The following is a 71,357-nucleotide window of genomic DNA, read 5'->3' as shown; positions in this document are numbered from 1 at the left end:
TGTTCTCAATGGCCGTAGTAGAAATAGATACACCGTCTGATCCAAATGATATCTGATACTTCTTGACTGCTGCTGCTGAAATTGAGAGAGGCGGGGAGGCTTCCGTGAGGGGAGAATTACAACATGTAGATCTGTGTTAGGTAAGAGAAGAATGCATGCAAAATAATATATATTTATATCCACATATATGGTCTTTAAGGCACTGAAAATGTTCTTAGGAATGAACTCTTCTTACTTATGAATTGAGCAGCTTGCAGCAAAAGAAGTCTGTGCAGTACTTCTGGTAATGCCACTGCTAACGGTAATCATAATATAGCTGTACATATCTGTGATGATCCGTAAAAGTTCAGGTCGGAAACTAGCTGGCTGCAGTCCATTAGCCCCTCTGCATCATGATCGCTATGAACCACCAATCACACGTACTTCCCCATGAACAGGGCAAACTGTTTATTTCTTGCCCACTCAGTCCACCGCTGCGTGAGCTGCTCTCGCATTTGCTGCATGATATGGCAATTATTCTTCTTCGGTTCACTCAACACCAGTTATCATCTGCTTACGTGTGCTTTTATGTACTTCAAAGAGGGATATTATTTACCCCTCTGATATTCATGCACTAGCATCAGCATGGAAACCATAAAAGGAGATCTATTCACTGCTGCAACTTTAGTTGTGTCATCAGTTACATACCATTCCAGTCACACAGGCATGACAACCACCAGTTGCTAGGGAAAACTGGGTGTTCCCTGACCAGTTGGCCAGTGGTTGCATGGAGTTGCTGGCTGTCTATTAACTCAACTGTGAAAACCCATCATGCAGGCCTAGAGCCTGATCAGTGACCCCTGGCAACCTCCAGTTGGTGGTGGTGGTGGTGGTTGGGGGGGGGGGGGGGGGGGGGGTATTCTGCAACTGGGCAACTGGGTGGCCAGTGATTGCTGAAGGTTGCTGCTAGGTTGCTGGGTGAAATTGGTTGCAACAAGGTGTATAGTGCACCAGCCAAACTCTTTGTGATTGCTTTGGTCCCTAACAGATTGAGACTTGTCTGCAAGCACTTGCCAACTACTCACCAAGCAATAGTCAAACTGTGAAAAGAGCGATGCAGATGGGAAACTGCAACTGTTTGCTTTCACAGTAAACGTGGTGCATTACTGCTCCAAACAAAAGGTGTAACTTTTTCTTTGATGGTCTCTGGTCTCTTTTTCAGGACTGTCTCACTTTTTCAGGTTTCTCTACAACTTGGCCAGTAGTTGGAAAGGGTTTCCCACAGTTGCTCATAGTTGTAAGATGCCAACCTGTCTGCAATCTGCTAGTGACCAAAACAGTCAGTAAGGTTTTTGGTGCAGCATTGTCTTTGCGACTGATTTTACCTGGCACCAGCCAGCAGCCTCCAGCAGCCACTCACTAACCAGTCAGGGTAAACACATTTTCCCTTAGTGACCCGAGGTTCCCAGGGGTCACCAATCAACTCTAGGACTGTGTGACTGAGGCCTTACTTACTGTTGGCACTTCCTGCATTTATGTATAGAAAAGAAGACCCATATAGTATTTTAATAGCACTAAAGACTTTAAATCAATGCCTATAAAAGCCAAAGTCTTAAAAAAATGAGCTTTTTTTTTAAACCAAATTTATCTGCTCTCATTTCATTATAGTTCAGTTTGAGAGTTTCTACAGGTTTGACACTCTCCTTTGCTCTCTACTCCCCTGCTCCTCATGCATCATGGAGGAGCAGGCATATGCAGATTAAGTGAACTCAAGGTGAGTGTAACTCTGTAAGAGCAATCAAGTTTCCAAGGATTTGTTAGGCTGTCTAGACCAGCTGCAGCTTTAGTGCCACATCCAGTCATTCTGAATGACATACATCATTTTTAAACTAAAAATGTACGCTGTCCTGTCTGCTGCTAAATATACTGACAATCAAATCTTTAGCTGGATTATCATTCTGTCATGCATTTTTGTGTTTATGCATTATACATGCTTTTCTTTTGCCTTATTGGTTTCTGGTAAATTCATGGATCACTATATATAGCATTTTTTACTATTACAACTAAAATCAAGTGTTGTTTGCATTAAATCTCAACAAGAGGATGCTATCGAGTTGCCATCAATGCCTTTAGAGTACAAGAAATAGAGAAATCCTCTGTTATGGTTGCCAAAGCTATGAGAGCAATTGGACACAGAAACCAAATGTAATTTATTGATGCAGTGTGGGGCCGAAGAGCCCAAAGCCTGGGGAACACACACAGGCCCTAAAACCCACAAATGGAATATTGATTGTTTTGAAAGGCAAGAAGAAGAGGGGGGAAAAAAAATTGTATTTAACCATGAAGTGCTCGCTTACTCTGTCGAGTGGTTAGCATTCTGTCTCTCTCTTCTGTACCCATTTATACACACATACATTCAACAGCACTGTGATATTCAACAGAGTATGTTCCTATGACAACCCATCAATTTGTCCATTGGGAGCAGAGCTGACAGCACCTCAGGGTGTATAAATGAAAAGACTGATCTCAGCTATAGAAGATTCTATAGTGAACCTTTCTCTGCACTACTCTTTTCTGGTATGGGACAAAAGGGAGAGCTCAGTATCCTTTGCTCCAGTTGTGTATATTCATCTTCTTACTCAGCCCCTGGGGACAGCTATAATCCACTATGTGCATGTATGTCTGCTGCCCACATGCCTGCTCACCTCTGGATGTGCAGTCGCATTTGCAGTGTCCCGATTTTGATTATTTTAAAAAGTATACCTAATAAGAAAATAAGCACAAATGAGAGAAAAGAACATCCACTTGATGCGCGCTATTGCCAGCTACAAGCAAGATCTGTTGGCTAAATCGCAAGCTTTGCTGCAATGCTCGCTGGCGTGTATTTTAAAACACAAGTCAGGGCTGAAACCATAGCAACAATGCTTTAGCAAAGAGGGAAACAAAAGCACAGTTATTGTCTGCATGAAAATGTTCAAACCCACCTAAACTCTGCTGTCTCCCTGCACATGGCCAGAGAAATGCCTCTAAGTGATGTTTTCCAAAAACCAGGGCAAACAGTAGAAGTGTGATTACAGGACTGCTACGTCACAGCTTAAAAAAAAAACACAACAGACACACAAACAGGGGTTTGATTTGATTCTGCATTTCATGTTTGGGTAGCTTCAGGCTGTCCAATTTTCTCTGGTACAAAACAAAAACAGATCTTGACAGCCACATAACTTCCACTATGAGGTAAAGATAAAAAAAAAACAAATTACACTTATTCACCTTAACCTGTCATTTAGTCATGAAATTTAGTTTTTTCTTACCCAAAACAGATGGAACCATGAAGGTTTTCACAACACACCCTTACTGCTTTCATGAGAATTAAGAGGGCAAGTAGCCCCCAGGTGCTGCTAATCAAATGCACTTGATTAACTGATCATCAGCAACTCTATAAAAGCAGAAGTTTGGATGCAAAATCACCATCAGATTCACACAATGGCCAATTTTGTTCTTCCTGTCATGCTTGTGTTAGTGAATCAGAATTATTCCAAATCCAGAAATCATGGAACGGAAGCAGTTTACCTCGAGGTGAAGTAGCGAGAGCAGTGACATTGTTACCTCGCCCATCGGGAGGGAGGTTATGCTTAAGGTCATGTTGGTCTGTTTTTGTGTTAGCGGGATATCTTGGAAAATCATGAACAGATTTCAATTAAAATTTCTGGAGATGTTGGGGGCGGTACAAGGAACAATTCCTAACAACTGCAGCCAGAAATGGAGCCAAAACATGCATGCACGTGCTACATTTTGAATGTAGCACATGCATGTAGCCAAAAAAAAAAAGCTGCGTGGTATTACACGCATGATTTTAGAGCTTTCTAGACAATTTTCTTCTATTGGCAGTCCACAACTTTACAACTTAAAAACATGCATTTCTTTTTCTTTTTTTTTAAACTGCATATTTCTCAGTTTCAACATTTGAAATTCTCTCTTTGTAGCATTTTCGAGTAGATACACAGTTTAAATTATTGTTGATCTCTCAAGTATCAAGTATCTTATTACAAGCCCTCAAAAGTATGTTCAATTCAAATGACTTCTACCTTTGTTTTCACCAAAAAATACAACAAGTTTGATAAAAAAGAGTTTGTGTGAGAGACTGATTTAGAACTTGATGAGAAACACTAGTGTGATTAGAGTCTATGATGTCTGAAATAAAGATCTGGGCTCAGTCAGCGCACTTCTTGAAAGTCTGAAAAAGCCTAAACTGTAAATGAATAGGACAAATTTCCCTAATGCAATACTGGATCTCTTCAGCTATTTCATTGTTGTTTAGTACACAAACAGATATGTCAACTTCTATTTGAAAGGCTGAGAGACTGTAGCACTCACTTTTTCACTAACACTCCTGTCCAGACTGATAAGAGTGCGGGAGGAAGTGAGGTTTCAGCGTCTTTCACCAAACGTGATGCATTTTGTTGTTTTCCTGCAAAAACAGCTGAACTCTTGTGTGTGTGTGTGTGGGTGTGTGTGTGTGTGTGTGTACGAAAGGGGGAAAGAATAAGATATTAGGGAGAATTTCTATTATTTTTGGTTTGTTGGTCATACAAATACATACAAAACACTAATACAACAACTCATGTTCAAATGATGACAAAGAGAAGCTCTGCACTGAATGTGATTTGTTTACATCTTCATCAAACCAGCCAAAAATGCTCTGTGGATGAGGATGCCATGTCCTCACAGATAGGAAATACCTACATATGGGTCTCTTTGTTTTTTTTTTTTTAATTTATCTCAGAAGTTCAGTGGATCAAGCCCACATAGAAGCTTTTATAACATGTTAGCTGCTTAACTGATCCAGGAGGTTTATCCTGTTTTCACTGATGCTGTATACAGGAAATAATAATATGTCTGAAAAAATAACTAAATGTTCAATAAAGACAAAGTGATGTCTTGAATTTTTTTTGTCTGAAAATAGTCCAAACCTGAAGGTAATCACTTTACCATGCCATTAAAACAAAGGATACCAATATCCTTATTTTTAAACAATGTTATAATATTCCTTTTGGATCCCAGAATCACACAGAATCACTAGCTTTTGCCCAAAACAAGCAATTAACACATTCCTGAGGTGGGCAGAAAGAGAAGAGTTTCTGCATCACTCAAGTGGTGGGAGGTTTTGAAGAAAATGCCTTATTCAGTTGAGAATTCACATGTCATGCTGCCACTTTCATTTTCTTTGCTGTGATCTCACAATGCACAATGTTATAACTACATGGGTGTTACCACGATTTCCATTCACCTTTTGCAAAAGCGAACATTCACAAAGAAGATATTTGCTTTTCAGCTAGGAATGATAAGGTCAATTTCAGACCCCAAGTGGAAACAGAACATGAAGTTTTGTAACAAGGTGTTAATGTCCATCCATCCCTTTTCTTCTGCTTATCTAAGCAGGAGGGATAGGAGCCTATCCCAGCTGTCACAGGGTGGGAGGCAGCGTACACCTTGGACAGGTTGGCACATTAAGACAGAACCATTCACACCTATAGCAAGAATTACCAGTTAAACTGATGTGTATGCCTTTGGACTGTAGAAGGAAGCCAGAGTACCCAAACAGAGCCCACACAGATAAGCTCCAGCCTGGGTTCTTGCTTCGGGGTGCTAACCACTGTGACAGCCTATAGGTTAATGTGAAAAGTTCTATTTTCCTCAACCTGCCAAGTTTCTTTGCCTTCTAACGCTTAAATATGAATTACTTTGAAGAAACCAAATCACTTCTGAAACAGAAACAAGGTTTAAAAAAAAAATAATGAATACTGGAACTGGAACCACATGGAGCACAAAGCCCACCAGCAGAACAAATGTATTCAAATGTAATAGTGTGATTGTACAGAATATACTGTTTACTGCATGTTTCCTAGTAACTGGCTAAAACATGTAAGATCACTAATGTGGCTATTTAACTGTACTGCATAAGCACTGCAAACATAAGAAGCAAAAAGGCAATACAGTGACTAGCAGAAAGGCTGCACTGATTAACAGATTAAATTTCTAAATTATTGACAGGAAAAGCAGAGAAGGTTTGCAGACAGAAAAAAATGGAATTGACATTTGGTCAGAGAATGAGCAGACACATTTACAATCTACTTATGTGGCATTCCTATTCTCATAACTGCCAGATTAGAGGTCTTTAACAACTGTGTCTCTCACTGTGGCTGCAATTAAAAGCTACACAGTAACACTTTAAAGTGCAGCTATTATTTTCATGTGCCCTTATAGAACAGAGCATGAATTTGGCTTTTATGTGCTACACCATGAGCCCCGATCGTTGGCCATCACAGGGGTGGGGTGTGAGTCGGTGGTACTGTATAGGGGAAGCTGTCAGTTTATCGGCAGGGAGGGTCCTGTGTGCAGTCTTCAGTTCACGCATGATTCACATCTAATGAGCATTCCCGTTCCTGCCCGGCTCTTGTCCACAGTTGCTGCCTAGTCGGCACACTGTGCTAATGAGAGGTACAATAACCACCTTGAGAGGTGCTTAGTGGCTCTAACGACAGGGCTGAGAGAGTGCTGCAATAAGAGGATAGAGAACAGACTGTGGGAGTGAAGGGCTCAAGCCATCAAATCTAAGTAGACCCCTGACCCCTTCGTGTTCTGCAGTACATTTTCAGTCAAACGCGCATACACATGGATGTGCAACCACTCGATGTCAAACTTGCACTTCATCAAGAAGACCATTTATTTTTTTCCATATGTCCTCTCAACACTTCATCTTCCTCATCTCTCCACATTTCTCCTTTACTATCAACTGAAATGTAGTGATAACTGATTCACACAGTCAATCTGTCTCTTTTCACCTGTTCATCTTCATTTGCTTTGTCTCCTGTTCTGGATCCAGGCAGAATGCTGCAGGCTTTCTATGGTTTCCCCCCCGAAACATGAAATTTTCAAACGGAAACTCAACTGTCTAAAATGAGCATCCAGCAAGGGAGAAAGGACCATAGCGTCCTATGTGCATGAGCAGACAGAAGGTTAATAACACAAGCCCTGCTGTGACAAAGGAGAAAAAGAACATAGAGCAGGTAGGAGGGATGGAAAGTGCTGATCCTCCACTTCTAGAACCTGAGAATCCATCTAAGACACAGGGGAGGGGCACGGAAGTAATTAGAGACCTGCATATATGATGGGTTCTATGTACATCATCACCTCCCTTTTTTCTCTGCTCCATCTCATACCCCAGAATGCATGCTGAGGTGAGGCAGCATCAGCAGCGGCAGTCACGAATGTGAAAATATGTGCGTTTCCAAACCAATCACACAATCACAAACTGATGAATTTGTTATTTTTCATGTTTTTCAGTACACTCTCTGATTAGGACATCAAATACTGCCATGTTGACAGAAGCTGCAGGCATCACACAAAAGGTGTTCTTTGGCATCAGTGAGATGACGCGTTCGCTGCGATGATTTGTTTTGAAGAAACCTCATTAGGAAGCACAGACGTAACAACTTTGTGATAGGCTTCGGGGCTGTTTTTTGGGGGGGGGCCCTTATTGCCATGCTGTATCAGAGCAAACAGCATCTCTCACACACACACTGTAAATGCAAAAATAATAGCACATAGCAATCATTAATATCAATAACATCCAGCTTTTGATCAGCACCATGGACAGCAACTGCAGTCAGATAGTCATATAGCTTATGCTATAAACTCACACCATCTTCCTCAGCTAGGATACCATAAGCCCAAAACAGATTTAGCCTCGCTAAAGTAACATAATAACAACTGCAATGTCAGTACCCATGGAACAAAAGAGAGGGGCCCGTTAACCACAGGTCCTCACAGACTGACTGGATGGGGGTCATCGTACCAAACAAGCATTTATAACAACAATCATGGACCAGCTTCTAGATATAATCACACATGCTTCTTACGCTACTAAGCTACTTTCAGCTTTCCCTTGTCACAGGGGGTCACTACAGTGGGCAGATCCACACATTTGATTTGGCAGAGTTTTATGCTGGATGCCATTCCCACCCATGCAACCCCACATTAAAGTATTAGTGCATAATTTCTACTCATGACAAGTAACAAGGTTTCAGTCCTTCACAAAACACAAACTACTCACCTGTCAGAACTTCATTTTTCGGGCCTTGCACACAGCAAAGTCATTGACAACACTGCTCAACTCCAAAGTCCTGACTCATCCTGCTCTCTTCTCTCTTTCCGCTTCCCAGCACCACTTTTTTGCTTCGGCTTGCTAAACATGATTTAAAATGCAGCTGCACCGGCAAACTACTCTGGAAGACACTCGCTGAGAAACATCACATCAACAGGTTTGTGGGCATTTTGTACAAATGACGGGGAGCAAGGTCAGGAAATACAAGTAATATATATCCCAGCATGCCCCTCCGCCATCAAAACAGAAAAGGTGCCTATTTTAATCAATGGAGTATAAAATGAGTAAATATTTGCTGAACTAAAATTGAATTCATAAGGAAAATGTACACTCCATGAAAAAAGTTAGGCTTTAGGTGGCTGGAGCCAAAACTTCAAGATATAGTGGAACTCTTATAATGTGTCCACTTTACCATAACATTGTGAAGACAATCATCCAGTGTAATGCAAAAGAGCGGTCCCTTTGAAAGTCATTTTGCCTGGCCCATCCTACCCTCTCAGCCTTGGGGCCTGGCTGCCCTGCCGGATGTTATACCTTTGTTAGAAAGCGTTTATGAATAGTCATTAAAACATTTAAAAATTAATAAATTAACAAGAAACAAGAATGAGGTCCAGGCCATTATAAATAAATGAGAGTGAGAGGAGGATGGGTAGAGGAAAATCTGTGACTCAGGAAATGCAGAGGATTATTAAGGAGAACGTGAAAGCAGCTATGAAGAGGATGAAGAGTAAAAAGGCAGTGGGTCCAGATGGCATACCTGTGGAAGAGATGCCTAGGAGAGAGAGCAGTTTACTTTTTAATCACATTGTTTAACAATCCTGGGGAGTGAGAGAATGCCTGAGGAACGGGGAAGAAGTGTACTGGTACTGATGTTCAAGAACAAGGGTGATGTGCACAGCTGTAGAAACGACAGAGGATAAAGCTGATGAGCCATACCATGAAGATATGGGGAAGAGTTGTTAAAACTAGGTAAAGAAGAGAGGTCATGATGAGTGAGCAGCAGTACGGCTTCATACTGAGAAAGAGCACTATAGATGCAATGTTTGCTTTCAGAGTGTTGATGGTGATATACAGAGAAGGTCAGAAGGAGTTGCACTGTGTCTTTGTGGATCTACAGAAAGCATATGATAGGGTGCTAAGAGAGGAACTGTGGTAATGCATGAGGAAGTCAGGAGTGGCAGAAAAGTATGTGAGGGTGGTGCAGGACATGTATGGGGACAGCAAGACAGTGGTTGACAGCGCTATTGAAGTGAGAGTCTAGTGGAGGGATATTAGATGGATGCTGAAGATGGAGCTGCCAGGCAAGAGGAAAAGAGGAAGACCACAGAGAAGGATCATGGATGTAGCAAAGGAGGTTATGCTGAGGGTTGGCATGACAGAGGGGTGTCATGGAGGCAGATGATCCACTGTGGTGACCAGCTGAAAGAAGAACTCTAGATAAAACTCGCATACCACAACTGTGCACAGTCTTTCAAGAGTGGGAGTTGATCGCTGAAGAATGGCTGAAAAATTTCCAGTGATATCAAATAATATTTTTGTTTAAAATGCCCAACAGGTGGTGGCCTCCAGCTCATACTAGATTAGCTGACAGCTGACTGAAGCTGCTTGAATGAGAATTAGCACCTCTTAACGGTCCTCAGCTGGAAAAAGGGTGAAGTGCCCACTCTGGGTCAGAGACAAGTTGCTGTCCCACGTGGAGGAGTTTAAGTATTTTGGGGTCTTATCCACGAGTGATGGGAGAAAGGAGTGGAAGATTGACAGACGGATTGGGACTGCGGCTGCAGTGATGCGGATGCTGGACCAGTCCGTCGTGGTAAAGAGGGAGCTGAGCATGAAAGCAAAGTTGTCCATTTACCAGTCAATCTACGTCCCTACCCTCACCTATGGTCACAAGCTATGAGTAGTGATTGAAAGAATGAGATTGCTGATACAAGCAGCAGAAATGAGCTTCCTCTGAAAGGTGGCTGGTCTCTCCCTTAGAGATAGGGTGAAGGGTGCAGCCATTCAGGAGGGGCTCAGAGTGGAGCCGCTGCTCCTCCACATCGAAAGGAGCCAGCTGAGGTGGTTCGGGCATCTGACTAGGGTGACTCCCCCTGGGTGAGGTGTTCTAGGCAGGCCCCGGGGCAGACCCAGTATATGCTGGAGAGATTCTCTCTCTCAGCTGGCCTGGGAATGCTTCAGTGCTGCCCCGGATAAGCTGAAGCTGAAGGCAGCAGCCTAAGCTTCTCTGCTTAGGTTGCTGGCCCCACGACCCAGCCCCAGATAAGTGGAAGAGGATGGATGGATGGATGGATGGATGGATGGATGGATCCCAGTTTGGGTTCTATATCCACATTCTCCTTTTGCAACATTCAAACGTGTCACTTAATCCTAGAACACTAACGTCGGGTGATTTTCATCATGGTGTTATAAAACTCACATTAGTGTTCTAGGCTTAAGGGTACAAGTTACACTTGTTTTACCTTTGTCACAACTCAAACATAAAATACTTACATACCTGATTCTTTCTTATTAACAAGTCGAGGCAGAGCCAGTGACATCTTCCATAGTTTTTCCTGTGCTGGTAGACTAGAACATTTTGTAGGTGTATGCAGCCTCTGTATGCTGCTCACAGCACCTATGCTACTAAAAAGAAAATTGATTCTGGTGGCATACCTAGTATAGACTGTGTAGTCACAATAATTAGTTAGTAGTAACACATAAAATTACACACTCCAATTCACAGTGAGTTAAAACTACAGTACCTTGCAAACAGGCCTGTAGCTCCAAAAACTCTTGATAAATGGTTCAAATTGTTTATATTTGGAAATCTATTTTTTAACACATTTGGAGCGTGGTAGGTGGTGGATGGTTGGGTACCACTGTTTTACATGATGCCGGGGAAACTGATGAAAGTTGTTCTTGGTGACTGGGGGAAAAAAAGCGAGTGTGACAGGGATACGGTTACGTGGGAAGTGGCATCAAGTCAACTGTCTTTTCCGCTGTTTGTTTTAGGGTGGATACTGAATTACTTCGTGACAAGAAAGGCTCTCCTAGTCGAGCAAACACACAGGCCGTCAAGTACAGTTAAAGGAGGAAAAAAGGGAAAATAACTAAAAATCTGACATCTGTTTATGCAAAGCAAGCTGTGACTGCAGCTCACTTGTGAAAGTTTGAGGATGTTCTTTTATCCTCTGTTTTCCTGCATCATGGCTTTAGAGTGCAGTTCAGAAGTCACCAGAGGGAATTGATTATCAACACGCAGGGGCTGGATCCTTCTCTGCTCTGGCATAATGAAGCGCTCTATTTCAGGAATATCAGGTGTTTTTTAGGCTTCTTGTCGCTATATCTAGGCTCACTTTCCTCTTCTCTGTATCCTCACATAACTCCAGCCCAGATATGACTGCACTGGGAATACAGCACGAATACTTTTCTGTTTTAAACTCTAATTCAAAGTTAGAAAGCTTTTTTTTTTTTCCCCCCATCTTGCAACAATGCATTGTGACTGAATCCGCACTGCGATAGTTTGGCTGTGACAATATTTCGACTGCACAACGGAAACAAACAAGAGGGGTGGGGGGGTATATGCAAACACGTACACAACTTCCAACAATTAAACACACACGCACGCAGGTTCACAAGCAACAAACCCACACAAAGACACACAAACACCCTATAAATAGATAGATCCATGGCAACCTGAGATTTGTTGTTTGCCGTCACATGCTGCTGAGAGCGAGAGAAGAGCCGGGACTTAAATAACACTGGGAGATTGGTTTGTGTGAGAGGCAAAGTCAAAACAAATTACGCCTTTTCTATCACTGTGGGCCCGCCGGTAAAGCATCTGAAATAGCTTTGTGCCTGGGGACATTTTACCACTGAAAGAATATGGCGGCAATATCCTCCGAGGACCTTAAAAAAAAAAAAAACAAAGGGATGAGGTGAAGTAGGAGAGGATGGGGAATGAGAGGGTTTAGTTTTACTGCGGATCACAGGTGGCGACTTGACCACCTAACTCTTTTCACTTTATTCTTGGCTATCCCTCCTCCGCTCGCCTGTCCCTTTCCATCTCAACACATATGCACTCCTGTCACACTGAAGGTGTCCTCTGCTGAGAAATGAGAAACACCACCACACTAACTTCTCTGTGTGAGTGTGACTGTGAAGCGGGGGGGGGGGGGGCTTGAAATTATAACAACATTCAAACATAATGAATATGGAATTCATACTCTTGAGGGGTAGCCCTGAAGGTTTTATCCAATTTCTATCAACTCCAGCTTGTTGATTTAAGTTGTTTTCTAGGCAAACACAACAAAGTTAGTTTTTTTTTTCCCTTTTCTCCATTTACACTGACCTTCAGCAGACCCTTTTAATACTTCCCCCTCTTCAAATAACCAATAATAAAATGCAAATAACCACTTGAAAACTACACACTTTGCACTTTCCCTGCATTCTGTTCTCCTTTGCAACATGAGCACTGTAGCAACATGAGATATATATCAGGGGCTTTAATTGATTTTTGTTTTTGCAAGATAAAGTAATCTGGTGCAATTGTTTCAGTTTGGCGGCGTATTTGCACTCGCTCTCATACGCTGTTCATTAATTTGCAGCTAGTGGGTGATTTATCAAACCATTACACTTGAGCCTGCGCCCTTGCCACACACAGACACACAACGCCCATACCCGCCTGCAGCTTGTTCCCCCCCCCGGTATCTTGAGGAGGCATACATGTGGCATCATGTTGGTGGTTGGGGCTAAAGGGTTGGGAGTGAGCCAGTATGTGACAAATAGCAGATGGATGGATCCACTAGCTGCACCTGCACACACACGCACACACACACATGCGCGCGCACACACACACACACACACACACACACGCAGTTCTTGCCCTGGTCTAGACTGGACTGTATTGGCCTATTTGGGAGCAGCAGCAAGGCTAAGTGGGGCAAACAGGCCCATGAGTAAATTGAAATGCTAATATCATAAGATTAAAATCACTCCTAATTACAGGATTCCACAGCAGGGAAATGTGTGCACCTCTGCTGTGGTTGGGAATACTCGGTGTTCTGTATTAATTAATAAGCCATGAATGGGTATTAATGAATTGAAAAATAAGCATTTCAGCCTGCAATCTAGAGATGCTCAGCAGCCCTAAAATTGTTGCTTTCATGAGGAATGCCAAAATAATCAATGTGGTAAAAAAAAGAGAGTAGAAAGTGTTTGAGCCTCCTGGTATTTCCACAAAATGAACACACTAATATGAAGTATGGAGAAGGAACAACAGTTTTAGGCTCAGAGACAATCCAGACATAATTTGTTGAAATTGGATGATGCAGCTCAATAACAGGAATGTAGTCCTAATATTACGTAGCCCTAATTATATTTCCAAATATATTTCATCACCGGTGACATGTATAGCGTTATATAGTGCTAACTACTGTGCTAAATCCCATGCTGTTGTTTGTGAGAAGCACTGATAAGGGAAGGAAAACATTTCTGTAATTGTGATTGCTTTGGAGAGGCTGCTAAATGGATTGTTGTTGGGGTTTTTTTTATAATTTTTTTTTTTTTTTTTTTTACAAGTGTCAGTTACAAAATTGTAAGCTGAACAATAAAACTGTCTCTGGCTGTGATGAGTTTCACAGGTTTTCAGAGTTTCACAACATCGCAAGTGGTGGATTTTCAAAAGTGCACGACACGGCAGACGTGTTTGTTGGACTGGATTTCAAAGCTGACTGCCAACAGTTTGCAACAGCTTTGTTAAGAATCTTGAAACTAAAAAGCAAATATCAGATGATGGAAATAACAGTTTTTAAATGATTATTTTTAACCTGAAAGACCTCACCTTTTGAGCTGGATGATCTTTCCATAGCTGCTCTTGCTCACGAACTCAGTCTTGAGCTGGCTTTCTGTCAAAAACCAAATTTAACTGCAAAGACGAGGTCTCGTGGAAATACACTATATTGCTCATCTGTCTTCACACGCGTGTGAACTTGACCTCCCGTTCTTAGGGTGGGATTAAATATGATGCTGGCATTTGTGAGGTCAGGACTCTGTGCAGGCCAGTCAAGTTCTTCCACACCAAACTCGCTCATCCATGTCTTTATGGCCCTTGCCTTGTGCACTGGTGCGCAGTCACGTTGGAGCAGAAAGGGGCCATCCCCAAACTCTTCTCACAAAGTTGGAAGCATGAAACTGTCTTGGTATGCTGAAGCATTAAGAGTTCCTTTCACGACCACTTTGTGGCTGAATTGCTGTCATTCCCATTCACTTCCACTTTGTTATGATACCACCAACAGCTGACTGTGGAATATTTAGTAGCAAGGAAATTTCACAACCGGACTATCACGGCACCACGCTGGAATTCATTGAGTTCCTGAGAGCGACCCATTCGTCACGTGCATTTGTAGAAGCAGTCTGCATGCCTAGGTGCTTGGTTTATACACCTGTGGCCACTGAAGTGATTGGAACACCTGAATTCAATGATTCAGATAGGTGAGTGAATACTTTTGGCAGTATAGTGACTGTTTGTTTACATATATTTCTTAACTGCATTGTCATAATACTTAAAGTTAAATACTTTGTGAATTATCCATAATCTATGTCATTTGCAGTACTGCTGAGAAAAATTGCTACTTTGAGGATTTTTCTTTTTAATTTTAATCAAAAGATAAATATAATAAGGCTGTTAAATGACAACACAGCACATTCTGAAATACTATCAAATGGCATCCCTGGTTTTTGATTGTCTTTTTAAAGTATCCACCTACAGCACTCATAGAGGTCCTGCCTCTGTGCTTAATGTCTTTCCAACATCTTAACTAAACTCTATTCAACCAAAGGAACTGAGACAAGTGACAGGAAGGTTTTTGCGTGTAAGAAATCACTGGTGTTGGTGTACTGATACGTCAGGTATTTCCAGTTGAACGATGTAAAGTCAATAAAGCAACGTGCTCACAAGCCCTGGGTGTAAACAATCACAGTAAAAAAGCCATTTACTACTCAAGGATAAAGGGGAAAAAAAGTCCACAGTACAGTGCCATTTATAGCCAAATTCAACTCACATATTTGCATGTACAGTGATGTGATATTAACCAGCAGATTCTGAGCCTCGTGGCTAGGATCACAAATCTCAGGCTTCACAGAGAAACGCAGAATAAACTACAAAGTTGGTTTGGAAGTTGTGGTTCTGTAACCGGAGTACTGGAAAACCCAGGCTTGCTAAACAGCAGGGTATTTTGGAGGAGCCCACCAGGAGCAAACACTCATCAGGTAAAACCAGAAGGAGACCTAAAGATGAATACTCAAAGCTTCCAAAAGGCCTGACAAAAACAAATGAAAAAACTATTATATGGCTATGGCCATTTGGCCCTTCGTAAAGACCAACCAGCTTGCTGATTACTTGGGTCATGAAGATGTCAGTTTGCTTTTTCCAGGCTGCTTCCCCACCATCAGTGTCTCCTTTCTGAGATGGCCCCTCAGCAACTTTTGTCTTCTATGTTTGTGCATTGTTTTTTTTTTTTTTTGTTTTGTTTTGTTTTTTTCCCCCTGGTGCAGGTATAGAACATACTGAGAACTTTCTGAAGCTGCAACTGCCACAAGCTCTTCTGTCAAGTTACTTTGAGAACTCCTCCACAGACAGAGACACAGACACATATCATCCACCGAGCAACAACTGTGTCCTGATGCGTGTTTCCGAGTCTCCACGTCTCTGTTTGCAAGCCTTTGCTTGGCTATAGGACAGGAGCAGAAGATTCTTGCAGAAAGCCCAGAGCTCAGGATGTGAATGATACCCAAATCGATGGGAAAAATGAAAATGATTCAGCTTTTTCCTTCAGAGACAATCGATCAAATGAATTGATGTAATGAAAACATTCACTGAAATAAGAATCCTGTCACTGCTGTATTGTGTGTGACAATGAACAACCTTCAGGTAAGCACAATGCACATTCTCTGCTCGACTTCTGAAAACATGAATACCAGCAGAGACACCTCCTGACAGATTGCAGAGAGCTCAACAAGTCATTTCATTCTTTCCTGGCACAAGTCTGTGTCTGAGGACATATTTGCGGGGTCCAAACACGCCATCTGCCTCACAATGGTGCGCTCACGGCGCTTGTCTTGCCTTTTCTGGAAAATGTTAGTGAAACAGGTCCATGCAGTCCCTTCTAAACTCAGACATAAAAGAAAAGCCATTATGTGATATTTCTCCACAGTCCTTTTTAAGGGTGCTTCTGCTTCAGGTGAACATTTTGATGTTTAATCGGTTGTGTCCAGTATGACCACCTGCATTTGAATGTAAAGCCAGTCATATTTTACTGGTTTCTCATTTTTTTCAGTGTTTCATCACATTTAAAATCCACTTCGCTGTGATCGCTGAACTGTGACTTTGCATTATCTGTCACAAAAACTGTAGTTGGATATTTCCCCCCAAATCACCGTGGACAGTTATTGAAATGGAAATGTATATTATATCCACGGTGAGTTATTCATTACCTTCTTGAGCAGAGACAGGTCTTTACTGATGAATATCATTACAGGCTCATCTGTCCTGGAGACACCGTGGAGAAGAGGGTCATTCCATGCCTCTTCAAGCGATTTGATGTTCTAGGGTTTGTACAGTACTGTGCAAAAGTCTTGAGCCACCCCTCATTTCTTTATGTTTTGCTTCAGAGGAGCCAGACTTTCTTGCAATTTTTTTTTCTTTGTACATTAGCTGCTTTTCCAATTATTTACAGTCCAGTCCTTGTATCTGACCATTTTCAAAGGAGCGTTTTTTTTTTTCTTCTTTTTGTTAAGCTACTTAACACTGATCTATTAATCATTCAAGTATACAAAACACTTAAATCAAGGGATGAACCACTGTTGTCTCAACACATAACAGACAACTTAGCAAAGACCCCATTTTAAATGGTATCTTTAGGCACTTTGTTACTTGCACCCTGTTGCAAAAACACATAATTTGTTTCTATTTCTTTAACTGAATTCATGAAAAATGCCAACAGTATCTGAAAGTCATGTCCTTAAGAAACAGAAATGAAATCCAGCAAATACCTGACGCGGGACCAGAGAAATGCATCTGGACCTTCAGTTAATCCATGAAGCCGTTCTTAAGGAAGGAAAACAGGGAGAAAAAGCTGAGGTATGCCACATTACACAAGAACTGGACTGAAAATCCGTGACAACAGGTCTGATGGAATGATTGATCCAAAATTTTAATTTCTGCTTTAAATTGTCATCAATATGTAAAGTGCAGGTCATGTGATAAGTACATAGCGGAGGTTCTGTCATGGTTTAGGGCTGCATTACAGCCAGTGGTGTTGGAGATCTTGTAAAAATTGATGAAATTATGAACACAGGAAAGAACCATCATATATTGAGCCACCATGAAATACCACCTGGAAAGCATCTGATTGGTAACAGCTTTTTATTAGGATGACAATGATCCCAAATGCAATGTCCGTGCAGTAAAGGCATACCTGGACAGAAAAAAAATACACAATTGAACACCATCAGTCATGGATTGGCCTCCCCAGAGCCCGGCCCTCAACATTACTGAAACAGTGTGGGATCATCCTGATAGAGAACAGAACTAAAGGCGGCAACATCCAAAGAAGAGCTTTGAATGTCCTTCAAGAAGCCTGGAGAACTTTTCCTGAAGACTGCTTAAAGAAATGACAAGAAAGCTGCCTCAGAAAGTTCAGGCTGAGTTGAAGAATAAAGGTGATCAGACCAAATATTGACTTTCAAGCTCATTAGAATTTCACAAATTATGTTTTGCCTTGTATTGTTTGCACATTTCAACAAATGGCTGGAATTATTTCCCATTTTCCAAGCAAAATATTAAGAAATACCAGGCGGCTTGAGACTTTTGCACAGTACATTGCTGTGACTGGTCACATTTCCACATCCCTGCTGATGTCAGGCAAGTTTTCTATTCAGTGATGCCCATAAAACAGTAGAAGAAAAAAAAATGTCTTAGGCAAAGTGCAAAAAAATCCTGTCCACTAGCTGGTGTATTAAGGAAGGTTGTAGGCAGTGCTCAGAGCACTTTCTCCAGCTACTACTACTGAAGCCACTGAAGCATTGTGAAATGCATGCAGCCCACAGCTCCCAAGCACACACACACACACACACACACACACACACACACACACTAAGCTGAGCACCGCCGAACGCCTCTGCATGTTCTTGCTGAAGCAACACAAAAAAACTTCCAGCTGACACTGAGTCCATCTATTGAGACTAAACTCATATTTCTCAGGTCAAGTTACTGCAGACTCTCCTGGTATTAAAAAAAAAGGTGCAGACATTAGTCATACAGTCAACACATCTCAGCTCTGACATTAATGTCAGACTTAAATGAATGTCATCTCACACATGCACCAACATGATCAATTTGTATAAGGAAATAAGACTTGCAGCTTTTGATAGCTATAGTGTGGGAGACATCACCAAACAAACACTGGTAGCTTGTCCACAGCTTTTTATATACTCTATATTCACACTTTGGCAGGTAAACAACCGGACTCTTTTAAAATGTAATTTAGCTGGTAGACTAATTAAAGTGCCTGGCGAATTAATGAATCTACCAGCCACTGATGCAGCTGAAAACTCAGCTTTGTGCCCTTGCCATAGCTATTCATCACTTGGCTAATTAATCAAGCTCGCCTAAGTAGTACAGTAATGTACATAAGACATAAGTTAATAAATAGACTGATGAATGGCAAACTTACTTTAAAACATCAAAGTAGGTCCTTGGCATCGTCTTGTAAGCAATAACATTCATCCAAGTACAATCGTCTGCAAATCCGGCCTTTGTATCATTAAATATCTATACAACCTCCAAGCCTCAATTGTTTGGCCTGCATGAAAATCACCTCTTCCCTGAGAGCTGGCAGAGAACAAACTGCTCAGAGGTCAGATGATGATGATTTTGACTCTGGATTTTCCTGTGTAAAATCTGTGTTAGCATCCATGTTAGTGGTGGAAAGAGTGCAGCAGATGAATGAACATCTGGGGTCTGCTGCCAGGCTTTTTCACACGGTCTGTGCTTCTTGTTCTGTACGTGCGATACCACCACCTTGATATGAATAGTTCCATTTTTGAAAGACATTTAGCATATGGCACAGAGTAATCAAACATCACAGACACTAAGAGTAATCATTATGCTCAAGTCATTTGCCTGCATTTCAACATTTCCATAAACTAATGATCAATGTGGTAGCGAGGCCTGCTTATTCCCTCTCCCACGGCCTCCTTACCAAGTAGGTCACCTACTTATTGAGGAGGTTGATTAACATGGTAAGCACGCCACTTAATTAAGGAATCATCATCAACATCTTCTTTAGTTAGAGGTACAGTGGAGGACTCAGTTCAGGAAGAAGCTTTATAATGTCAGTCAGATATCTTTTCATAAGGACCCACAGTCCATGCACAATGTCACCAAACAACTCCGTAGGCCAGAAACTAGTGAATTCATACCACTAGAAGAAGGAATTATTAATTTATTTCACTGACTCAAGACCGATTTTACTTATCACTGATTTTACCATTTCATGGAAACCTAAGAAAGGATCTAATAACAAACAAAACCATTAGCTTAATAGTTACTTTAATAGTTATCAAATACAAAAATACCTAACTCAGGAATCAGAGAAGCTAAAGCAACATATTTATGATAAATGACCCAGACATCTCCCCTATCACAGATATATGTTCATATCTGTGTATATGTTGTCCAATATGAAACCTTTTTTTTTAGAACAGAATGCTCTTCTACCTTGCTTGTAAAAAGTGGTTATTTGAGTTACTGCCACCTTCCTATCAGCTTGAAGCAGTCTGCTGCTAACTGGATGTGTTCACTTTTTTTTGGACAATTCTCTGTAAATGTTAGAGATGGATGTGTGGAAAAATCCCATTAGATCAGCAGTTTCTGAAATACTCAGACCAGCTCGTCTGGCGCCAACAACCACACCAAAGTCACTTAATCTCTCTTCCCCAGTCTGATGCTCGATTTGAACTTTCGCAGGTCGTCTTGACCACATCTTTATGTCTAAATGCACTGGTGTACACTTGATGTACACTGCTGGTGAGTGTACATCAAGTGTACTTTGTAATACTGTATGTGTATATAAAGAATACTAGTTTGGCTCATTTTTAGTCTGTTTTACAGTCATGAAAAAGTACTTTTCACTTGCCAGAAATGATCGAAATTTCAAATATTTGTGTTTGTTTTCTTCTGAACACAAATATTTGGATTTTCAGCATCGAGTTAAAGTTTTCCTTTCTGGGAATCTGAATCTGGCATCGGAGTGGACAAATTGCAATTATGTGCTACATGAGGGGCATGAGGGGCAAAAAAGAAAAAAAAATCATGTAGTGCAAATTTTTCACAAATGTCTGAAAGTACACAGAATCAATTTTGGCGCTTTGGTAAATCAATCTATAATTGCAGGCTATGATCATATATTCCTATTAACTCAGTAAGACAGCGTTCCTTCAGCTGAGCAACTAGACATTGATTGTTAAGCCCAGTAACATCAGTTACCTTAAAAACCTTCCACACCAATTCATACAACACAAAACACAGGCAAAGATACCTCTCAGCCAAAAGGTTTTTTAATTTTTTTGTGTAAATTACTTGCAACAGTTTAATGAGCCTTTATTAATTGTATGCAAGCACTTCTACCTAATGAGCTATAACATGCAAAACCACTACCTTTTTCTTCTTAAGGAATCAATATTTCCACTAAAGACTTTTCGTTTACCAACATCCACAGTGGCTTTGCCCCAGTTTTTTAAAAAGGACATAGGAATGAATATTGTCAGTGAAGCCAAACACAGATTTCCTAGCTGAATAGTACAACCTGTTTCATGTGTGGGTTTTAGTGACAAGAGCTTCACTTTCAGCTCCTAATGCATCATACAGAGCAGGGTTAACCCTCCAGGCAAGCTCTCACACACACACACACACACACCCACACACACACACACACACACACACACACACACACACACACACACACACACACACACACACACACACACACACACACACTGAGGACAAGTATGCAGATGAAATCACAGTTGACATTAATATGCAAACACACCAAAGTAAATAAACTCCATTAAAAAACTGACATGTTTCATTTAGCGAGTTGCAGAGGGATTGGTGAGAGAGGGTTAGTGAAAGGTATGCAAGTAGAGAGTGAAGACAAAGCACTGCAGGTAATTATACTTCACAGACTTGTAATGTGGGGGTCAGCCCAAGTCCCTCCCCTTTGTTCTACAATCAATAGCCTCGAAGGAGGGTGGCGAGAGCAAGGATGGGGGACAGGGAGGAAGAGACAGGAACACGCTGGGCGAGAAAGTTGGTGGGTCCTTATATTAGGCATTAATCATTTAACAGTACAAGTGTGGGCAGCTGGGAGTGTTAAAACACAGCAGAACACAAACACTTAAGTAGTCAGGTGCAACAGGGAAATATCTGGTGGCATTAACAGGTCCCTACAGGAAAAACAGGTAGTACACTCTGCAAATGGATTGGCTGGGGGGTGGGGGTGGGGGGTTACAATAAAAGAGCTGAAGAGGACTAGAAAAAGAGAATGAATCACTCTGACCTAATCCAGCAATCTGTGGGAAAAGAAACCGCAGTGGCTTTATTGTTACCATCTAGCAAGATAACTTAGTGAGTTTATCTGACAGGTGAACGGTGCCAGATCCAGTGATAATAAAATGAAGCAGAGCGGGAAAGAAAGCACATCTCTGTTCCTCCTCTAACATGTTCGACAGACCGTCCTTTATTTTTTAACAAGCTCTGACATGAGCGCTGCATTCCCCTGAAGCGGCACCCTGAGGATCAACAACCAGCGGAAGTTCGACTTGTCGCCTGCTCAAAATAAAAGCCTCACTGCGTAGCCCTCTCTAAGTGCCTTCCATGTAGAATGTCAGTCCCGCTAACATCATGAGGAGTCATTTTCTGATTACCATGGCCCAAGTGACTGAATCTGCAGCAACTTTTCTAAAAAAAAGTACAAATCTGTAAACTTTTTGTCTACTGTGTCACTGTTGTCAGAGCTGAAATTACCTGCTCGTTTGGAGCAAAGTTCTTGGTTGCTATTAATTAGGTCTGTACCACATCATAATAACAACATCACACATTTACGTTCCCTGACGTGCAGAAAACAACAAGCCAAACCCCAACAAGTCTCGAGAACCGCATGTCTGCCTCCAGTGATGATTTAGTAAAAATGGAACTACTTCAACAACAAAGCACAACGCTCTGCGGTTACATGGTGGAAAAGGAAGGCTAAAAAGCAACTGGCTAAAAAGCTAGACCCCAAGTTACGACATCCCAGGTGGAAAACATTGTTTCAGTTGATTCATGCTTTGAATTAGGTAATGTTTTATCTATGACAGTAACTCAAAAGAAGGATTAAGAATGTTTGTACTAACAAATAAATGCTGCTGCCTGTAAGCTGCAACCACAGATGAAATATTCAGCCTTCTTTTCTATGTCCCAGAAATATTATCGCAAGTTTCCTCAAAATATTGTGATATAATTTTGAGGTTATATTGCACACCTCTACTATTAACCTGTGCTAGCACTGTATTCTTAACTTTTTGTTCCTTGATACTATAAGGCCCCAGTCACCCAGACCTTGAGACCAATCAGCAACCCTCTGGCAACCTTTCGTTGTGTGAAGTGTGTATTCTCCAACTGGTTGGGGAGTGGTCGCTGGAGATTGTTGGGTGAAATTTGTCACAAAGAAGGTGCTGCATCAAAAACCACCTTGTTATTGCTTTGGTCACTGGCAGATTGCTGTGTTTGCACATAGCTGCATGGAAGACGCTGACTTGTCTGCAAACATTCATCATTTACTCTCTGAGCTGTAGTGACACTTTAAAACATTGACCTTCAAAGTAAAAGTTGTGCCTTACCACTTGATGCAAGCCAATGGTGCATGCAGTAACCATCTAGCATCCAAAGCAATTGTAAGGAGGTTTTCGGTGCAGTGTTGTACACCTCTTTGAAACCAATTTCAGGCTAGCATCTGCCAGCAACCGCAAGTAAGCACACACCAACCAGTTGCATATTTTTCCTTTGTAATGAGTGGCTGTTAGATGTTCGCGGCCCTGTCTGTAGGCCTGTTTCACTGGGGCCTAAGGGAACCTGTGTAGTACTATGAGCAACCCAATTATTTTCCTAAGTGGCCAATAGTTAAAAATCATAATTTTATAGAAGCTAATACACGCATTGGCGGTGCATTTAATCTATAATCATAGAAAAAAAAAGAAAACAAGATCCCAGTTAATCATCAAAAACTAACCCCAACTAAATTCACTAATTGTATTAGCCCTAGGATATTTAATAGATTAGAAACACTTCACTTTGGGCATCTTTATAACTCAAGACACTCTTTTAAACTTGTGCATAGCCTGAAGGCAAGCACTGCCTGAGCAGATGTTGTATGGGGAAAAACATATACTGTATATTGTTTTTAAATGAATGGTTGATTTGTGGATTTTGAAACATCATTTTCCTTTTGTAAAAGCTCTGTATACCAGACCAATAGTTCGATACAAAGCTTAAGGTTGGGTCGAGGCTTTTTGTCAGTGTAATGCTTCAGGTCAGGGTTGGGTAAAATTATTTTTAAATGTAGTCTATTACGAAATATCTGTCATTTACTCTAACTATATTTGCCTGCATCCATGCAGGTTCTTCTTTTCTTTTACAAGCAGATACGTAAAGCTGGCAATAGTCTGTGATGAATGGAAAAAACACTAAAATATAGGTTTAGTTTTAATATAAGCTTTAGGCTTTTAATGAAAAATATGGGGTTGAATCTAGTTTGACCTCTTCTGTGGCAAAATTAAAGTATTAAAAAAACCCTCCAGGATCCCAGATATTTCCAGCTAGCTGTGTTTATGTTAAAATTATGCAATTCCAAAAGAGCAATCAATGCAAATTACATATGAAGCATCACTTGTATAATTCGCAGCCTAAGACATGAACACAGATTAAAAACAGATCATCACACTGTGCTTGTTTGAGCACCTTCATACATGAGAACGGATAAAAGATGGTGCTTCAGCAGTGCCTCCACGTGAAACCATTGTTTCTTTTTTTTTTTTTTCCAGCTGAAATAGCAATCTGTCTTGCTCTGCATTTGCTTCCTCAGCCTCAAAAACAGATAGAGATAAGAAGGGACACTATTGCAGTAATGTCAGTCTGCAGCCAAATGGATAAACCTGGATGGCGGGCTTTTTGCTGCCGATAAGGATGTTACCGCCACAGATCTGTGGGAGACAAGAGCGAGCTATCTAAAAGCCAGGGAGAATGAGGCCCTGCTGGTTTGCTCGCAGCTTCGCAACACGGAGACTCGTGAACTGATGCTACAATTGTATATCTGAGCAGTATCACAGTAACGACAAGCCCGAGGTATCTTTATTCTCGCTGTCTTCTGGATTAATGATCTCTTGGTATAAAATGTAGATTCTTTACAGATATGCTGACAGCTAATGTCACTGCGGAGACTGTTAAAATGCCTCAGCCTTGTGCTGCCTTTTATGGACATGATTAGGCCTTTAGGTATAGAGAGTGGGAAAAGTTTTGCCCGTTATGCAACCAGTTGCCACGCCAACTCACCCGAAACCAGGGAGGGAGGGGGCAGGGTGGCGCTTCCGACATGCATGCCCCAAATGACTGCTCTTTTCCGTTTCATCGGTGCTTTGAAGCACGATGCGCCAGCAGGGAAAGTACGATTATTCAGCTAAATTCTGCAAGGGAAATTACAGCTTTGTGGCAGCAGGTGCATCTACGATTCCCCCACTCCTGTCCTCAGGCGTAAACAGGCATGCAAACGAGAACAGGGAGCCACATATTCTACAACACACACCTGTACATAAAATACATACGCAGGCGTCAAAACAAGCTTGCAGAGTCGCACCTGCTCTTTTTTTCAGCCTGTTATTCCACATGCACAAATCCTTCCCTTCTTCCATTCTTGGAAAAACACAAGCGGCACAAGCACTCAGTGACACAGATCCGTACATGATCTCGCCACAATGCAGCAATCGAACAGGCGGGAGCTCCAGAAGAGGCAATTCTGTTTCTGTTTGTTCGACACAGAAATAGGGAGGTGGGGGGGGGGTGCAGAGGGGGAAAGTGTAAATCTAACATAGGGGGCCTTATGGCAGAGCCCCCAGGATCAAATCCAATTCTGGCAAGATACACATTAAGCCCCGTCAATCACAACAGTGTCCTTGGAATGTGGCAGAATGGTGATCTGTGCAGCAGGGGAGTCTCTTTTCCACGAGAGCCGGGATGAACCCACTTAAATGTGCACAGGCACATACAAAATCTCGCATCACTTGTGCGGTCTCTGTGTTTCTAAAGTATTTAACACTGGGTAGACCAATGCTTGTGACCTCAACATTTGGATGGATAAAGAAAACCAAATGCTCTAGTTAGACTCATAATACAGTGGCTACAACTGGCTCCTTTAAAAACATCAGTAGAGTTGAGTAGGTAGAAGCCTAGTTTTAGTAGAAAGTAATCTTTTGAAAACAGGAAAATATAAAAGGTTTTACCTCATCCACAGCATGAACAGTTACACCAACAGCGTAATCCTGCCTGCTGGTAATTTACAAATGGTTACAGCACACAGTTTGTCCAGCAGTAGGACTCTGACTCTACATTTTACAATACCTTCAGCACAGACTGCAGGCACAAATCACAGCTGAGCAGAAGGTTGTGTGAATATGTCAATATTGCTTTTCTTTTATTCTTTCAAAATGGATGAAAATTGATCATGGATGGCTGCACAGAAATCCAGTGGCGCTCTCAATACTTGCAGTGTCAGACTTGGGATGGAAAGCTAAGAATCAAAACCCATAGAGCAGAGCCTGAGATGCAGGGATTCTATTGATGCCAGTGCTGTTATTGAGTCTGCTTAAAGGTCAGATTCATAATCGATTCCATTGTTGATTCCTGATCAATTTTCTGTTTGGGAGCAAAAAAAAAAAAAAAGCAACTTTTTTTTAAGTTATCACGAAGTCTGTAGGCAAGGTAGGAACAGTGTCCAGTGTCATAGATTAGCAAAAAGCTGTTTCACAATGTGCAACTGTCAGAACAGTTTACCAGCATTGATAAAGTGACTGATAAGCCTGCAAGAATAGAATTTCAATGGACAGGATCATTTCGAAAAGGTTCTCGATTCCAATCCCAAATGAGGTGTCTTTTTATTTTAATCCTTCAAATATTCTTCCCTGTTTAAACTATATCACCCACCCTGCAGCCCTACTCCCACCAGAGATCCCAACAATGACCGGTATTCTCTTCAGCCAGGCTACAAAGGTCTGATAAAATCTGCTAACTCCTTAAGCCGTGCATTTTGTTTCATTTACAGATTCAGCCCCAGCTGAGGTGACTCAGATAACTTTGCACAACTTTTATGCCCCCCCCCCCGAACAGTTCCAAACAGTACCAAAGCGCGCATCCAAAATGTAAACACACACAATGCACACCACACAAAGTCCAAGTGCACATTCTGAAGCTTATTTCACTTTCAGCTGTGAGGAAAATCACACGCTGTTTGGCTCGCAGCTTGAGTTCATTCAGGCTAGAGTGGAAGCGACAGTTAGCCTATTTACTTTTATTCTGGACTTGTGCTAATTATCTTAACTACACAAGTAATTATCTTTCACATCAAAGGGCTGTGCTCTGAGGCCTGCTGATCCCCCACCTCACCCCCCCACCCCACCCCAAACAACCAAGCAACCAACCAGCCAGCCCTAGACACACAACATCATCGGCACATTTCCGGAGCCAGCTGAATCATGACATTAGCAGATAATTAGACGATCGCCTGACTGCGTTTGATGGGGGCACATGTGACTAGCAGCCGTCTGCGAGTTGAATTATTGAACGAGATTCCAGAGAGATATTATCCCCAGATTTAACCGTAGCTATTAGATCTCAGGTGTTAAGCTGCAGCCTCAGTGAAAGCCTGCATAACATTTTACAGATTAGCAGTAAATAAATGACATCCCAAAGGATCGTTGATCTCTCCCCCCCCCCCTCTTTGGTTTGTTCTTTGCTGAGCATCTCTTTCATCTCATCCATTAACGCTGCCGTTTCTGATCACAGTCCACCCTGATCAATGAATAATGTAGCTGCTGGTTTTGACTGCTGCCCAGAAGCCACGTCTTAATGGCAGAACCTTATGGCTACGAACATACAGCTCATATTTGTGTGCACGTGCTTTCATCAGCTTCATCTTAGCCAGTGCCTCTGGACTCCTGCTCCTGCAAACAGACAATAATGAGGTCATCTGGCATCAGGCGCAAATCCTTCATTAACAATATAACGATAATAATCTTTGCAGAAACATGTGACTGTAGGAGAGAATTTACATGAACTGCATTTAAATTCCTTTGAAGTTGTTTGTTTTGCTCACCTTGGAAACACTATTTCTACTTCTCCTCTGTGGTAAGAAGTAAACGCACCCCATAAATATTTATCTACCTAGGGCCCGTGCTATTCTGGCCCAGTGTTTTGAACATAGCCACTGGAGACTGGGCCTATCAGGGACCCGCCGAGAGAGACAGAAAGGGAGAGAGAGGAGGAAAGAAGCGGGGAGGGAGCAGTGGAGGATAATATTTTTGTGTGTGTTCCAAAATGGAAAGTGGATAGTTTGCGTGATGTTTAATGCAGGAGGATCGGGGCACAGTTCAGAGTGTTTCCTTTACGAGTCACCTCACACACCTCTGAACTTTCAGTCACACATAAGATGATTCTCATCTGCATTTTTTGAGGCTTTTGGTGGTAGCCGGAAAAACATTTTGCCTTAAATCCAAAGGCGAAAGAAAAGATTTTTAACCACTCCGGTATGCCTGTCAATAAACTAAATAACTTTAAAACATGAGTTTTGAAACTCATCAATTTATTCAAATCAACGCTGAAGCATGCCCACGCCAACAAACTCATTTTGACAGGGTTTAAAGAGCAGAACAGAGCACTTATTAGACACCTTCTGTTGCAAAATAACTAAGGAGCATTCAACAAAAGGCATCATATCAGAGGTTTACAAACTGTGTATTTGAGGCTCATCAGAGAATTCACATTATAGGCTGAATGCATGGAGTAAAAATGTGGAAACTCGTGCTGGGAACAGTGAATACAAACCACAGTGTGTAACACACTGTAATTGGTTAATGAAGCATATGTAATGCCTGGAAAGCTAAATTGTTAAAATAAATGTATACCACACATGTGCATCTGATTGAGCAGACCAAAAGAAAGCCTGTTTTTACTGTGTTTGGGAGCTCATGAAAATTATAACATTTCACAAAGAGGTCAGAGCGACGTGTGAAAATTATCTCAAAACAACGCCATTCTTACTAAATGAACAAACACAATAGAACTCGGGATGGAAATTTCATGCAAAAATACAACTATTACTATTTTTGCTGGGAATTAATCTACTGTTCTCCGAACACTGCACTCCACTCGAACCGTTCTCAAATAACTACATAGTTGTGGCTGGCATGTGAGCCCTAGCTAGAGCCCAACCAATTTATGGGCAGGCTGATATTACTGGCTGATATTAGCTATATACCCACCTATTTGTATCTGCATTCATACTAAATGATAAATGAAACTTAAACGTTGACAAGTTGGCATCTTCCTTGCAAACTACAGGCAACTGCGGCAAGCTGCTAGCAACCAAAGCAATCACGAGGAAGTTTTCGGTGTAGCCCCCTCTTAGTGATGCAGACTTTTATCTCCCAGCGAGATTCAACAACCTCCAGCAACCACTCACCAACGGGCTGGGGAATACTCAATTTTCCCCAGCGACCGGAGGTTACCAGGAGGTCACTGACTGGTCTCTTGGCCCCTGTGCCCGAGACCCAAGATAACTTCTGGCTCCAAAAGATCAACATGGTAGCAGGTTGCATGTCCAAAACCAGTGGGTGACATCACAGGGGCTACTATTATATAAATATTAGTTAATCATTAGTTAATCATTATTTAGTCTATAAAATATGAAAAAAAAAGTAACAATTTCTCACAGCTCAAAATGATTAGGAAGGGGGGCCTCCGTATTGTAAATACTATAACAAGAACTTTTTTGACACTTTGCCTTACCTTCACTTCACGAACAAAAAGCTTCACTATATTAAAAATATCTAAACCGTTACAAAAAGACAAATGCCAAATGACAGCATCTCTGCAGTGAGTTTGTTGTCAGAAAACCTAAGACACCAACTGAGTTGCAAAATGAACACAGCCTGGCATCCTTCTTTCCTGATCTGGTGAGAGAAGTCAATTTTTTTTCCAACTTATCACCAAAATCTTGGAGGCAGGGGGAAAGTTATCAGGAATTAATTGCCAGGTCTGACACCCGTGTGCAACGCAGGCAATTCTTGCTGTCACCTACTGACATGGAGCCAGGAAAATAGGGGGGGAAGCTGGTGGCACAAGCTCATAACAATCGGATGCATGACTACGGAATACACATTTACACCTACGAACTTGTGCTGTTCCTCACGCCTCGTGCAGAGGAGCATGTCTATGTGGGAGTGCGACATTTCCTCCCTGAACCCTGTTGACACTTCTCTGCAGGCCGGGTGGAGTGGGAGGGTTGGATTATCCATCCACGGGCCTGTTACCTGGTGAGGCTCTGCAGACTTCCAGAACATCAGAGCCCTACGCCTGGATGTTATTGCCACCCTCGGCACCCCGTCTGCGCCACATCTCTAATGAGCCCGCCTCAACTCAGTCAAAGTCATCTGATGACACTGATGTGGGGAGATTGATATTCACGCTTGACTTGCCGTCCTCTCCACTTGACTGCTGTGTTTACCTCCCCGCGCAATTAGTATCTGAAGACAGACAGACAAAGAGAGGAGAGAGGGATGGAGTCAGACTCTGCTGTGCGTTTGCGTGCGACTGCATTAGCTCCAATTGTTTATGAAGATGGGAGATGTCTTTGAGCAGCGGCTTGAAGGTGGCTTTCTATATCACAGGGCCATTACTGGCTCATTTAATCCCCATAAACTGCTTTACCTCTCTGAATGTCAGGAGCCTGAAATTACAGAAACTGTATTGGCTTAAGTAAAATGCATATTTCAACAGTTTTCTGCTAAATTTGCATCGAAGATGTGCCTCGCTTTGGCCTTTTAAGATGCACTTAGGAAAGAACCCACAGAGCAGAAACTCCACAAGTGTGACGGTGCAGGTTCGACTCCAGCCCACGCACGGCAGTTTACATTTTCTCCCCCCCCCCTCCCAGTCTGTTGGCCAACTTCACCGCACTATTAGCAGATAAACAAATAAAACACTTAAGAGATAAATTGTCTGCCCACTCGCTATGAAAAAATAGATTAAAAAAAAAAGGACAGAGATGGACAAGGACTGGCATTAGCAGACTTTTATCTGAGCTGGAGGAGAGAAGCGCCAAGCCCATGTCTTCGAAGTGATTTAGCGCTAATTGACAGTCTTCTAATCGGTGCATTCACCATTTGAACACAGTAATAAAAAAAAAAACTGTTTGTATGCTGAATACTGATGTCTACCCCAGAGGAGAAACGGCCGGGGCCGAGCAGAGCAGGTGGACACTCGGGTACGCCGGGACGGCGGAGACGGCGTCTTGGCACGGCTGTGGGGTGTTTCTGTGTGGAGCCACAGCGCCTCCCCGTGGAAAGTGCCCGCCATTTTCATTAGAACTGATGCAGAGCTGGTGCGTCCCACTTAGCTTAATTTACATTTATTTATCTTTAGTTTTACGTTATTTTTAAAGCTTACTGTAAACTGCTGAGCCAATTAAGCTCATTTAGTGAGAGGGGCTTATCCTCCTAAGACCCTGCGTCCTCGTATGGGCACATTACATTTTGGCTTTGCTGCACTTTATACTTCATTCTGCTTAATAGTGTTTTATACTTTGTTAAGCCATGTTAACTTTGTTGTGTTATGCTGCAAAATAAAGCCATTGTCCAGGTCCATCTAATCACAAATATCTAGGAAAAATTAAAAAATGCATCGTAAACTCAGGTCTCAGGAGGTCAAAGAGAGAACGAAGGACCAGCATGACCCAATACTACCACACTGCATTTTAAGGTGTAATTGACATGCAGACTTTCTGCTTGATTCAACAGGTTTAACAAAAAGTTGGGTTAACTGTTTAGGAATTACGGCCATTTTTATAGGCCCCAAAAGGCCTGAAAGACCGCAGACAACCCAAGTGGATGGTGACAGAATGGTTTCCATCGTTAAGAAAAACAACTTCACAACATCTAATCAAGTCCAAGAAGGCAATCAAGGAGGGCGAGCATATTATTGTCAAAGTCTACAATCATGAGACGGCTTCATGAATGGGAATACGGAGAGTTTACAACAAGGTGCAAACTGCTGGTTACTCTCAAGAGCAGGAAGGTCAGATTAGACAGAAAACATGTCAAAGAGCCTGCACAGTTCTGAAAAAAGAAAAAAAAATCATTGGACAGGTGAAACCAGGATTACACAGAAGAGAAAAGGACTGAGAAGTAAAGTAACTGCAGCATGCCACAGTATCTAACATGGTGGGGGCATGGGCATGTGCGTCTGTCAGTGGAGCAGGACTATCTAGTGTCTATTAATGCGACTGCTGACAGAAGCAGCAGAGTGACTACGCTCTGCTCACATTAGGCAAATGCTGCAAAACTGACCAGACTGCACTTCACAATGCAAACGGATAATGACCCAAAGCGTGCTGCAAAAGATGGAATGGGATATTCTTCAATAGCAAAAGCCGCTCACCCGAGCTCAACCTGCATGATCGAGCATGCTTTTCACTTCTCCACAATGATGCAGCAGCTGAAGGGGGCTGGTCGCAAAGGGCTAGCAGAACATCTGATGATGTCCATGTGTTCTACTGTAAAAGGATTTTCACCCAAGAATTAAAAAGTTCTTATAAAATTATCCAAGTCTTTTCCAGTCATTTTGTGCCTCTGATAATAGGGGAGTGTATATAAAATGGCTGTAATTACCAAAGTTAATGGAAAGTTTTGTTAACGCCTTGAATCAAAACTGAACGTCTGCACTTCAATTACACCTTGATTGATTTAAAATCCGGTGTGCTGGCGTACAGAGGCACAACTACAAAAATTATGGGTCTAACAGTATAGAGGTACTCTAAGGAAAGCCCCATAATAAGAACATGGAGCTGCAAATAAAAGGTCCTCTTTAAATCAGTTTAAAAAGGAAAACAAATTTATGGAGAAGGAATCTGTTTTTCCCACCTATTGTCTCAACTCTATAGATTTCTCAAGATCCTTGCTAAGAGAGCTGAAAGCTTCACTTGGAGCAGCAATAGAACGCTGCTCGCACACTGATGCATTAGCAGCAATCTAATAATCACATCCATGATGGGCAACGTTTTTCACAAATACTTTAAGCGTAATATAATGAAACTAAAGCGGGCATAATAAGAGACTTGTTCAAGTAGCTTTAGATTATTGCACTGGTTTATTACCTGTAGGACTGTACAGTATGCAGATATATTTCCAGAAGCATAAAAATTAAAATGATAAAACGTCTTGAACCCAATCTTGTACATCGACAGGATTTTTGCAGGTGCAGCCTAATTTAAAAATAGTGAATATGAGACATTAAAAGTTTTTTTTTTTTGTTTTTTTTTAATAACTGTGTGCGCACCAACCTGGCAGTATATCGAAAAAATATGATACAGGAGGTTTTTATTTATATGATTTATTTTCGCTTTACTACAAAAAAAACAAAAACAAAAAAAGCCCAGCAATATTTTTGCATCATCTGATTAAAAAAAAAAAAAAAAAAAAAAAAAAAAAAAACTACTACAGTTAAATACAAAATGAAATATACCAAAACTACCCAATGCTACCCAGAGAAATAATAGGAGTATAAAATGAAATATCTGGAAGTCTATCACTACAAACAAAAAGTTACTTAAAAAGAAGGCAAGTATCCACCACAAAATGTGCCACTTTACCACAATCAGTTGCACATCTTTCCTCGAATATAAAGTAATGCAAATACTTACAATAAGTTAACGCAGGCACGTCTCCCTACGACTACAGCAAAACCAAGTAACAGTCAAATGTATCACATGGAAATACACTTTTTTTCTTCTATTTTTTTTTTTTTGGCAACAGTTTCACACATCACAGAGAGAAATCAATCAGCAAAGACTTCTGGGTAGCAACTTTTTTTTTTTTTGTTGGTTTTTTTTTTTGGTTCTTGAGAACAAAACGCGTTCTGTGTCCACAACGTCACACTTTCAGTTTCAGAGGCTTACATACTGTATACTGTGTATTCAAATCATATAAATATATATATGAACAAAAATATACTAAAACTATTTGTAATACAAAAAGATTTAATGCCAATGGAAGCTTACGATAGAACTTCAATAACTTAAAAAAAATGAAAAGGGAATACGTTCATACTTTTCAGAAACATGACAATTTAGCCCTAACCTCCTTAATACAAAGGCTTTTGTGTTCTTTTTTTTCTGTTGTTATTTTTTAATTCTTGTTCACACAGCACTGGCAAAAAAAACAGCACTCACCTTAGTGCCAAGAATGCGTCAAGTATAAATACTAAGAAAACACCTGTACAGTCCCCATCATGTCAAAACTACAAAATAAGTTAGTGTCAGCCAACTGTACACATTATTTACAGTTAAAATACAAATGGAGCTGACTTGAGTATGTAAATACAACCTTAACATCAACACAGGCTTTGGCCACAAATTTGATGCCAGTGAAAAGCCTCTGTGAAAGCAGGAAATGGATGATTTTTGTCCTCTTGAGAAGTTTTTACAGGCTACTTATTTTATTTTATTTTTTTTAAACAAAAGCATGACTGGCTGGACGCCACATTAACGGCTTCCCGTTTAAGCTAAAGTGTAACGGCGCTCGTTTTGATCCGAGTCCTGACACCGCAGACAGATTTGGTAAGGCTACCAAAGTGCATGAAATTAATCACCGCCACTTTTGCCTTGAAATGATAAATGGAAACGGCAGTCATGGTGACTGTGGTGAGGGTGGGCTGACAAAAATAGCAGTCTCTAAGCCCGGAGGTGGTGAGGATAGATCGACACATTCATTTCAGCAGCAGCCGTATCCCATCGGGACGTGGTAGGAGTGTGTACGAACAGGAATGGATGAGGAAGAGACACCACCTGTTACAGCAGGTGCCCGGTAAACATTTCAGTCTCCTGCAGAGACAGAAGGGGTCCGGAGTGGGTGCGAGGGTAGTCACAAGCTATTTGGTACAGAAAGGAGTTCAATGTGTGTGTGCGTGCGTGTGTGGTGCGCATGTGTGTGTGAGGGCAGAGAGTCAGCATCAGTCCACGTCACTGAGGTCGCTGACTGGCTCGTCCTGCACTATGCTCAGGTGGTTCATAGCACGACTGAAGGCGATCTGGACAGCTTTGCGAATGCTGGATGTGCGTCCTTCCATCATTTTAATCTTGTCTATGGTCTTGTCTATTCCCAGAGGAACCATCTTGGATCTAGGAAGCCACTGCCTGAAGGGGAAAACAACACTGGTGTCACATCATTGGAAAAGCAGCTAGAGCTGAATGTTTCCTACGATTCTTGCCAGGAAAATAGCAGCCTTTCCAAAAGAAAAAGCAGAGGTCAGTGCAAAAATAATGAAAATGGTGTTTAACTTTTCATTAAAGCCAGAAACACAACCGTAACATGACAAACAACCTGCTTTTCCAGCATAGTTATCTGGATTTTTTTTTTCTGCATAAAAACATACATTCTAGCACTAAACTCTAACACTTAAAAAAAAAAAAAAAAAGTTTAATATTAGCATTTATGCAATACCAGTTTTTTCAGGTCTGACCTAAGCATTCAGCCACAGCAGGTGGTGTTAATAAGGTGCTTTTTAAAGCAATCTGTCTATAAAATTTCTGAAAAGAAAAGTAACAAAATACAATCTTATAAAATAAAATAACATTTCAAGACATTATTAGAGCCCCAGGAAATATGACAGTATTGCTTTCTTTGGTTTAAAATAATCACAAATGCAAACTATACTGGATTTACAACTGTATAAAACAAAGAAAGCAGCATATCTTCATATTTAAGCATCTATAATTAACAATTATTTGAAATTTTCCCTCCATAAACTGCTTTTATCATCATTATTATTAGAACTGTTAACTTCTATACTGGCCCTTTTGACTGACTGACATATCAGCAAATAACTTGACATTTACCAAGGTCAGTGGAGGCTAATTAGCTGTTGTGTCACATCAACTTTACAGGGGCTAACTTTTATATTAAAAAAAAAAAAAAAATTTATAATGTAATGAAGAGCCGGAAGGGTAAAACAGATCATTTCTCTCTAACACAGAAAGCAAAAAATATCATTACTGGCATTAAACATCAGTCCAGAATTTTGCAATCGATGCAACGGAAACAGGAATCAGGCCAAAATAAGCGTGTGTGTGTGTGTTTTTTTTACATTTTAAATGATCAACCACTTACTGATACTGATATATGGTTTGATTTCTTTGTTTTATCTGTCTTTTTTGCTACATTTTGACGGTAACCCAAGCACAAATTTTTAATGCCTCTTGAGGCGACTGACAGTTGTCTCATCTGATGCAACCGCAAGAAAATAAACAGATACTGGCACTCACCAGCTGCGCTTGTTGTCGAAGAAGAGGACGAGGTAGAGTTTCTCTTCTGCTTTGTACTGCATCTGCTCTCCAATGCGGAGCACGTCCATAGGGGGCATGGGGATGGAGACCCCATTGTGCTGGCAGCCCACACGTGGCATGTGAGGGTCGATGATCTATTTGCAGCAGGAGAGGCAAGAAGGGGAGTCACACACACTTGAACAGGAATCATATATTCACACATGGATTCAATGAATGCAAAGATACAGCAGTGATGTCTGTACTTTCTACACACATGCAGCTAAACTAACAACTTTTGCCACTAAGATTGCTTCATTTGTCCCTTCATGCAAAGGTCTCTGGTTTACAGAGAAATGTTGCCACCTAGAGGAAACACTGAATATTTTATAAGCAGCAATCTATCCACTTGGTGCTGAAAAAAACCAACAGCTGTAGTGAAAGGATTGCTTCATCCTGCGGGACAAAAGTATCATAATTCTGTATCACTGTGTCCTCAAACTCAAAAGGTGGCAACAAAACGACAGAATAAAAAGATTAGAGTCAGCGACTGTCATGCTTTCTCTCCCACAAGCACTCACCAAGGCAGGGTAGGAAGGGTATCCACTACATTTGGCCCCAAACTAGCTTTAGGGGTTCCAATGCAACAGTTGCAGCACTAGCAGGCATCCAAATATTGCTGTTGCCAACCTCTATGGAAGTGGGAACAACACCAGACAAGTTATGTGTGAGTTTAAACACACACAGAAACACATTTCAAAAGCCATGCTGCAAGTGTAGGGGCACCAAATCAGGGCGGGAAATTAACTTTGGGAGCAACAGTGAAAGACAGATATTAAAATTTACCAGCCACTCTGAGCTGTTAATTGACCAAAAGGGAATTTTAGTTGAGGGGTAAATCTCCACATGCTGACTGGTTAGATGCCATGGTGGCAGGCAGAGTATAAAAGACCAGCCAGTCAATGCCAAAATTCACAAGAACTTGGCTGGTAGCTGCAGTTAATTTACAACCCTGATTTTGTATGTATGTATTAATACCAGGTGTCTGCAAGTTAAATCAAGTTAAACCTTTGAGTGCGAGCGCTTTAACAGGCAGTAGCACAAAACACAAACTTTATTTAATTTCAAATACATTTTGAAATGTACAGGACCAGCAGACACCTGAGCATACATAACTACATTACTCACTAGCCGTACTGAATCAAATAGACTACAATAAATGTGTTTTGTTAATGTTGTTAATATAATCCCATTTTCACCTACTTGCGCTGGGTTGTCACACAAGCATGTGCCTATATTTTGGTCAAAATACAAGAAGAAATTACAGTTCTTCAGCCTTTTAATATATACTTAACCATGTTAACAACTCATCTGGCGAGTTTTCCTTTTCTAAAAAAAATAAGAAATGGTAGTCAATTAATAGCAGTTAATAGCCAGGGGCACGGTCGACAAGAACAAATAAAAGAAGGCCCTAAATATAGGCCATCAAAATAATGAGGACAGATAAAATCCTGCTGTCCATCATATGTGTTTCAATCAAATAAAATCTGTCATTTTTTTGTTGCCTCTCATTCACTTTTTTTGGTCCTTTGTTTCAATTTGGCCGCTGTTTCACAATAAAAGCTCAGCAAAGACAGCAAGGCGTTCCATCTGCAGAAATGCTAGATGCTTTTAATTTGAAATGAATACAAGATCCCCAAACTCCTTCAAAAATAAAGCCTCTTACTTTCTGCTTTCAAGGTAAACGACCTTCTCAGTAGTTTAGAGAACACAATGTTTTCAAGAGTCATAATAACCAAGTTTAAAGACTACTTGCAAAATGTGTTTATGCTGTGAAGTTGGTGTAAATAAATTTTAGCAATTTTGTATTCACTTCAAAAATCCACTTTCATTGGGTTTTAACTGATGTTGATTTCAGGACTTTTTGGACTTTATAAAAGTTACTGAAGCACAACGATCCAAACTAATCATTATCTGTATTTCTGTGAAAGATGCCCACCCACTCCCCACACATGCATTTAAATTGTTTTGACAATGTGGTCGAGTTACCGGCAGCGATTCGTGCGGCTTTTGCAAAATTCCCAGTTTCGATGCAGGCGATTAATTCGCTCTTATCATCCACAGTGTTTCTCCGGACTAAGGCGGGTTTCCCCTTGCCACATTTTGGAAGACTGAGAATGGCGCTAAGAGCAAGACAGAAGACAAACACAAAGTCAACTTTCAAAATATCTGGTGGCATGAATACCTTGATAATACAGATGAGATAAGCAGCTGCCTGAACAGACCAATTGCCTTTGCCTTCTTTGAGCCCTGCCTGCAGCAGGCCAGTATTACATTATCTGCTGCTTATCAGCGGGGAAAAAAAAGAAGCCAAAATTTTACCTGGTGCTTCCCTGCAGACTGCTACATGAGGATATGGATGACTCAGAGGCACAGCGTCTTCGAGGCTCCACAGGTCTACTAGTTCTGCTGGTTTCTTCTACTTCCTTCTGCTCCTCCACCTCGAGAAAACCACTTGACAGCCCTGAAAGAAGAAGAGCAGCAAATTCCAAAAATATAATAGCGCGATCCAAAAGGCACAATCTGAAACTCAGCCACTCCTGTCAAATGATTATGATCGAGCCAACAGATGAAAAAGAGTAAACGTGTGTTTTCAGTCAGGACCCTGCTCTTTGGAAATAGACTGGGGTGACTTGTGATCAAGAGACTATAAGGTGGTGGATCCATCCAGAATCAATCAGTGACCAATGCCAAGTCGTTTATTTAAAATCTTGTGTGTTCAGTGGACTGTTCTCAGTACATTTCTTACCAGTGTCGAGTCTTTTAACTGGAGACTCGCCCGACGCTTCGTTTTCTCCCTCTGCTCCCTCCTCCCCTGTATCTCTGCTGCCGCTGCGTTTCCTCTTCTTGCTGTGAAGCAGCGTCTCCAGCCTCGGTATGACCACTGACAGGAAGGACTTGGAACCGAGCTGTGCACCATCTTCATCTTGCTCCTCCTCGCCCTCTTTTCTGTCAGCTCTGTCGCACCCTTCGTCCCCGCTCCTGGGAAGCTTCTGTGGACTGGCGGTCTTCGACTTGCGGAACAGAACGGCAGTCCTGCGGTTAACTGCGCCCGTGGGCTCGGCGAGGGTCGACGTGGCCACCACGCTCACATCCCCTTCCAACAAAGGGTCCTGGAGGCTGTCATGTGCGTGGCCATTGAGGCGTGCAGTAGAGGAGAGCAGGTCTGGTATTTCCCCATCCAGCCTGGCTCGCTTGCCATGAGTCTTGTCTTCACAGTCTGGGGCGGCATCTATTGGTTTGAGGGTGGGGGGTTCGGGATCCGTGTCTGAGTGGATGAGGGGAGGTATGGTATCTGGTGGCTCCAGTTTAGGAGGAAGCGACTTATCTCCTGTGGGTTAGCAGACAATGAAAGCATAAACAGTGGTAAGTTTTATCATTATACACAGTTCTGACAACTAACAACTATCAACTCTGAGTCAATGCTATTTTCAGCCTACACTGTTTCATAAAAAATAAATGTAATCCAAAAGAGTCATAATGTGCTGCAATGCCCACTTTGTCCTTGTGCTTGCACAAACGCTGACACTGCACATTATTATATGGCCTTGAGTTTATCATATAAGTAAAACAAAGCACTATTTAGCATAAACAGGGGCACTTTTATAAATAAGAAATGAGAGTAAAATGACTTTTTGCTTTCCACTATCACATCATAACGCCATCTCTGAATCGCCATGCTTCACTGCATTAAGTGGCTCTGAGCTTGAGGAAGCCACTGCAGTCACACTATGTGTGTGTGTGCCCATGCGCGTGTGGCCATGTCTAAAGATGCTACCAGTGATTCTGCAAAGTTATTTTCCATAGATGTTGACAATGCCGCTTCCTTGGACCCATTCAGGGATGAGTTCCAAGAGGAAACACATGAGTGTTTCCAGGATTTACCAATAACACCTTTTATCTGATGCTAAAGCACAACCACCGCTGCCAAGTCCACCTCAAGTTGTTCCGATACGGTTCAGTGATTTGGAATAAAGACTTTACAAATTGTTTTGTGTATCAGTAAGCTCTCTGAACAATTCTACTTTTAAAGTTTAGCCATCCTTTACAGAGTAAAGATCAAAGGCAGTGAGTTTTTTTTTTTTTTTTTTGTCCAAGTCGTTCTGTGAAACTCTTCCTGAATAAAATGAAACGACACTGTATTTTTATACTTGAAGCAAAAGAAATGCTTTTCCTATTTCCATTCCTGCTAGAAAATGCCAGGGCTGCAATAAATAATGTTTTTTTAAGGATCCGCTGTTTATTTGTCAAAATATACTAGTGGTGTGCTTAAAGCAAGTAAAATCTCTGTGACTGAAATTAGAGGGGAGCGGGTGGAGAGTGTTTGAGCATCAGCCACTTCTTTTTCCTGCATTTGGGTCAATTTTTATGCACCAATTTGTTTCTTTTCTGCTTCAGTTTTTTTTTTTTTTTGGTCACATGTTCCAGCAATGATGACTTTACTTTTCATTTTACAAACCCCTGAAACAGATTCATGCTCATGTTCAAAAGTTTTTTGCATAATCACTGTTTCAACTGTGTTAGTCAAACTCTATTACTTTGCAATTAGTGACCAAACAAGACAAGAACAAATCAAAGAAAAATATGACCTAACAGATACTGTATTTGAAATTTGAGTCAGCTGACATTTCTGTTGTGAAACCAGCAGAAATGTTTCCTATGCCTAACAATTATTATTATTATGCAATCTGCTTGTGACCAAAGCAATCACAAGGAGTGACTGATTTCACCCAGCGGTAGCCAACAACCTCCAGGAACCACTCGCCAACCGGTCAGGGAATACACATTCCCCCCCCTCACAACCAGTGTTTGGATCACGTCCAATATGGCACACAGCTCTTGAGCAATGTGCACATGACGTCACTTGAAAAACTTGTATACCTCGGTGTAATGTTTGCAGGCTACTCGCAACCGTCCTGACACTTCAGTCTGTGTCCTGTCAACAAAATATAATGTTAAAATTTTAATTAAATTGTCTGCCAGCACCATGTCAGTGATTTAAAATGACTTGTTAATACTTATGATATTGGTACCAACCACTAAATTTCTGGCACTGTGTTATCCCTGCAACAAATGCAATTATCCATTTGTGAATCTGAAACAGCTCCTTGTTATTAACATTAGTATAAAGTAGCTGCTGGTTATAAAATAATGAAGTAATTAAAGTACTGAGAGTATTTTACCTCATGAATGTAGTTTTACAGCTAAAGTTCACAATTTACAAGCTTAACCATGCCAGAAAGAAATACTCACTTCATAATTACTCTGGAAACCTTGCCTGCGATATTGTTATTTTCCCGTGCTTCAGACACACTCAAAGAGAGAGAACATCATGTGACCACCTGTCTTTGTCGGGCTAGATTAAGGTTAAGGTCTGACCTCTAACCTGTGCTCATGATTCGCTTTATAATCACAGAGACTATGATGACCAAAGGGTTAAGCGGACAATTAACTTCACAATAAAACACATACCCTCATCCTCTGAGAAGTGCCCGTTGGGCTTCAGTCCTTCTTCCTTAGCTGTACTCAGCTCTGGGAGGGAGGGAGCTGCTAAAGACGATGCTGAAGTTGATGGTGATGTGGAGGCAGAACAGTGATGGTGCGAGGGCAGAACTCTCTTCAGGCTCACTTCATTGCGCACGTCATTGATGGTCTTTTTAAGCAACTTGAGCCGCTTGCTGCGGGAAGGGCTGGACTTCATGGCACAGGTGAGATCAAACTTCTCAAGTAGCTGCTGGAGCTGCTTGTCCAGAGACAGATGCTCCCGATTAGCTGGCACTAGTAATCGATCCACTAAGAAGAGAATTAAAAAACAAAAAAGGAATCAGTAGATGATAAAAACAATTGAGCTCAACCCATTTTATAACTAGTTCTTCAGAGGGGCATGTTCTTCCCTTACCATCCTCCCAAGAAAATGATGGTGCTGCTTTGACTTCAGGAGCGTCTGGCAAATGCATGCCGCTTTCCGTATCAAAGCCGATTTTCTCCGCATCTCGTCGGGCCTTTCTAAGCAAGGCCCCACCCTGGTCTCGGAGTCGCACGGCAGCCCGATAGAAATAGGTGTCCTTTGAGTTATACTTCATACAATTATCAATAATGAGGTTGAAGTCATCCTCAAATTGATCAAAGTTGTTGTAGCCCTGCATATCGATGCGTTTCCGCATGGTGGAGAAGTCCATTGGGTGTTTGATGTGGTCGAGATAATCAGGCACCTGTGAGAAAGCATCAGAAATATGAATTATTTGCAAATTACTTTTAATGTTTAAAAAAAAATAAGCCAATTTCGTACTTGACATTTTAATTAAGGATTCTTAACAACAGTTAAACTGTGCAGATATCCAATAACACTGTTCCAGACTGTAACAACAGCAGAAGTCTCAAGAACCTAATCTAACAGGCTCCAGATCAAAAGCTGCGCCCAACGTGGGGCTCGAACCCACGACCCTGAGATTAAGAGTCTCATGCTCTACCGACTGAGCTAGCCGGGCTTTAGAGATAAGGCGCCCTTCACCTCCAAAGCCTCCCAATCTGGCAACAGACCCTGAGCTCAAGTTACATATTCACTTTAACAGGAAGTCACATTGCTTAACACTTTCTATGAGGGAGGGAGCACGGGAGGGCAATTTAGAACATGAGTCACAGAGATCAGAACATGTGACTGGAGCAAGCAGTCGTCTGCGGGCTGTTCAAGTGCAACTTTTAACAAATAGAAAAAGCTGTGGTTTCATGTGCCAATGATTTGGTGTCAAGAAGTTCAACTCTGTGGTGATCGCACATGTAAAATCTGCTTTATTAGAATACAGTAGTTTTTAATTGATCCACAAATGTTCTATACCAATTTTACCATTTCTGGTAGACTTATCTAACAATCAGGAAAAGGCACTAAAGGGAAAAACACAAGGAAAAGTGTTGAAATATAAACCAGAAAATCAAGTTTGAAGTTTTATCAACCAGCATGGCAGCTAAAATGTTTTTAATTATTTTAATGGGACCCATTATGACCAGTTGCGACAGAGGACTGCCCCTCCCTCAGACTGATTCTGCCAAAGGGGGTCATTTTGATTATTGGGTAATTATTGCAGGTTCTTTATCTTAAAATATAAAGCACCTTGAGGCCACCGTTTGTTGTGATTTGGCGATATATATATGTATTAAAAAAACTGAATTGAATTATGATCATTTCTAAATACATGATATTATTCTTGGGCTCAACTTGAGTAGCTTTGCATGAGACACAGTTCAGAATAATCTACATTTCTTACAATGTGGCTCGCTGCAGCTGCTCAGTTTTAGCTTCCTGCCCCCTCCCTATAAGCCAACGTTCTTGTGACTGGTTGCCCTTCACAAACATGTGGTATTTTGTGTTTTATTTGCATGTTTCATTACTGAATGCACACCAAGGAACTTGGCACAAACAAGGCAGAGCCAGAAAGAAGCCCGCAGCTTTAAACTTCTGCACAGAACAATTAACATTATTACAGTGTGACTTAAAGTACAAACATGTAGCAACAAAGACGGAGCTTTGCCAATATATCGCATCAACTTTTAGGAACCACATCCTTCCTCCAGCCAGTGGTTATGATGAATTTGTAACACCCAAAGGAAAACACAACAGAGGTTTTTGTGTGGACAAATGCAATGACAGAACGATAGAAAGTGTTCGCGTATCTGCTGCAGATCACCTCATTGACATCGACAGGCTGGGTGAAGATCCTGGCCTGATCTTTTGCCTGGAGCTGGTCCAAGAGGGCTATGAGCAAAATACTAAAGGGTGTTAACTGCATCTCTAGAAGGGTCTCCTGCAGTTTGATCTACAACACAACACAAAAGATAACAGTAAGCACATCGCAATTATTTCTTGTTTTAACTTTTTCTCTAAAATATTAAGACAGGCAGAACTCTACCCATCCATGTGTCACTTTCAGCCCCCCTCTCTCACCTCTTCCCTCTTGAGCTTCTCCCTCTTGCGAATTAGTTCCAGCAGCAGTCTGGCTCTCTCCAGGTCGTGTCGGAGGCGGTGCCATTCCTTCAGCTGTTCCTTAAGTGCCCTGCTTTCCTCCTCACTCTGCCTCTGGGAAACGCATGTAAATAAAAACAGACACATGTAAGAACTGAACACACAGGAAAATGATCAACTTGCACAATTCATCATTTCTCAAGAAATAAATATTTCTGTGCAACAATTCTTCTTTTACTTGGCACATAGATTCCCATTTGGCAGCAAGCTGCTATTTATTCACACAACATGGTCAAAAATCTCATCAACACAAGCAATAAAGTGTTGAATAAAAACATTAAAACGTAACAAAAGCATAATTTCTGACTGCACAAATAATGAGACAAGATATCTGAAAACCTTTGTTTAAAAAAAAAAGCGACATGAATACTTCAGGTCTTGTGTGGTTAACTGACAGATGAACAAACCGGTTGCACATTCTTCTGTGACTGCAGTCTTGTTTGAAGGCGTCTGATGAGGGGGAGCCCATTCCTGGATTGCCTTTTCAGTCTCCAGTAATTGAGAACCAGCTCTACAAATGCTTTCTTCTTCTGTATTGATACCTGGTTCAGAATGGTTTGTAACCTAGAGGAATGAAAAATAGGTTTTATAAAACTAATTTGTAGTAAACAAAGAAAGGCAGCTATGGTTTTTCAGTTATGGAAACTTAAGAGGAAACACAAAAAGAAATTAACCTTTTACATCACAATTCAGCTCGTAAGAGTACCTGTGAGCAGGAAAAGTAGGCACAGTAGCAGGAGGTGCAGCTTCGCTTTCCACTTCAGGATCAGGCTTCTTGCTCTTACTCTTCCTTTTCTGTTTTCCTTTTGACTGTCCTTTCCCCTTGTCCCCTTTCTTACAAAGTCCATTTCTGGGTCTGGAATCATCATAGATACTAAGAGGTCTCCTCACACACCCATTAGGTGTGTGGGCTCCACAGTAGGCTGTCTTTTTCACAGAGATGGTGGGCTCTCCTGTTTCTGTCACCTCTTTGATTGGCTCCATCTTCATGAAGAGGCCAGCTTTTTGGGCACAGCTGACATGGAAGGCGGTGTAACAGTTGGCTTTGTGGCACTGGATGCATGCGCCAACACCTTTCTCCTTGCAGAGGTAGCAGGTGAGCTTCCAGCGTGCTGGAGGAATTTGGCTGACACCGTCGATGGGCTCGATGAAGGTGGTATTAGAGAAGCCTACCTCTGGGACCCAGAGGGCGCAGACTACATGGCCCCAGCGGTCATCGTCAGTCTTTTTTACTGCCCCACCCTTGTTAGGGCAAAGGATGCACTCTGCTGGCTGAGTTGGCGACTGGAGGCAGTGTCTGCAGTGCCACTGACCCTCTGGAATGTAGGGCACTCCATAACATTCTTGGTGAACGGCCACATTGCACATATCACAAAACAGGATTGCGTTACTGTTATGACACTCTCCATCCATGCAGATGCAGCAGACAGCATCGTCATCAATGGGAGCTTGCCTTTCACTCCCTTTATCCAGACTCTCCAGGTACAATTCTTTCTCAAAGCGGTCAATAAGGAACTCAAAAACGTTGTGAGACACCTGACTAACCCCTTCGCTTCGTCGTTTTTCATTGACTAAATCCAACCAGGCGTAATCTTCCTCATCCATGTCGTACTCTGTTTCCTCATCTAGTTCTTCCTCTGTCTTCTCTGTGTATTTATAAAAGGCAGCTGGGCGTTTAGGAACGGCTGGAAGGTTATATTCTACAGTTCGGAATTTAGGTTCTGGAAGTTTTGGGCCTGCATGGCAACCAGCGTGGTGTCCACCTCCCTCCCCATGGCCTGTGACGCCAAGTGTGGCATTCTTCTTCTCTTTATTTTTCAGTCTCACTGACCTCAGGAGGACCTGCTGCTTGGACCTTTCAGCATTCTCCTTATTGCTGGTGCATTCCATAATCTCTTGCACCATGGGGTCATCATCCGACATCACGTCCAGCTTGTCATATATACTGAGCCGGTGAATGCGGCCATCGAGCTCAAACTCTACCATGCGCTGCGCCTGGGCGTAAGTCAAGATCTGCTTGTTGGGCGAGGGCTTGATAGGAGATGGCGGCCTCTGCACCGCAACCCGGTGCTGCCGAACTTTCTTCTTCATCTTGACGCTCCGTGTTGCTGTGAAGACAGACGGAAAGGATTGCAGTTAAGACACCTGTAACGGTGTAACCCCACAATTTTTATGCTTTAAAGCGTCTAATAAAAGAAGTTGAATTTTCAAACAACGGTCATAACAATTGCATCAGCAAATTTGCTTATTTCAACTACAGAACTTCACATTTAAACACCATGATTATCACTGCAAACTTAAGACAATCTTAATTCACTGATACAGCATTTTTTGATGGAGCGCACACGTCAACACTGCGTGAGATTATCACAACGAAAACATTATGTGACCTGCAAATAAGAAAAAGAAAAAATCACGTCTGGTAAGATGAATGTCCCTGTTTCACTGACAAGCAATCTCTTCTTATTCCAATGTATGTCTTTTGAAACAAAACACAAAAAAAGTTCATCACTGTGTGGTTTAAACGTGTTGGAAAGTGCTTTAACAGAGGTTTTGGTGACTAAAAGAGCAAAAGAAACTTCCAGTTTTCACTGATGTTACTGCCTCAAAACATATCGATTAGCTGTGTTGCGAATTGCAACGTAGCAGCCAGTTTTTACGATACAGTTTTATCAATGAGACGATGCATTTAAATGGAGGAGGGAGGGGGTCACACGGGGCAATATGGGTGCGCAGGAGTTAGCACTTGCCCATTTTCTGCAGAGGTGTAATGCCTTTTCAATAAGGACTCGCAGCCAAAGTGGCCAAGGTGCTAACAATAACATTAGCTAGCCAGCTAACTAGCAGAAGGAGCTAACCGTCCGCTAAACGGAGCAAATGGCGTCAAAGAAGAAAAAAACAATAGCTCCTTAAAAGGCCATCCGATAGCTAGTTAACGCTTGACACATTTTTTGCATTTGCACTGGATGCCTCCTTTTCGCCAAAGCGCCAACCGCAAGAAAGCAAATAAAACCAAGCACATACCTCGTATTCACCAACAGTTTTGCTAGCCAGCAGCCCTACAAAGCAATGGCAAAACGGCCTACTAAGTGGCGCTAATTCCGGGCACAGTGTTCTCATCCAACGGGCGATACGGGGCTCTTTTCAGTGGTTAATAAAAGAGGAAGAAGCCTGCTTGGTGCCTGTGAAGTTTCGATATTAAATTCTACAGAACAGACACAAGTATCTGCTGTGTGGGCCATTCATAGGCTAGGGTCACTTGCTAGCCACAGTCGAGCAGGGGGGCAAATAGCAGAAAGAGCAGCAGCAGTACGAACGGATCATCCCCCAACACAACAATGCATTTCACCAGACAACTCCCACCCGTACGCACCGCTCTACGTGTGACGCTGGAGGTCATGTCTGTGGTGAGTGAGTCGTAGATTTCACACAAAAGCCCATCTGTCACACAATCAGTGCGTTGCCGTTTGTAAGAACCGTACTAGCCTTTGCAAAGACAAAGCTGCAAACGGAACAATGCACGAATAGGGGCTGTAGCAGTGTGTGAGTAAAGCTGAGACATATCTGTTTTCACTCTGAGGGCCGTGGCTGTCGAGTCATATGAGCAGCGGAAAAGAGGAGTTTCAAAGTGCCATGCCTGTCTGTCATGCTCTGGGGTTATTATTTGCTCTTCTGGTAACAGAGGACAGGCTGGAGGACACAGGCAGAACAACATGCCCCACCCCGGTGACCGGTCCGCCGGGCCCAGACGTCTTTTTTTTAATATCAAGAAATAAATTGCAGCGATAAAAACCTTTTGAATTTTACGTTTACGTTCGGATCCCAATGTAATGCTCCAGACCGTGAACGCAACACACGCGAAAAGTCATTAATTCATTGATTTGTTATATATTATATATCAACCGCATGTGTTATATTTCGCTATTATTTGTTTTCTGTTTGCCGGCAGCCTAAGTAAATTACTAAAAGTTAAATTAATATGATCATAATTACTGCGCAAATAAGTTATATAGTGTAACTTGGGTCGATAAGTTAACTGTGGGTACGGCGTTCTGCCACAATATGTCGCTTAATGGATCGTTATAATAAACATAATAGTTTATAATGAGTGAAAAGAGAAAGTAAAACACGGTGTTATGCAACTTAATACTTAAATTTATTACCCCCTTGGCCATAGTGGAGACCCAGTGCCCGGTGACATCATTAAAACCTGTTCCTTCCGTCCGACGCTGTGTGGAGCTGCTTCGGCCGAACGCGAACTGCTAGCAAACCAGGAGACAAAAGCAACAAAAGTGAACCCCCCTCCGGATCAATCAAATGTGTCATATTTAACCGTTTAGGAACCGAAACCCAGCGAACAAGCCACCGTACCAAACAGTAAGTATGCTGGGCTCGTGTGTGCGTCTGGAAAAGGGGCCGAGTGCGGCGAGGACGTCGCGGTGAGCGTAGGTCTGATTCGGATCCCGTGTGGTTCGTGTGTTGCCACGGCTGGGTTCTGCCTCGCCAGGTTAGCTAGTATGTCCTGTGTGTGGCCTAGCTGGCAGCTAACCAGCTAGCAGTCATGGTGCGATCTGAAATATACTGAACGTGGTTCTCAGGCTAATGCAGCGTTAATAAGATAGTTGTAAAAGCTGCTATTTTTTGTGCTACAAATCCACCCCACCGAACTGTTGTGTCTCTGTGGGGTTTTTGTCTGTTTATTAGCCTTGCGGCTAACCCAGTTAGCACTAGGATAGCCACCGTGGTGTTTACTGGTGATGTAGGCTAACTGCTGCCAGTAATGTTTATTGTAATGTGTTGTACGGGTCGCACAAGTTTAATGCTAAGTGTTATTTTCGGTTCGTTGAGGGTTGAGTCGAGAGCCGGTGTGTAGATACCCATTTACAAGTTTAGTGTTTAGTGAGGCTGGAAGGCTAGTTAGCGTTGGCTATTTTCTGCTGTCCTCTCGCATCTTCCTGACTAGCGCTTTAGCCAAACCCGGAAAACTGGTTGCCACTGATCACGTAGAAAATGACTTGGGTTATTTTGTTACATTTAAAAGCCACGTCATGTATTAATATTTAGTTTTACACTTATTTTTCCCTCATTCATATGGTAAGATTCAAGTCTAATTTTAATTAAATATTTATATATATTTTTTTCTTTTTGTTTTACCCTTAACTAGAAAGCACCTATATAAAATAAACAGATGTGCGTTTGAGTGAAAACTGTGTACTTAAGCTAATGTCTTCAGAGTTGATGTATTTTGAATGCACACATTTTATGTTAACATTCAATGAGTTCTGCAGTTTACTTCAGTGTTTACCCTAATTAATTTTATTCGGTTTACACAGCATTCTTAATCTTGAGTTAACTGGCACATAGTGGCACAATATTCACTAACAGATTTTACCAGGGTAATGGTACAGAGGCATAACATTCATTTGTCATTTGTAATGGACCACATTAGACCTGATCACACAGCCTGTTATGTGTCTGCAGCCAGGTTGGATTCTTTTAGAATGAAAATACCTCCACCAATAGGGCCTGGGGGGGGTGTCACAGGAATCATTTGGATATTAAAATGATGAATGAATTATGTTGTGGCTTTCCAAATCACTGAATATAGTGCTCAAGGGAGATTTTGGACTGATGTTAGCTGCCATCATGAAAACACCCAGCACATGGTGGCCAATACTATAATAAGAGGTGTTATGTTATTTTTTTTCCCTGTAATTTTTCACTTGCCTGTAGCAACTACATATATACAAATATGTATAGACTTTACTTGCATTAAAGCAGATCGTCATACTCTTATACCAGTGAATTCTGATATTATGACATAGGTTATTACAGTTGTACAGCTTTTTGTTTGTTTTTTTGCTCATGAGCTGCGTAAATATTCCAGTATAATAAAATGTCTACATACTCAAGGATCTACTTGAGGTTTTTTTTTTTTTCTTAAAAAGCAGCATGGCTGTGAAACAGCACATTTTCAGTTGTACAGAAATCTGATATTTATACTTTACGCAGGTTAGAAACTTCAGAACGGTGATTGCATGAATCAGTAGTTCTATGGAATAAACTTTGAGTGGTGCTCTTCTCATGAATTTTCTAGGTAGCTCATTCCATTTAAAAACTGTGACGCAATATTTGAGCCTGGATCCCACAGAGATCCATGAAAGTGCAAGCTGCACCCGAGTACTGGAAGGCTCAGCTCAACATGGAAGCATGTATTCCCACAGAGACCAAATAAAAATAAGTCTTCAGGGGATTGTTTACGCCTTTCAAAATCAAACTTTCTATGTTTATTACCACAACAGTTCTTGCAGATGCAAATCAGCGTGGTCAGTTCTTGTCATAAAATGTAAGTTTAATGAAACTTGATTTTACATAAGTGGTTTCGACTTTTAATCTCTATACTTTCCTGTGGCTAAAACCTGTAAAAAGCAATAAGTTTGGAAAATAAAAATGAAAGTAAAATTGATTTGTTATAGCACAATGGCTTGTAATACTGGTTTTTGGAATCTTGTTTATTTTTTAGAATACCCTTATCTGATCTTTTGTCTCTCTCTCTTTTTCTAGGTCTTGTACAGAGGAGTGGCGCTACTCCAGTCATAAATGGAGAGGGACGAGCACGCACTCTGTGTCCTGGACGGCAACACCCACATCCCAACACCTGCTTGAGAGCTGCTGTATCGATGACTACATCTGAAAAAAGTGATTGCATTTGACACCGCAGACCTGACTATTCTACAGAAACCCTTGGGCTGCTGCCATGGATGGGGAGGAAGAGGTTTCACATATGAGCGAGGAAATGGTCAGTGAACCTAATGGCTCCATAGAACGCAGAAAAAGGGAGGCAAAAGGGACCTGCCTGAAAATTGAAGGGCAGGATGGCTACGTGTTCAAATCCTACAGCATTAATCCCCGTGAAACTGCTGATGCAAAGTCACCTGCTTGTTCTTCAATAACACTGGATAATGACTCTCTCCCTTGTTTCAATTTATCTTCTCAGGGTGACAGACTGTTGGAGACAGACAGAGTGAATAAGAGTGCTGCAGCTTCTCCCACTCTTTCAGATAAATGCCTAAACATTGATACTGAGGGAAATGCAGAGAGTGAAAAGTATGAAAACGGCAGTGAACTGAGTGAACCTGTCAAGGAGGAGATCCAGGATGCAAATGGAATGGAGGAAGAAACCCAGGATGATGACAGGCTCCCTTTTGGTAGCTCAGTTGGCCCTTTTGTAACTAGAGATGGCGACGAGTATAGCAATTTACTAAGTGGATACACAAGCACCCTTTATGATGTTGCCATGGACGCTGTCACTCAGAGCCTTTTGTCATCTATGAGGAGTCAGACCAACCCAAGGAAAAAATCTCCAGCATGGAACCATTTCTGCATATCACCACGAGACAGTACCAAAGCAATCTGTTTATACTGCATGAAAGAGTTCAGTCGGGGTAAGAACGAAAAAGACCTCAGCACGAGTTGTTTAATGAGGCATGTACGAAGGGCTCACCCCACTGTGCTTTTGCAAGACGGAGCCGACGCATCCTCAAATAATCTGACTAGCCCTCTTGCCTCATCTTTGATACCTCCCTCCCCAAACTCACCAAAAAACGGAGACTTGACAAATAGCATTGTTAGCTCTGCCTCAAAGAACACTTCACCGTCCACCTCCTCAGCTGAAAATTCAGACCTGTCATCCAAAGAAGTGTTACCCAAAGTCGAACCAAAACTAGAACCATATGCCAATGCTGACACCGTGTGCAGCACCCTCCCATCCTCACATTCCAATGAAAACAACGCCGAAGACATGTCAGACGGAGGGCCTGAGCGCCTTCCAGGGACCCCAAAAAGCTCTAGCTCCCGTCGCAGGTCAGCTGTATGGAAACATTTCTACCTGTCACCCGCTGACAATTCCAAAGCAGTATGTATCCATTGCATGAATGAATTCAGTAGGGGTAAAAATGGAAAGGATCTGGGGACAAGCTGTCTTATTCGGCACATGTGGAGGGCCCACAAAGAGGTTGTAATTGAGGAGAACGGACAGGGAAATCACATTCCACCGCCCTATACCAACCCGCCCTCACTGTTGTCCCGCACCCAACTACAAGATCCACTGGAACTCAAAAAAGAGTCACCCCTTTTTCCATCCTCACCAGAAACCATATCAGATGAACTACCCCAAAGCATGGAAGAAAGCATGGATATTAAAGAAGAATCTGATGAGGTGATTCATCTCTCAGGGCAGGAGACCTCACTCAACCTCTCCTTCAAAACTCATGGGGAGGATACACCCCTGCCTTCGTCACCATGTGACCTCTCTGAAGGCCCTAGCCTCAATCAGGATCATTCAGTTTTTCAGCAAAACAAAAAGATCATGAAACGGGTTAAATCAGAAGTGTGGCACCATTTCATAGTGTCACCAGTTGACCAGTTAAAAGCACTGTGCCGTTACTGTCCGTGTGTCATCAGTCGAGGGAAACGGGGCGATTTTGGTACAAGCTGCTTAATGAGGCATCTAATGCGACGTCACCCAGATGTCCTCAAAAACCAAAAAAGCACAGATGATAAGGAATCTTCCCCTCATCCCTACACCAATCTCACTGCAACAGATCCAGTTTCAGCCAAAGAAACTGAGAGCCCCGTCAGTGAGAAAAAACCACAAACCCTGCCTGTTTTCAGTAAAAAGACTTCAAAACTGTGGAACCATTTTTCCATTTCGCCTGCTGACCCTACAAAGGTGGTTTGTTTGCACTGTAGCCGCACAATTAGCAGAGGCAAAAAGACTACAAACCTCGGCACAAGCTGCCTCTTCAGGCACATGCAGAGGTTTCATGGACATGTTCTTGAAAGTAACAATACTATCTCAGGTGATGTGCCGTCTGCTGAAATTAATGTTAAACAAGAGCTCATGGACACTTCTGTTTATGAAACGGAACAGAGCCGTGAGAGATTTGATGAAAACCACCCGGTTGCCAAAAAAATCACCAAACTTATTGCAGAAATGCTCGCACTGGATCTTCAGCCATCAGCTGTGGTAGAGAATGCTGGACTGAACAGACTGCTAGAGTACCTCCAGCCTCAGTATTCTCTACCACCATCCTCTTACTTTACCAGCACTGCCATACCAGATATGTACGAAAGGGTAAAGGATGTTGTGTTGACCCACCTGAAAGAGGCCGAAGGTGGTGTTGTCCACTTCACAACAAGTATTTGGGTCAGTAGCCAGACAAGGGAATATTTAACCCTTACTGCCCACTGGGCAACATACGAGTCAAGTGTCAGACCACAAGGTCAAGACTTTCACTGTTCTGCTCTCCTAAGTGTCTCACAAATAGACTCTGATCATGATATGCATGACATCCCAAAGCAGCTCGAGTATCTGTGGGATTCTTGGATCACCTCATCAGGGCTGAAAAAGGGGTTCACTGTAACAGATAACGCCACCATCAAAAACACCTTGGAGGACCACGGCCACGTCACCATGCAGTGTTTTGGACACACTATCGACCTCATTGTAAGCGAAGCCATAAAGAGCCAGAGGATGGTTCAGAACCTTCTGAGTATTGCGCGAAAGATCTGTGAACGTGTGCATCGCTCAGCGAAGGCTAAGGAGAAGCTGGCCGAGCTCCAGAGGGTCCACCAGCTGCCAGAGAACCAGCTGATTCAGGATGTGCCTTCCAAATGGAGGACCTCCTTTTTCATGCTGGAGCGCCTGGTTGAGCAAAAGAGAGCCATCGACGAGATGTCGATTGAGTGCAGTTTCAGGGAAATGATCAGCTGCGATCAGTGGGAAGTAATGCTGTCGGTCTGCAATGCACTGAAACCTTTCGAAGTCGCCTGCAGGGAGATGAGCAACCGCACTGCCACTCTGGGACAAGTGATACCACTCATTCACATTCTCAATAGAAAAATAGACCTGCTGTTTGATGAGACCGTGGGCATAGACAACATGCTCAAGTCACTAAAGGAAGCGATGGTGAGCAGAATGTCTGCAACTCTTCACGACCCTCGATACATTTGGGCAACCATGCTGGACCCACGATACAAAACTTCGTTGTTCACGGAGGAAGAAGCTGAAAGATATAAACAAGACCTGATCCGGGAGCTGGACTTGTCCTGTTCTACCTCAGTCGCAGCCAAGCCTCTGCTGCACAACGGCTGCAACGAGGCCGCCATTTCATCCAGCACCTCCGATTCAAACAAGGACAACCTCTGGTCCTTGATGGCTGACATCAGGCAAAAGATAAAAAATGAGGAGAAGCCGAAGTCCTCGGAACTGGCAGTGCTGGAGTACCTTGAGGAAGACATATTAGATCAAAGCTGTGACCCCCTTGACTATTGGAACCTGAAAAAGTTCCTATGGCCCGATCTTGCCAAAGTAGCTGCCCGCTACGTGGGTTGCCCTCCGAGCATCGTCCCAGCAGAGACACTGTTCAGCACAGCTAGTGTCAACTGTGCCCTGAATCAGCCCAGACCTTTGCTGGAAAACATGGAGGGTCTGCTGTTCCTCAAGGTCAACCTCCCTTTGATTTATTTTCAGTACTAATCATTGTTTTGTTGAGCATTAACTTGAAAACCCTTTATTAAGGACCAAGTTGCATAGCTGTGAAATGGGGGTGGGGTTCTGTTGGGCGAAATGTAAAATATCATTGAATACACTGATTTTTTTTTTTTTGTTCTTTTTCAATGCAAAGGCCAGATTGAGGCTTTATTGTATTCTGTGTACTACTGTTAAAAACACTTTGGAGCTGTTGTGGTGAGAAGTCTCAGAAGTGTATCAGGGAGGGAGGGTTTTTCTAGCTGTAGGGGTTGGTGATAATTGTGTCCGCTTATAAAATCAATGTTTTTCTTTTGTCTACTCTCTCCTTGTGCCTTATCCAAAACTACTTCAGGTCAAAACGCTGTAAATATTGTTGAAATTGCGCAGATGTCAGGATGCTTTTTGAATATTATGGATTAAAGATACAGAGTTGTTTTCTGGATGAAAACATGGCCCAAAAAAAAAATAAATAAATAAAATGCTGTGACTGAGAGATATTTTAAGTTTATATTATTTAATTTTTTGTGAATTTGTGGCTCATGGTACTGTCATTTAGAATTAGATTTTTTTTTTTTTTTTTTTACTTGCTGAAATGTTTTTAATAAGATCATGTATAATATTGCTGTATTTTCTGAATAATGGGGTTTGTTTGGAATATAAAATTTGTCTCTTAAGCACAATTTAAGTTTATGTCCAGGGGATTAAATTATGGGTTTATTATTGAGTAAAACAATGTACTGTACATTTTTTATATTAAATGACTTCTTTACCTAATTTGATAAATGTTTTAGCATTGAGACTGGAAACATGCAAATTTTGGTCATTTGTAAATAAAGGTTTTCCTTACACAATATAGCCGAGTTTTCTTATCAGATTATTGTAGAAAACATGGAGTTTAGTATGAAGTTGTATGCAGCCTTAAAGCACGATTACAAAAATCCAGATGTTTCCATTTTAAGCATCTTCTTCAATGTTCAGTGAACTTATTTTAAAAAAAAAATCCTGAGCTAACCGATGGAAAGATGTTTTTCAGAAGACAAAGTTTCACCTGAAAGAAACCTCAGATATTTGTGAGAAATGAAAAGTGTGGTAATCTGTTTCCTTGCATGAGAGCAGCTCATTTAAAAATAAAAGATTCACACTGATTGTGTTTTGTGGTGGACTGTGATAGCTGGAGAAATACTTTTTTATTATCATGTAAAAGCACTGGTTTCACAGCAATTGTCACCTTTGGTCACCAAGAAAGAAAATCCAATACACTACTATTGAGTCACACTTTTAGTGGCCAGCCTCCAGCCTTTCCATCAGCACAGCTTTTCTCTCTAAATGCACTCTGACAGGAGGAAAGTGAAACACATTGAAGGCAATGTTGCTGTAACCGTCTATGAATGCCAGAGGCTGATGGGTGTCCTGGACTAACTGTATCTTGGTGACGTTAGCCTCCATCAATAGGTGTGAGTACATCTGGATCTCTGGGCTTGTGGGGTTCAAGTCCTCACGCTTGTCATATCTGTTGAAAATGGAAAGCAGTACTGGCAGTAAATCTAATGAAAACTGAAGTAAATTAAAATAATGTCAAACAGAACAAACTGTCTAGAACTAATACTAAACTGAATTCAAAACCAAGTTAAAATAAAAAGACCAAAAGGTACAAAACTAAAATAACAGAATATTGGGCACATTTCAGGTCAAAATAAAAACACCAACCTCCAGTTTTTATTTAGCTCCAGGAAACGTGATACTCCAGTTTCAGCAGCGTAGGTGTCGATGTGAACAAAGACATCTGAGGTTAAAATAACGTAACACTGTGAGTACACAGGAAAGTCAGGATTCCTTATCTCATACATTTTGAACAGATTTTAAATGTGTAGCCAAGTCTACGGGGGTTCCCTGCAAAAACAGCTACAAGTGATTCCAACCTGCTGAAGCTGGTAACAGCCTGTGTAGTTCCTGCATTCCTCTGCCTCCAGGGTAGTTGTGGTGAGAAGCATAGAGACAAATACCAGAGTATGCTGTGTTTGCCAACAGCTGGCCAACCACAACTGCAGAACCCAGTTTGTACATCCAAGATTTCTGGTAGTTGCACAAACTAAGTGTCACATGGAGGGGGGGGGGGGGGGTGTAAAGAACATGAGAAACAGCTTCAACTCCCTCCAAATTTTAAGGTCACTTTTAAGGGAAGAACTCTAACTTATTTTACCATAAATAGTGTGATTGTATGTTTCAACTTACATGAAAGAACAGCCACGTGCAGCCACCAAACTGAGCACGGGGAAAGTGTATATGATGAAACGCAGCTCTTTGTGGGGCAGCAGTGAGTAGAGCAGAATGAAGCCCACTGCGGGCTGCAGCAGCAGCCTCATTCGCCTGTCAAGGAGGCCGAGGGGAACAAAGAGCAGCGTGCAGCCCAGGGCGCGAGGTACAGCGGAGTAAAAGTACCAGAGAAAGGGAGAGGTTTACTGGGGAGAACAGTCAAGGATAACCACAACAAACCAAAAACAAAATACTATTCTGTTATCTAAAATGTTCAAGTTGTGATTTTACACCAAACATTTCATCAAACAGGAAACGTTGAGACAAAATATTTTTCCAAGACCCTGGCAACAGTGACAATATAATTTCCTGCTTCTACACTACTTTCAGCAACATCCCTACCTGAATTTTAACTGAGCTTGAAAAGATGGAAATGGAATTCGGACTCATAAAGGAAAAGTTTAACAAAGCACATCCACATGATGTTTAGCAACATGCTTTCAAGATATCATGAAATTAAAATGTGTCTTCAAACTGTGAAAGCATGCAGGATGCAATGAGTTCAGACAGAGGGGGCAGAATTGCTGCATGCATCACCATGAGACCACCAACACCTAAAGTGGAACCATTACTATATTCTTTGCCCAGTTCAGCAATGAAAAGTTTTACAGTCTACAAAGTCCTAATTCTGAATCTCATTTTTAAAGTCCTCCTCTCCTGCCCCTGCGTTTAAATTTTCTGACACATTTCTGTGTGTTATGGGTTTTTTTTTCCAATTCAGGACCACCACATTAAACAGCTAAAAAAATGGGAATGTGCTTGAGTAAATCAAAGGATATTCCCCAGTTGGAACTTTTGTTGAGAACAGTGTTGTACCACAAAACTTGGCCTTCAGGCCACAGGAGCTTCCTCCAGAAGAAGGTATCAACAGCCACTGTCAGAACTGCAGCAGACAAAGGAAAGCAAAAAAAACAAAAAAACACTGATAAGCATTATTATTATTATTATTATTATTATTATTGTTAGGCATACATGATCCACTAACCTAATGACAATATCCCAGCAGGAATAGCGTACTTAAGCAGCTGCAGCAGCCCCAGCTTCCTGCTCAGTAGTGATATCAGTAACATGAGGCCCAAAAAGATACACAACTCTGAGCGGAACACAATGATGACCAAAGCAGACAGGCAGATGAAGCGGCCATATCTCTGAGCCATCCATGATGTGAATGCTATAAGAACTGGTTAGAGAATTTTGCTGTCATTATGATGCTTGTTAATTTAAGTCTTCCAAAAAAATAAATTAGGAAATAGCTAAAACCCTATGGGTTATGATGATAGTTACCTATAGGCAGTGCAAATACATTGGGGAGTGTCCTTGTGCTGTAGAACATTAGATGAAACTGAGAAGCACAGATCAGGCAGAAAAGGTCTGCAACTGTGGAGCCAAACTGCCTCCTCACCTCTCTCTGCATGTTCCACAGTGCACCAATAACACACACTCCCAGGGAAGCTCTGACTGCGAAGAAGGAAGAGCACATTTAACATCTCTTTAAAGCATTAAATTTTACATCTCACTGGCTTGGATAATTATCAACAATTAGTGAGATGGTATGCTACCTATAAGCTGTGTGTAGAATTTTGGTGCATCCAGCTGGGAGGACAGCAAAACAAGAGGGGAGGAAAGCGTGGAGAGGAAGAGCGGGCCAAGGAAAGTGCGCGGCACCACACCGGGGAACTTGTGATGGTCATACTGAAAAGGAAAATACTTTTTAATAAGAGTTATAAACACGCAATTCCATACAGAAAATTTTCAAGAAGTTTTAAAACAACAGTTGAGGAAACTGTCTAATCTCTTGCTTTAAGCAGTTTTCAATCATATCACATCACATGACTCTTAGCAAGAGATGGAATTTACCCAGACGTCATGGATTTTTTTTCCCCTTTTATCAGGACAAACAAACTGTCTACAGTTACATCTCAGTTATGCTATGGTCAGAGCTCTCTTGGCCATTCTAAAACATGGATTTCCATCTTTGTAATCATGCTGTAATTGATTTGTCATTATCTCCCTGCATGCAGCCTCTCCTAAGGTTCAGGTCACAGACTGTTCCCCCTGATATTTTCCTACAAATTCTTCTGATTACAGTTTGAATTGATTGCTCCTGCCATTGCCAGGCATCCAGATCCTGAAAAACAAAGGAGAACCAAAGCATGACTTTCCCACCGCTGTGCTTCACTGTGGCAATAAAATTTTAGTGTTGGTGTTTTCCCCACAGCATACTGCTGTACACTTTTCTCATAAAGTTCGACTTTTGTCTCATCTGTGTAGAGACCTTTTTCCTAGAAGAGGTGGTGAAACATCCAGGTGTTTTTCTGCAAATTTGAGATGTGCTACATGCTTTTTTTTTCCCCCTTTGTGCAGAGATCAGTAGAGATCACTGCAGGTATTTTTGCTGTTTCTTGGTTCTTTTTCAGTATTCTCCAAGTATAAGGATTGCTCATTGTGCTCTTGATGTGATCTCTGCAGGACACCCCTATCCTGGGGGGATGGGGGGGGGGGGGGGGGGGGTGTACAGGCCCACAAAAGAGAAATTATTCCCTCCAAATAAATGACAGAGAACATCCAAGTCCAGGTGCTCAAGATAGCCTTGAAAAAGTAATAAAAAGGACTTTATTTTACAAGGATAAAGACAATAAAAATACACCAATGTGTATCAGTTTGTGCCTTCTTTGGGGTGTACAGATACAAACATAAACAAAGCAATTATAGCTGCACTCACCACAGCTGTGCAACACTAACAGTTAACACATGCATCATTTTTTTTTTTGCCTCTTGGGGCAATGGTGAGTACAACATTTCTCTATATTTTAAGGAAATCACCCAGGAAGTACACAGCTTTTTATTTTATTATCATTTTAGACTTTAACATTTATTGAAATAGGTGTCATGAATTGTAGAACAACGTGTGTTGTTCATAATGCGCGGCACAATGCACCACACTTTTCAGTCAGAATTTTTTTTGTTTTTTGTTAATTTGTCATTTTTTTAATAATATGTAAAGTTTTTTTTGGGAGTAAAGTGTATTCATATCATATTTAACATCAGTTTATTATTGAATGTTCATAATGCACAATGTGTGGCACCACACGGCTAAGCAGTATTTAAAGTGCGATTCATTATTTAAGAAAGCAATTAATGGTTTCAAATACCTTTGTTTAGACAGTTTTTGACATTGACCGTTGCGTTTCTTAGTTTTAGACTAGTCGGTTAGTCCAATTTTGTTTTCTTGTTTAGTTGACAAAGAAATTAGTCACCGGGCACATCCCTAATTAAGACCAGGGTTACTGGTGGCCTTCAGGGCATAAATCCAATATGCCTCTCTATGTTTGAGGCTTTTGATTTTATTCCCAACCCTGTCATCAATATTAATAGTTCTCATAGGGTTGAATCACTCCCATGATGCGATTCTATGTGGTGTTTTCCCACAGGATAATTATTTTTGCCGTTGTTCCCTTCCTTGAGTGTGGTTTGATGGACAGCAGCAGAGCTCCTTTTGGTTCCTCTACAAAAATAAGACTTAAACATTTTTTTTTGTGTTACCACAGCTTTGCAGACTCTTAAATTTTTCCTAATGCACCTCCCATTTAATACCTAAGGGACTGTAAAAATGTTAATTTATTAAAGACAAAAAATATATAAATAGAAATGTGTACCAGAAATGTTGTATTTGCATCCACAGATGCTGTCTGTATCCACTTAGCTTTCTGGCACATGAAATGTCTGTATGCTTACCTTGTCAAAGTCAAGTCTGTGATACAGAAGGTCGTGTGCAGCTTGTAAGTTAAAACTCTCTTCAACTTTAGTGAACGGACAAATAAATAAATGCAAGAGAGCCACAGAAGCTAATAAAAACAACAGTGGCAGCCCCAAAACACTCCTCTTTTCAGCCATGACAGCTGAAAAAAACTGTCTTTTACTTCCGGCAAACACAGGAAGTGAAACCCGCAGCATGTTTGCATTTTGGCTATTGTGTTGGCTTTTTTGTACCAGTAAGGCGGTTCAGAAATATTATGGAAACCTAATTAAAGCGCGCACCCAAAAGGAAGAAGTAATATATTTTAAATTTAATTGCGAGGCTTCCTGAATGTTCCACGTGGGGATGGATTTATTTTTTTTGTCCCGCGCGTGGCGGCTCACGATTGGTTTTCTATTAGATTGACAGGCACTTACAGCCAATTATCACAAGCCACAATTCAATCAAGAAGCTGACGCGGAAAACTAGAACTGCATCGTTTTTTTGTTTTTTTCATGTAACCGGTATGTAAATACCACTTTGTCACGCTTTGCATAGATAACGCTATCTTTAATTTAATGTCAGGAGCACCTCGTTTAGATGTGTCCGACCATTGTAGCACTTTAATATTAGTGGAAAGCTGATATGAAAGCGTGTGAACTGATGTGCTGAGATGCTGTCCACCGGTCCAGACCTGCGGCTGCTGCGGCTTTTGTCTTGTGTAACTCTCATCTTACTTTCTGAAGTTACTGAGGCCAAGAAGGATTTAAAAAGCGCCTGTAATACCTGCCAGCAAATCACTGACAACTTCAACAAGGTTAGTGATATTTCTAAACCTGCTTCTTTATGTTAGTTTTCATTGTATTGATGTGAGTAGACGGCAGCCTAATGTAGGATGCCTGGGTGTCCTTAGTTAGTGCAGGGTCTTTCCTATTTCTGGTTAAAAATAAAATAAAATGACTGCTTTATGTGTCAGGGCTTTGAGAAAACAGCAAAGCAGAACTTTGGAGGAGGAAACACAGCCTGGGAGGAGAGGAAACTGTCTAAATATGAGACGAGGTGAGACAGAGCCAAGTCCAAGCTACAGGTCACCCTGACACAGGTCCTGTGATTTGAGCTGTTTACCTTTCACCAGATCTTCAGGCTTTTGTACTCACTTTTTTTTCTTTTTTTTTTTTTGCATGCATGCATACATGCATAAATCTAAATCTTCTCATACATTCGGAGGCACATTTACAATCTCAAACTAACATCTTCTCCACTTATCTCACCTGCTTTTTTTTTCCTTCCACCCCAGCGAGATTCGCCTGATGGAGATTGTGGAGGTACTGTGTGACAGCAGCAGCTTTGAGTGCAACCATATGGTAGAGGAGCACGAGGAGCATTTCGAGACTTGGTGGTTCAAGAGGTGGGTCGATGCAAATGCCGTCGAGGTTCAGTGGCAGTGGTTCAGTGGTATTTAAAGGTGGCTTTATGAGTGGCAGATAGACAAACATGCACGCTGGCAAATGCTACTCAGAGTTGTTTGTGTTTTTAATTTTTTGATTTGGTAATGTGTCGTTAAACCTCATCTCTCCCTGTTTTAACACAGGAAAACAAAACATCCTGATCTGCACAAGTGGTTCTGCATCGAGACCATCAAAGTGTGTTGTCCAAAGGGGACATTTGGCCCTGACTGCAATGGTGAGAATTTACAACACACCCTCCAGTGCTCCCATCTGTTTCCCCTTGTTTATCCTGTATTTCGGGGTCCTCCTGATTTGCGTGACCCTTCAACTTTATTACGAATAGCGGGCGCACAGGTCCTGCAATGCTGTCTAAGTCACCACTTCAGCCCTTTTTTTTACTGCAAAGGCAAAAGGCTTTTCTCATTCCTCTAATTTGCACCTCCATGTCTCCTCTGTCCTCCTGCCTGTGACCAGAAATGAATTGTGCTGAAGGATCTCGCAGTTCCTAAAATGCAACAGGAGGAGAGAGAGGGGGAAAAAAAAAAGGAGGCTGCAGGATGCCATCCTGTTATCAAGGATGTAGAGGTGTATCCGTTATGGAAATGTTCTTATCCTCAAGCATAAAAGAGACGTGGCCAACAGTTGAGATACAGAAGCCATGGCATGAGGAGGTCTCTTTAAATAACCACTCCTTTGCATGTTGTATAAAGTGCTTTGAGTGCTCAAAGCAGAGTATAAAAGTGCTATATAAGAACCAGTCCATTTACCATTCAAAAGTTCTCAGTAATCAGCTGCATTTATTTTAAAAGTAGCCCTAAATATGAAACATGTCATGAGCACAGCTACAGCTGAGCTCAGGAAACACAGTGGTAGTCGGGTTATAGCAAAACCTACCATATACCACATACCAGGCTCATTTAGTTAAATGGCTGCTGCCTGGACTTCCCGCTCCAGCATGCAAAAGTGTATCTTCCTGGTTTGAGGCCACGAGGAGACACAAACCCCCCTTGGGGGTTGCATCAGGAATGGCTTCCAGCATTAAAGATCTGCCAGATCAAATATACGGCTCCATCCACTGTGGCGACCCGTTGCGAGCGGCTGGCAGAAGCTGCTGGCAGAAGCTGCTGTATAAAGAAAAAAATTAACCCCAAGATTATGTTATAAGGTTTGGGTTAAAACTGCTAAAATGATTTCTGTCTTTATTTTCAGCCTGTGTGGGGGGCTCTGACAGACCTTGTCACGGAAATGGAATGTGTGACGGAGATGGGACACGCGGAGGGAATGGGAAGTGCACCTGTGTCCACGGTTATAGCGGAGAGTTCTGCTTAGACTGCATTGACGGCTACTTCAACGAAGTGAGGAACGACACTTTTTCTCTCTGCACAGGTAAAAAAAAAAAAAAAAAGCTCAGTTCAGCTAAATAAGCACCTGCTGTTGCACCAGGGACACTTCACCAGCCATCCTGTACTGATGGAAATTTGTGCCTCACTTTCTCCTACAGAATGCCACTCCTCCTGCAAGACCTGCACTGGAGCAACCAATCAGGACTGTGACGAGTGCAAGGAAGGCTGGGAGGACGATGACCAGGAAGCTTGTGTAGGTAAGATAACTTGTAATCACTCTGCATGCTGTATGACACATTTAGAGTTTAAGCTCAATGCTTAAATAAAAATCATACATAAACTGTTGAAACTTGGATTTTTTTTTTTCCCCGTTTTTAAAAAAAATTAATTTGTCATTTTGATGCTAGTAACAAGTCAGAATGCTGGCACAGACTTTACTAGCCATCTTTAAGCATTTTGGATACTGAGGAGACAGACTGCTGTAGTTTTTAAAGAAAAGATTTTCCCATTAATGCTCAGCTGAAGAATTTCAGCTACTTAGCTATCCATGGCCTTTGTTTGTTGTAAATATATTGTTATAATGTACCAAAAGTTTTTGGAGAGTGACCGCTCTGGACTGTGTTTAGGTCAGTTGAGCACCCAGACTCTGGGAATACATGCAAAATGTGGTTAGGTATTGTCTTGCTGAAATAAGTAAGACATTCCCTTAAAAAGATGTCAGGATGGCAACACGTGTTGCTGTAAAACATGTAAATATTGTTCTGCTTTTAATAGTGACTTCAGGTGTGCAAATCACTAATGCCATAGTGCAGGGATGCTGGCTTTTAGACAGCACTGATGACAAACCAGATTTTTCCCCTCCCCTCTGGCCTGCTATCAATGACTTCAAAACTTAATTTCAGATTTTGATTGATCAGCCCACAGGGGAGCTGTCTATTTCACCTCTGTCCATCTTAAATGAGCTCATGAATATGGAGGGTAGCAGCATTTTTGGTTTGCATTTATATACACTCACAGTCACATCATTAGGTACAGCATCTTTAAAGTAAGATATACACCGCTCAAAAAAAATTAAAGGAACACTTTGAAAACACATCAGATCTCAATGGAGAAAAAAAAATCCTGCTGGATATCCAAACTGATTATGGACAGGGTAATGTGTTAGGAATGAAAGGATGTCACATCGTTTGATGTCCTTTTTGCCAAAATGTCATTGCAGCAACTCAAAATGGTACTCAGTAGTTTTTATGGCCCCTATGTGCTTGTGTGCATGCCTGACAACTTAAGCAGAGAAGCCCAGATCTGCCCCGAAACACCTCAACTGGCTCCTGGCTATCCCCTTAGAAATAAACAACAGCACTGAGAGTGCACTCAGCATTCAAATAATTAACTCAAATTAAAATGTTTATTTTGTTGCTCTGTGATAAATTTTCTGCAGCATTAATCTCTGGTCTTATTTGCAACATTGTTGCGTTTTACTGCTAAATGTTTTGTTCTTTATAGATTTTTATGATCATTTTATCATCATCATCTGATAATGTCTCTAATTGGAGGAGGCGGTGCACATCGGGGTCATTTTATGTCAAGAATAGTCATGTGACCCGTGAAACGCCCCTTTCTATGTGAGTCTGAAGCAGAAAGCCCGGCTTAACACAGAAAGCTGATGATCACTGTCATGATACCTGCTATGTCCAAGTCAGGTTTTAGTTTTTGTCAAACCAGCCAACACAAAGAAAGCTCGACTGTTGAACATCACTCACAGTATACCCCTCTGACCTCTGCTCTGACCTCTCCTCTGACCTGCCATCAACAAGGCATTTTGATCCATTGGACTGCCGCTCACTGGATATTTTCTCTTTTTTTTGCTCATTCTCATGTGATTGGCTGAGTAGATATTTACATTAACTAACAAGCAGTTGAACAGGTGTAACTAATGAAGTAGCCGATGAGTGTATGTCTGTTTTGTTTTTTCCTCTGGATGGTGGAGCTTTAATCATTTGTGGAAGCAGTGATTAACTGTGTGCACTGATGGTAGTTTTCAGAGGTTTTTCTGAGTTGGTGCAGTGAGGGTTTTTTTTTCTGCAGTCCTGCCTGAGGAACCCACAGATTCAGTCTTATCACTTTCAAGATTCTCATTGAGTTTTATTATTTACAATCAATAATGAAATCCACAAACGTTTTGCCATTTTAATTTGGTAATCTTTAGATATTTTCCCATCAGCAACAATCAATTTTGAGGGTGCTTAATGTGATTCACCAGTGTAAACATAATCTAATATGATGCAGTAACTCTAATCTGCAGACACTCACCTGGGTTTTTTTTTTCCCCCACTCTCATGTGCTATTGGGCACCAAGAATGTCCAGCAGATGGCGCTCTGTGGATCCCAGCCTATCTCATCCTCTTGTTTGATGTGTTGCAGATGTGAATGAGTGCTCCAAAGACCCCCCTCCGTGCACAGAAGATCAGTACTGCCTTAACACAGAAGGTTCCTACTCTTGCAAGGGTAAGAGAACATAAGTTTGCACAACATTTTAGTCTGTAAACTTCCAAAGCAGCTTAGAAATTAGCTTCCAGTTAAATTATCACTGTCATATGTGGCATATTATAAGCATCTGATTGCTATTTATTTGGTGTTTTTTTTTTTTTTTTTTATCTCTCAAAGCCTGTGATAAAGTGTGCTCTGGCTGCACTGGAGCCGGACCCGATAAGTGCCAGACTTGTGGCAGCGGGTACCAAGACAGAGATGGAACCTGCACAGGTAAGCTGTGCAAAGATTTCACACCTACAGCCCAGAATACAAGTATCTGCATGCAATTTTAGGCTTTTTGCACTCTGCATTAAAGTGTCAAGTCTCAGTTTTAGCTTGAGTTGGTTTGCATTTAATATAGAATGATCTGTGTAGGAGACATACTCCTTTTAACACTGAGGGCCCAAAGTTTAGAGGTTAAAAAGCAAAAGGAAAGATACACATGCAGGCATACAAAATTAGCAGTCTTGTGTTTATATATTTAAAAAAAAAAAAAAAACTGCTGTAAAGGGAGGGTGGCCTTTAAAGGGAAGAGGAACTAAAGCAGTTTATTTGAGACAGGATGAACTGAGGTGTTGCACAGAGACAAAGATTATTTGGAGCTGTGAGTCTTATAAAAAGCTACTTTAGTAGAGATTTGAAAAAAGCACAAGTCCCTTTTAAATAGCCAAAGCATTGAATTACATTTGAACTCTTGCAATTTGGGCACTTAGAAAGGTTACACACACACACAAAATAAAGTACACCCTTCAATTTGAATCTGGTCTTTAGCAGATCTTAAAATTAGGTAAATACAACCAGATGAACAGCATCATATGACACAGAGCCATTATTTATTTAACAAAATCAAGCCAAAATCCAGAGGTGCATCTTTACCACTTCCATAGGAATTAGTCCAGATTTGGTGATAGGGGCTGTGGACATAAATGGCTTCTCTTGAACACAGTGGAACTAAATGGAAATTTCCATATAGTGCTCAAAACACCCAAATATATATTTGAAAAACTTTGCATGGATGTCTTCTTTACTCAAAAAATTACAGAGTAGAAACATTAGAACCATCCAGCTCAGTAAAGGGAGTGCCATTAGTACTGTTAGCATGAGTCTGTCATCACAGTTGGGTGCGAGCTTCTTGTTAGTTCACCTTATATTTACATCCAGTGGCAGTTATTTATTTTTTTCATATTAAAGTACACCTGCCAATTCTGTCTCTTTAACTGCTGTAATAACAAAGGATACTGTGAGAGCCAGACTGGTGTGGGTGGACAGAACCTCTTAATCCAATTATTGAAAAGTACATTAGTTTAATGTATTATTTGGACTGTGACCAGCACAAAACAGAAGCTGTAAGTGCTTCTGTAACAAAGAATTGTCATATCTGGCTTGTCATAATAAACACACGCTTTTAGTATCCTCCCGCGCAGCATAACTCGGGAGGATATTATCGTCATACCGTCTGTCCACCTGTCCAGGCATCTGTCTGTGAGGTTTTACCTTTCCAGTCTATAGACTCCAAAACCACAAGGAGTTGAGTTATGAAATATGCATTCTTTACTCTTCAAAGATCTCCAACACAGTATTCATATTTTTAGATGTTTTGTACCCTTTGTTCACTTGGGCTGAATTTATCTGAAGTGGAGAGTAATGGGCTCGACACACGGGGAGCGACAAACGACAGCGACGAATGGGTCGCATCGCCACTGGGGTGAAACCGAACACACGGGACGCGATAGCGACGGCAGCTTTGCGAATCGCGCTCTTACGTCACTCGTCTCCAAGAAATGTGATTGGTTATGAAACTGGAGGGATTTAGACATTTTCAAAGCAGTCCATGTCAGACACGGCAATAAAGATGAGGAGTCTGAAGATTTTATTGGAACTGACAGAAATCTTGCTGTTAAGTCTCCTCTACAAAAGAAAAAGACAACCTCGCGTTCATCCTATATTAGCACAAAAGTCCTCTCTATCCGTCTGTTTAACGTTAGTCTTGCACCAACACGTTCTCATATGGCTGCCTTTTATGTTTAACTCGATAATCACTGCGTGAAGTGTCATATAATATAGGAAAGTCAAACACAGCTAAAACGATGCTTTCCTTCCTGCTGAAAGTGGTTGCAGACTGCAGTGTGTAGCATACTCTTCGCTCATTGGTCAGTCAATGAAACTCTTGCTGATTGGTTTAGTGCCACGCGACAGCGACAAAAGTAGAACATTTTCCAACTTTGTTGTGTCGCGTCGCCTGGTCGCGTGTGCACGTCTACGTGTACGAGCTTGAAATTTCACATGCACGAACGTCGCCGGTCGCTTAGCTGGAGGAGGGCAAGCGATTGTCGCCTCATCGCACAAGCTCCATAGGAAATGAATGGAGAGCGAGCGACGTCGCTCCCCGTGTGTCGAGCCCATTAAGATGGAGGATTTCAGGCTGCTAATGCTATGATAATCTATGCTAATAATATGCAGCCTCTTTCTCATGCCTGATTGGCTTAGCCTCATCATGTGATCATATTGTGCTGTGTGATTGGCTATACCTACTTCACCATTATTGACTGAAATGGAGAAAGTGGGGATTCCCCATATCTAGCAGCTCTAGGTCACTGAGCAGCTGGAAGTAGTCGAGTGGAGTCTGTTTATAATAACATCAGTTCTAGGCTGCAGCATTGATGAGCCTGTGATGGCAACTTCTAATGAGCTGAACATTGTCTAACATGTTGGTTTGGGATGAACATAAATAGTAAAGACTCATCATCAATATTAAAGCCATTCCTACTGCTCAGCAATATTGCTCAAATATAAATATGTTTGCTTTATGTTTTATACATGGTTGCAAAATTAGGGCAAATTAGTTTTGCATAAGGTAATAAGATGTCTTCCAAAGGATTTTCTATTATGAACTGGGGCTGTAATGTTATTCTAACTTCTACATTTATTTTCAATTTCCAATAATCGTGAGTGATGGGTCTTGTTATTTATATATATTTTTAATCTTGACCAGATATTGATGAGTGTTCTCAGTCAGAGCCAGTATGCACAGAAGAGCACCAGGAGTGTGTCAACAATCAAGGCAGCTACACGTGCATCTGCTCTGAAGGCTACGAGGAGCAAGATGGCGAATGTGTCCAAACACAGCAGCCAGGTGAGGACACCTGACTGATGGTTAAAGGTCACAACATTGTGGCAAGTTTTCAGCCAGTCAGCGAGATATTGTTTCAGTTCAATGTAATTTTGGATATTATTTAGGCAACAAGTTTGCTTTGTGTGGTTTAATGACTACAGAATACCAGCTGACTGTGTGATTAATACTAAAAGTTTAAATATTAGTTCACATCTAAACATTATTATTCCTTTGTTAGATGAAGTTGAGGAGTCTGAAGCATCCGAGACAACCACAAGTCCACACAGAGAGCTTTGATGTCAAAACGGGGACCAGGATTAGCAAACTGCTGATATTTCTGCACACCTGAAGCCCCTCATTCTCTAAAACTATCGACCACATGCACTTAATGAACCACCGAGAGCCGTGCAGACAGCGGTTTCCAGCAGAGGATCACTGATTAAAGGACACGAAAAAGAGACCTTTTTATGCTCAGTATGCTGGTTGTTGCTTTTCTCCAGAGTGCTCAAACTGCCATTTGTTGTCTTTGTGTTATATGGTTTTAAAAAGCAAAGGTGTTTCAATAAAGCTTAATTATGTTAAATTTATCAGAAACTATTGTCACGGGAATGTGAATACTTTTAGTTTGTTTTGGAGTGATGCTGCATGACCACAGGATGGCAGTATAGCCTCATGAAATATAGATGCTCCATCTTTAAACCATCTGGAAAGGACTCGGTGTTTCACTTACCCTCATATCTCATAGCCATTTTGAAGCAAGGCCAGATTACAGCTGTGTATTATTCATTATAATTAATATCAACATCAGCCTTATTTCCACACGCATTAACCCCGAATTATATCACGGTGCCTGTTTCTAGATCACATCCATTTAGTCTTTGAGGACTCTCCAGAACCATGGTCAGGATGCGTTTTGGAAAGGCCTTCCTCTCAGCCTGTGTGGATGAAAGCACAATTTTCTAACCCAAGTCTCACCTTGCAGTAAATCTTCCCAGCTTCCTCTGTGATGATATCAGCTGTTTTGACTCTTCAAGGCCCTGCAAGGCAGAAGAAACAGCCAGTTAAGACCTGTCTAATCTAGTAGTGAGGCAGCACAGAGCCCACCTCCCTGCACCCATCTATATTTAATGTTAACTCCAACATATGGAAAGGGGTTGTCTGGAAAGATGGGACTATGCAGTTTATCAAATATATATTATTTAATTGCCAAAGTAGAAGGAAAAACAAATGGGAAAACTTCTCATTCTGTAAAATTCATGACTTACAGTTCACGGGAGAATGTGTTTCTCTTTAGGAGAGCGCCAGTATGAGTCAGCATACTGACTAAAACATGAGTCAGTGTACCTATTATTGATGCTACAACACCCATCTAGGTGAATTTAGCCTTCATGAGATGTATACTGTATTTGTTATGATCCTTCATCCCTTCGAAACAAAATGCTCTCTGCTTCCACCGCCTCAGCTGCAGAACAGCTCAAGCGGGAAAGCTCAGGGATCATCATGTCGCAGCAAGCTGATGCTGAGTGACTGGGTACCATGAGTAATCACTATAAATTCACCTGGCTTTTTCTGACTCACAGGGCTTTTCTTATTTGTTACACTCTGAGGCAGCGCCACAGCAGAGATTTTGTGATTCATTTACAGCGCCCGTCTTATCAGCCCGCGGCACAAAGTGGGCTGCAAAAGGGATTCATTTCACTTATCTAAGATGCGCAGTCACTCTGGTTTGCTTTTGCTGTCAGGTATTTTTTAAGCTAAATACAAAAAAACCCATAAAGCAGAATTTGTGTGATTATCAAGGTGGCTCTTACTGTCATAGTTTGTGAATGTTCTGTGGTTTTTTCTTGGAATTTGCTCATTAGTCCAAGAAACAAGTTTCACAACTCAGAGGCCATCTTATATAACGTCACTGGACTCAGATGACATACTTGGTACACTTTCATGTAATAGGTTATGTGCATTATGCACAGTGCTGTGCAAAAGTCTCAAGCCACTTCTCATTTCTTTATATTTTTTTTCCAAAGTACCAGACTTTCCTGTAATTTTTTAAAATGCTCTTGAGCAATAGCTCTCCAGGCTTTCCGAAGCTCTTTCAAAGTTTTTCTTTGGACTGTGGCTGCTTTTTCGCTCCTTTTCAGTCCAGTCTTTTAGAACTTTGTATCTTTAGGACAAGAGGAAGCAAGTGATCGCAGATTAATCCAATCTGGGAGAGTAAGAGGATGGAGGCTCTGTCATGGCTCAGGCTGCATTTCAGCCAGTGGTGCTGAAGATCGTGTCAGAATTATGAACACAGAAAAGCACAGTCAGATTTCGATCCATTACGCAATACCTGGAAAGCACCTGATTTGGAATGACTTCAATTTCTCAGCATGACAAGGACCCCCAAACACACTGCCAATGCAGTACAAGCATACCTGGCTTCATCTGCTATGTCTGGGGAAAAAAAAATCCACCACTGCTAAC

The 71,357-nt window shown here is 41.6% G+C and overlaps 4 protein-coding genes and 1 non-coding gene across 7 annotated transcripts; 2 read left to right on the top strand and 3 right to left on the bottom strand.

Annotated features, from left to right (window-relative positions):
- Positions 1-32,982: 32,982 nt before the first annotated feature.
- Positions 32,983-48,072, bottom strand: brd1a (bromodomain containing 1a). The gene is given in 14 exon segments (XM_030719774.1): positions 32,983-34,677; positions 35,806-35,960; positions 36,384-36,419; positions 36,421-36,494; positions 37,852-37,985; positions 38,185-38,326; positions 38,612-39,193; positions 41,335-41,655; positions 41,762-42,074; positions 43,545-43,673; positions 43,802-43,933; positions 44,287-44,443; positions 44,586-45,987; positions 48,043-48,072. Coding segments are annotated over 13 exon segments (3,744 nt in total). The 5' UTR covers positions 45,971-45,987; positions 48,043-48,072; the 3' UTR covers positions 32,983-34,493.
- On the bottom strand, positions 42,278-42,350 carry trnak-cuu (transfer RNA lysine (anticodon CUU)). Its single transcript has one exon. It is a non-coding gene; the product is annotated as a tRNA-Lys (tRNA).
- A 40-nt stretch (positions 48,073-48,112) lies between the features above and the next one.
- zbed4 (zinc finger, BED-type containing 4) lies at positions 48,113-55,264 on the top strand. Of its 3 annotated transcripts, XM_030719773.1 has the most exons (3): positions 48,113-48,256; positions 50,444-50,678; positions 50,877-55,264. In XM_030719773.1, the coding sequence occupies exons 2-3, from the start codon at positions 50,637-50,639 to the stop codon at positions 54,417-54,419; spliced, it is 3,585 nt and encodes a 1,194-aa protein (XP_030575633.1). In that variant the 5' UTR covers positions 48,113-48,256; positions 50,444-50,636; the 3' UTR covers positions 54,420-55,264. The 3 variants fall into 3 exon arrangements, with proteins under 3 accessions (XP_030575633.1, XP_030575631.1, XP_030575632.1); XM_030719771.1 differs by having other exon boundaries at positions 50,444-55,264; XM_030719772.1 differs by lacking the exon at positions 48,113-48,256 and adding an exon at positions 48,324-48,386 and having other exon boundaries at positions 50,444-55,264.
- Positions 55,265-55,576: 312 nt separating this feature from the next.
- On the bottom strand, positions 55,577-60,620 carry alg12 (ALG12 alpha-1,6-mannosyltransferase). The gene is made up of 9 exons (XM_030720407.1): positions 60,462-60,620; positions 58,286-58,418; positions 58,011-58,184; positions 57,712-57,906; positions 57,506-57,609; positions 56,646-56,869; positions 56,333-56,502; positions 56,121-56,196; positions 55,577-55,923 (listed from the first exon to the last, which is right to left on the bottom strand). The coding sequence occupies exons 1-9, from the start codon at positions 60,618-60,620 to the stop codon at positions 55,692-55,694; spliced, it is 1,467 nt and encodes a 488-aa protein (XP_030576267.1). The 3' UTR covers positions 55,577-55,691.
- Positions 60,621-60,924: 304 nt separating this feature from the next.
- Positions 60,925-69,481, top strand: creld2 (CRELD disulfide isomerase 2). Its single transcript, XM_030720381.1, has 10 exons — positions 60,925-61,279; positions 61,439-61,521; positions 61,760-61,870; positions 62,054-62,145; positions 63,120-63,296; positions 63,412-63,510; positions 65,675-65,758; positions 65,918-66,013; positions 68,775-68,915; positions 69,133-69,481. The coding sequence occupies exons 1-10, from the start codon at positions 61,136-61,138 to the stop codon at positions 69,189-69,191; spliced, it is 1,086 nt and encodes a 361-aa protein (XP_030576241.1). The 5' UTR covers positions 60,925-61,135; the 3' UTR covers positions 69,192-69,481.
- The last annotated feature ends 1,876 nt before the right edge of the window (positions 69,482-71,357 follow it).

The sequence above is a fragment of the Archocentrus centrarchus genome, chromosome 23, assembly GCF_007364275.1.
Source record: "Archocentrus centrarchus isolate MPI-CPG fArcCen1 chromosome 23, fArcCen1, whole genome shotgun sequence".
In the NCBI taxonomy this organism is placed as follows: Eukaryota; Metazoa; Chordata; class Actinopteri; order Cichliformes; family Cichlidae; genus Archocentrus; species Archocentrus centrarchus.
Note: the sequence above shows the minus strand (reverse complement) of the source record. Positions and strands in the feature narration are given on the sequence as shown.

What these genes read in the sequence shown, in the direction of transcription:
- zbed4 (XM_030719771.1), top strand. Translation starts at nt 50,637, where the DNA reads ATGGATGGGGAGGAAGAGGTTTCACATATGAGCGAGGAAATGGTCAGT.
- alg12 (XM_030720407.1), bottom strand. Translation starts at nt 60,620, where the DNA reads ATGGCTGAAAAGAGGAGTGTTTTGGGGCTGCCACTGTTGTTTTTATTA. An exon ending in ACAGACTTGACTTTGACAAG is followed by an intron (nt 58,419 to 60,461) that starts GTAAGCATACAG and finishes TTTCCTTTTCAG; the next exon opens with TATGACCATCACAAGTTCCC. An exon ending in GCTGTTACCAGCTTCAGCAG is followed by an intron (nt 56,197 to 56,332) that starts GTTGGAATCACT and finishes TTTTAACCTCAG; the next exon opens with ATGTCTTTGTTCACATCGAC.
- creld2 (XM_030720381.1), top strand. Translation starts at nt 61,136, where the DNA reads ATGCTGTCCACCGGTCCAGACCTGCGGCTGCTGCGGCTTTTGTCTTGT. An exon ending in TCACTGACAACTTCAACAAG is followed by an intron (nt 61,280 to 61,438) that starts GTTAGTGATATT and finishes TTTATGTGTCAG; the next exon opens with GGCTTTGAGAAAACAGCAAA. An exon ending in ATTTGGCCCTGACTGCAATG is followed by an intron (nt 62,146 to 63,119) that starts GTGAGAATTTAC and finishes CTTTATTTTCAG; the next exon opens with CCTGTGTGGGGGGCTCTGAC.